Raw genomic sequence first — 68,017 nt, forward strand, 5'->3', positions numbered from 1 at the left:
AGCTGCCCTGGGCCAGCTGTGAGGGTGGATCATCAGCCCAAGCTGCACTGGGCCACTGCAAGGGGCTGTGGCCATGGACACTGCCCTGACCCCACTGCTGGGTTTGGCTGCCACGGCAACCGTGAGACATTAAACTGTGCTTGGAAACACTGGGGAGGACTGGGATATACTGGGGAACACTGGAACGCTGTGGGAGACACTGAGACACACTGGGAGTGACATTGGGGGATACTGGGACAAACTGGGAACACTGGGGACACAGTGTAGAAGACTGGAAGGCCCTGGGCCATACTGTGGATGACAGTGGGAGGAACTGGAAGGGACTAGAAATTAACTCAGATGTATTGGAAGGGACTGGAGAGGCACTGGGGTCGTACTGGTCTGTACTGGGGATGAACTGGGCTGTGCTGGGAGGGACTGGAGGAGTTGAATGGGCTGTTCCCGCCTCCACTGTCTCCCATTTGCCAATGGTCCTGCCAATCACAGCCAGCAGCCAATCAGCGGAGGGATCAGGGTCTTGGGAGCAGTGCCTGGTGTCAGCGCCATCTTTTATTTTTGCCTACAACTCCCATCATGCCCCGCGGCCCGATAGAGCCCCATTGGAGCGGGGGCTACAATGCCCGTCATGCCCCGCGCTCCACAGAACCCACCCCGGCATCCGCCCCCCATCTGTCCTTAAGTGTCCCCCAGACCCTCCAGGATCCCTCAGTGCCCCTCAGCGCCCATTCGGGACCCCGCAAAAGCGTCCCCGGATCCCCTGAGTGCTCCCAACCCTACGGATGCCCGGTACAGCCGCTTGTGGGAATTCATCTCCTCTCATCCCCTGCGGCCCCAGAGCCCGTCAGAGCACAGTCCCGCACCTAAAACTCGTGCCGTGCCCCGCGCCCTGAAGAGCCCAGTTGGAGCTCCCCAAGCTTCCCCCAGGTATTCCCGAACCATTTACGCTCCCCGAGGACCTCAATTCGCGGCTCGGGCCCTGAAGTGTTCCCCAAGTGCTTTCCTGAACCCCCAAACACCGCGGTCCAGCCACTTCCGGGACTAGAGCTCCCATCATGCCCAGCGGCGCAGGTACAGTGCTCTTCGAGCCGGGACTTCATCTCCCGTCATGCCCCGCCATCACCAAAAACCATTGCAGCTGCGCCTACAACTCCCGTGATGCTCTGAGGCCCCGTTTAACCGTATTCTACCCGCGCCTACAGCTCCCATCACCCCCCGCGCCCCAGAGAGCCCCATTCGAGCCCTCCAAGGGCCTGCCCGGACCCCGAAGGGCCCCAAATTCCCTTCCCTGACCTCCAAGGGCCGCCCTGGACCCCCAAGTGCTCCCTCGGACCCAGAAATGTCCCTCAGAATTCCTGAGTGCCCCTCCAAGTGCCCACCCAGCTCCCCCAGGTGTAGTCCATACCCTCAAGTTTTTTCTAAATTCCCTCCCGAGACACACAAGTGCCTCAAATGTGCCCCAGAAATGTCTCCCTGGACACCAAAGGGCTCTCCCATGCCCCTGTCTGAGAAAAAAATGATAAAAACGATGTCAAAATGACTGGACATATTACTAATTACCATAAAGAGGAAGAAATAAATAGCCAATAGACCTTAATTAATTAAGGAAGGGGATTGTGCTACATAGAACCAAAGAACATTAATGTTCTTGGCTACTAAAAATGTATAGATTTTTTATGCAAATATAAAAACTAGGTAAGAAAAACCATTGTTAATATTATAAATGAAAATATATACATAATTAAATAATCACACAAAATGATGTGTTACAGAATAAAATAAAAGAATAAATTACATTAACATTTTTTGATATTTTGGGATGTCAGTCCCAGGTGGGTTATTACAGACATGGTGAGGCTGGGGTGAGGAGCAGGTTGTCGAAACAGGGTCAGCCCAAAAGGGGCTTGCTCTTCTCCGTGCCCAGACCTCCTAAGGAGACATTCAGCATCAGGATCACTTGAGGAATGCTTCTATCACCTCTTCTCTGCAATGAAAAAAAAAACAAACCAAACCCACACATGTGATTAAAAAACCAAAAATCATGAGGTGCACTTTGACATCTTCCTCCTTAACAGAACTCCAAACTGACTCCAATCACTGCACAAGCCCTGGAGACTTGAAGACAATTGAAGGGAGACAAAGAGCTCCTGAGGGCTTTCTGTGTTTTAATCAGCCCCACAGTGGATTTGGGGCTGGGTCCAGGAGACTCAGGCACTGAGAGAAGGATGAAGAAGCTGCTCAAGGAGTCAGCAGCAAAACTCCAAGTGCCTTGGAGCATGGCTGGGCCCCAGGGAGGGCAGGGAGAGCCAAAGGCTCCCCAGGGACTGCTGAGAGCAGATCCTTGAGGCCAGGAGTGCAGGGAGCCCAAGGCTCTGGGCAGGGAACTGCAATGCTGAGCAAGGCATGGGCTGGCTGGGGGAAGCAGAAAGGCCAAGCCCTGAGCCCAGCCTGGGCTAGCAGGGCCTGTCCCTCACGGGTGGCTCGGGGCTCTCTGTGGGGCAGGGGGATGTGAGGGGCAGCAAGGACAAATGCCATAAACCTGCAGCCCCTGCCAGCCTGGCCAGGGAGGCCGAGGGAGAGCCAAAGTGCAGCCCCTGCCAGGAAAGTTCCTGCTGTGGGGCCTCCAGAGGCGCTGCCCGAGCCCAGGGCACAAAGGCCTGGGTGCCTGTGGCCCTGCCAGCCCTGCCCAGCCCTTGGCCATCTGTCCTGCAGGCTGTGCCCCCTGTGCGTGCTGCTCCTGTGCCCTGGCCGGCTGCACTCGCCCCTCTCGCTGTGCCCCAGCATTTCTCAGCCAGCGTTTCTGTGCCCTCCCTGTGCTCCCTGCACCCAGCGCTGCCGGCTCCTGGCACACAGAGCCGGCCATGGCCCAGCCTCACGCTGCCACACCTCGAGCACCACAATTCTACCCTGCCAGGGACTTTGCTTTCTCCTCAGCTCCAGGCTGAACCTTCCAAGCTGCACTTTGGGGAGGTTTCCTGCAATTCCCACTCCCAAGGAAAGCTCTGTCTCCTGCTGCTCACAAACAGAGAAGGGCTGGTGAGAGAAGTGCTGGTCAGAGGCTGTTTGGGGTACAGTGACCATGAAGACCATGAAATTATTAAGTTTTAAAATATTCCATGAAAGAAGGAGGGGCATCAATAAATCTTCTACACTGGACTTTTAAGGGCAGACTTTGGCCTATTAAGGATGCAGATTTGGGGAGTACCAAATCAGGAACTGATTCTTTTAAGGGAAACAGCCCTTAAAAACACAGGGTTCCAGGAAGGATGGACACACTTCAGCAAAGAAACCTTGATGGAGCAAGAGTAGGCTGTCCCTTTGTGCAGAAAGATGACCCAGAGGGGGAAATGACTGGCCTGGCTGGGCATGGAGCTTTTGCAGGAATTTAGGGGTTAAAAAGAGGGTGCAGCACCTTTGGACATAGAGGCAGGTAAATCAAGAAATGTTTAAGGATGTTGTTAGGTTGTGCAGATAGAAAAAATTAGAGAGGTGAAAGATCAATTAGGACTTAACTTGGATACTTCTGTGAAGGATAATTATTATATATTTATAAGCACATTAATGGCAAAAGGAGGTGTAAGGACAACCCGCGTTTCTTATTGTGAGGGATATGGTTACCAAAGATGAAGAATGGGCAGAGGTACTTCACCCCTTCTTTGCCTCAGTTTTCAACAATAAGACAGGCCATCCTCAGGACAAGTGTTCTCCTGAGCTGGTAGATGGGCACAGGGAGCAGCCGCTGGAATCCAGGAGGAAGCAGATGGGGACCTGCTGAGCCACTCAGGTGCTCACAGGTGTCTCTGGGAATAGATGGGATCCATCCCAGGGGGATGAGGGAGCTGGTGGATGAGCTCCCCAAGCTGCTCTCCATCATTTACTATCAGACTTGGCTCAGCAGGGAGGTGCAAGAGGAGTGGAGGTGCCAATGTGAGCCCATCCCCAAGAAGGGCTGGAAGGAGGATCTGGGGAACTCCAGGTCTGTCAGCCTGACCTTGGTGCCGGGCAAGGTTATGGAACAGATCACCCTGAGAGCCATCACAGGGCACCCACAGGATGGCCGAGGGATCAGAGCCAGCCAGGGTGGATTTCAATATCTGCACTGATGATCTGGGTGAGGGAATTGAGTCTAGCATCAGCAAATTTGCAGATGACACCATCTGGGTGTGACTGTGGATCTGCTGGAGGGGAGGAGGGCTCTGCACAGGGCCCTGGACAGGCTGGATCCAGGGCCCAAATCCAACAAGGTGAGGTTTAACAAGTCCCAGTGCCGGGTCCTGCACTTTGGCCACAACAACCCCTGCAGCACTACAGGCTGGGGACAGAATGGCTAGAGAGCAGCCAGGCAGAAAGGGACCTGCAGGGACTGATGGACAGCAGGCTGGACATGAGGCAGCAGTGTGCCCAGGTGGCCAAGAAGGCCAGTGGCTCCTGGCCTGGATCAGGAATGGTGTGGCCAGCAGGAGCAGGGCAGTGATTCTACCCATGGTGCCAAGTCAGGAACTGAAATGGGGAGTGGGGCCAGAGAGGAAAGGGCAAACAGGGTTGGGTGTTTGCAGAGGAGGGGATAGGGATGGGTAATAGGAAGAAATTTGTACTGCTAGGAGTAAAGAAGAAAAAGTGAAGCAAAGGAAATCCTGAGGGCCGTTTGGGGTGGCTGCCAGGCTGCCCTGCTCTGAGCAACAGCGCCTGCAGTGGCACAGGAAACTCCCAGCTGATGGGAACAAACTTTCTGGCTGACTGCAGAGGCCAGGACAAAGCTGAGTGGTTTCCCTGGTGTTCCCCAGCCCTTGCTGGCCCCAGGGGCTGATGGCATTTGTGCTCCCTCAGGTTCATGTCCCCACAGCAGCAGCATGGGGGTGCTCCCGCCTGCTCTGTGCAATGCAAACAGGGGCTCCTGAGCCAGTGCTGCCGTGGCTGTGCCTGCAAGGATGTGGCACCTGTGTGAGCTGGGGGAGAGGCCAGGGCTGCAGAGGGGGGACGTTGTTGGCAGCTCCATGAGGACGCTCTGGGACGCTGCCCTGGGCTGTGCAGCGCACTGGGGATGGATCAGCCCCTGCTCTGCTGCTCCTTCCCGTCTCCCCCAGGGCCCTTGCAGAGCCCCAGCCATGCTGTTTGCCCCCAGCCTGCCCACGGCCAGCCTGGGGCTGCTCACCCTGGGGCTTTTCTGTGCTGAGCATTGGCCTGGCCGTGTTCTTGAGAGAGCCTGGGCAAGGAGCCTGCAGCCCCCAGGGCCTGGCCTGAGGCGTCAGCGCTGCCCCAGCAGTGCCCATGGCCTGTCCCTGCTGCAGCCCCGGCACTGCCACCCCCAGGACTGTGCCCGGCCCCGAGAGCACTCAGGCCCTGCAGCAACACCAGGGCCACCAGGGCAGCGGGGCAGGGCCACGGCAGCAGCACTGGCAACACCAAGTGCTGCTGCTGCTGCTGCTGGGCACAGCTGCTGTGCCAGCACTGATCTGCCCCAGCTCTGCACACAGACATTGCTGCTGCAGCTCCAGAGAAGGCAACCAATGGGCATCTCTGCAGAAAACTCTGCTGGGAGATCTTTTATTTCCTTTATAGCCACCAGGAATGCAGCCTGTCATTGACACAGTCTGTGTCAATGCCACAGGGGACATGGAGAGAAACAAAATGCGAAATGACACAGACAATGACATTTATTTGTAGTCAATGTGAAAAATATAAAACAAAGGAAAAAATCCCAACAACTATACCAATGAGAAGTATCAAAGATGACTTTTATTACAAGTGATTTGCAGACACTGGCCAGCAGTTTAATGTTTGTGAAAGCATCCAGTCATCAGTCTCCACACTGCAGCCTTGAGCTCCTGGTTCCTCAGGCTGTAGATGAGGGGGTTCAGGGCTGGAGGCACCACCGAGTACAGAACTGACAGGGCCAGATCCAGGCATGGGGAGGACATGGAGGGGGACTTCAGGTGAGCAAACATGACAGTGCTGAAGAACAGAGAGACCACAGCCAGGTGAGGGAGGCAGGTGGAAAAGCCTTTGTGCCATCCCTGCTCAGAGGGGATCCTCAGCACAGCCCTGAAGATCTGCACATAGGAAAAAACAATGAACACAAAACAGCCAAGTGCTAAACAGGCACTAATAGCAATGAGCCCAAGTTCCTTGAGGTTTGAGTGTGAACAGGAGAGTTTGAGGATCTGGGGGATTTCACAGAAGAACTGGCCCAGAACATTGCCATGGCACAGGGGCAGGGAAAATGTATTGGCTGTGTGCAGCAGAGCAGTGAGAAAGGCACTGGCCCAGGCAGCTGCTGCCATGTGGGCACAAGCTCTGCTGCCCAGGAGGGTCCCGTAGTGCAGGGGTTTGCAGATGGACACGTAGCGGTCGTAGCACATGATGGTCAGGAGGAAATACTCTGCTGAGATGAAGAACAGAAATGAAAAGAGCTGTGCAGCACATCCTGTGTAGGAGATGGTGGTGGTGTCCCAGAGGGAATTGTGCATGGCTTTGGGGACAGTGGTGCAGATGGAGCCCAGGTTGCTGAGGGCCAGGTTGAGCAGGAAGAAGAACATGGGCGTGTGCAGGTGGTGGCCGCAGGCTACGGCGCTGATGATGAGGCCGTTGGCCAGGAGGGCAGCCAGGGAGATGCCCAGCAAGAGGCAGAAGTGCAGGAGCTGCAGCTGCCGCGTGTCTGCCAATGCCAGCAGGAGGAAGTGGCTGATGGAGCTGCTGTTGGACATTTGTGGTGCCTTGGCATGCGGATCTCTATAAAAATTAATCATAGAATAGTTGCATTAGGAGAGGATTTTAAATATCCCAGCACGGGCTGGGGACACTTTCCCCCCACTGCCTGCCCAGGGCTCTGCTGCCTGGAGCTGTCCCTGCCAGCAGCTGGTCCCTGTGCCCAGGGCTGGGCCCTGCCAGTGCTGCCAGAGCCCAGCCCAGACCTGGGGGCTCAGCTCTGCCCTGCAGACCCCTCCCAGCTCTGGCACTGCCCAGGGACAGCTCTGGCTCTGCAGGCTCTGATGGCAACATCAGAGCAACCCTGAGCAGGCTGGAAAAGTGACACTGATGCTGCCTTTAAAGTGAACTGTGGTGATTGCTGTCACTGCCTGGTTTGTTCAGATTTGAGAAAATTGTTTTTATTTTTCTTCACCTGAACTGAGATTAACATCTATATGGAATTTCCGATCCAGGCAACCAACAGCAGTAGATTTAAAAAGCAGGATTTTCCCTTTTATCCAGCCCCTGACTAGCTGTGTTAGCTGTATAATCTACTTGTAGATGTTCGGCAGTTAAATGTTATGCTGGGAGCAATCCTGACCAATGCAGCATCCTCACCACACAAGGAGAACACTTCAAAGCCTTACCAGCTGTCTCCTTCACCCCAGATCTTGTCCCCCAGTGCTGGGAGAAGCTGCCAGGGCCGGCTGAGAGCTGTCCCTGGCAGGCAGCAGAGTCCCTGCACCAGCACAGCGCCCTGGGCTGCAGGAGCCTGCTCTGCAGGACAGCCCTGGGCACCCCTGGCTGCTCTGCACAAGAGACAATCAGAGAATGTACTCATAGAGTCTGCAGGCATTGGGATGTTCCAGCTTTAGGAGATGGCTCCAGGAGCTGCAGCTGCATTGTCCTGCAGCCAGAGGTTCCTGTGCCAAGGGCTGGCAGTGATTCTGCCCCAGGCACTTCTCAGCTCCTTCCCAGCTCTGACTGATTGAAGCTCTCTGGGCCTCTGGGCTGTGCCCGGGCTGGCTGCAGGCAGTGCCCCAGCCCTGCTGGGCTGGCAGAAGAGCTGCTCATCAAGAGAAATGTGCTTTTGAAGCTCTTCTTGCTTACCAGGAGCTGCCTCTGTGCCAGGAGCCCAGCCCAGCTCAGCAGCACAGACACAGCACCAGGACTTTAATGACCTTAATTGCTTTGTGAGCCACTCAGGAGCAGGAGGTGGAGCTTCCTTGTTCCGGAGTGACCCATTGTAAGAGACCTCTGGGGAGCGCGGCGACCCGGAGTGCGGTGAACAGGAGCAGGCAAACAGGGTCACAGCAGTTCGCACAGGCAGGGCGAGCAGGCAGGGCTGCAGGTTCCAGCTAGTTTGGTGAAGTATTGTTTTGTTGGTTGATTGATCTTGGGCTTTCTCCTAAGCAATGGTTTTAACCCGGTCAAAATCCGTGGTTGGTACAAGTGTATATGACCAAGTAGAGCCCTCCAAAAAGGATGTGTCCGTACAGACCCATTCCTGCCCGGAGTGTTTGAGCTTATCAGTGGCTTCAGGGGATGTTATGGAGAAGGCCTGCCTGAGGTGTGAACAAGTGAATGACCTCCTTTCGCTAGTGGCTGAGCTTAGGGAAGAAGTTGAAAGGTTAAGGAGTATCAGGGATAGTGAAAAGGAAATAGACTGGTGGAGTTCAGCCCTTACATCTTTAAGGGAGGCCCACCAGGAGTCAGAGGGCTCATGTGTCTTTCACTCTCAGGCAATAGAGGGGCACCTGGTAGATGAAGGGGAGTGGAAATGGGTCCCTGCTCGGGGTGGTAATAACAAAAAACCCTTCCTGCCCCCCATCCCCTAGCCAGGTGCCACTTCAGAATAGGTATGAGGCACTGGATCTAGACAGCCAGAGAGATGATTTAGAGGAAAATCATCTACCCAGTGAGCCTCCCAATTATGACTTGCCTAAAAAGAGGATTACCACCTCTAATGTCAAGAAAAAAAGAAGGGTAATCGTGATGGGTGATTCCCTTCTGAGGGGGACAGAGGGCCCCGTATGTCGACCTGACCCATCCCACAGGGAGGTCTGCTGCCTCCCTGGGGCCCAGGTACGAAACATCACTGAGAAACTTCCTAGGCTGATTCAGTCCTCTGATTATTACCCACTGCTGATACTCCAAGCTGGCAGTGATGAGATTGAGAAGAGGAGTGTCAAGGTGATTAAAAGGGAGTTTAGGCCACTGGGTCAAGTGGTTGATAGGACAGGTGCACAGGTAGTGTTCTGCTCAGTCCCTTTGGTGGCAGAGAAAAATAATGAAAGGAATAGGAAAACTCATATCATTAACAAATGGCTCAAGGGTTGGTGTTATTGGCAAAATTTTGGATTCTTTGATCATGGAGCAACCTTTATGGCACCTGCTCTATTGGAATCAGATGGGGTACATCTCTCTGTTAAGGGTAGGAGGTTTTTAGCTCATGAACTGGCAGACCTTATTGAGAGGGCTTTAAACTAGGTTTGAAGGGGGAAGGGGATGCAGCTGGGCTGTTTGGAAGCAGGCCCAGGGGTGGTAAGACTGTGTTAGGGGAGAAATCAGCAGCCCAGCTGAGATGCATGTATACCAATGCACGCAGCATGGGTAACAAACAAGAAGAGCTGGAGGCCATGGTGCATCAGCAGGACTATGATGTAGTTGCCATCACAGAAACGTGGTGGGATGACTCACATAGTTGGAGCACTGCACTGGATGGCTACAAGCTCTTCAGAAAAGACAGAAAAGGGAGAAGAGGTGGAGGGGTGGCCCTTTATATTAGGGAGGTTTTGGATGTCACAGGTATTGAGACTAATGATGATGAAGTTGAGTCCCTATGGGTAAAAATTAAGAGGAAGGCCAACAAGGCTGACATCCTACTGGGAGTCTGCTATCGTCCACCCAACCAGGATGAAGAGGTGGACAACTTATTCTATAAACAACTGAACAAAGTCTCAGGATCATCAGCCCTTGTTCTTGTAGGTGACTTCAACCTACCAGACATCTGCTGGGAACTCAATACAGCAAAAAAACAGCAATCTAGAAGGTTTTCAGAATGTGTGGAGGATAACTTTTTGTCACAACTGGTGGGCAAACCCACCAGGGGAGGGGCTATGTTAGACCTATTGTTTACAAATAGAGATGGACTGGTAGGTGATGTGGAGGTTGTAGGCCGCTTGGGGCATAGTGATCATGAAACTATAGAATTCTCAATAATTGGTGAAATAAGGAGGAATATCAATAAGATCTCTACACTGGACTTCCGGAGGGCAGATTTTGGCCTATTTAAAAGACTTGTCCAGAGAATTCCTTGGGAAACAGCCTTTAAAAACAAAGGAGTCCAGGAGAGATGGGTGTGCTTCAAAGCAGAGATCTTGAGGGCACAAGAACAGACTGTCCCTGTGTGCCAAAAGATGAGTAGACGAGGCAAACGTCCAGTCTGGATGAGTAATGAGGTTTTGAAGGAACTTAGAAATAAGAAAAAGATGTATCATCTTTTTAAGGAGGGAGTGATTTCTGAGGAATTATTTAAGGGTGCTGCCAGGGCATGTAGAAAAAAAATTAGGGAGGCCAAAGCTCAGTTTGAACTCAACTTGGCAACTTCTGTTAAAAATAATAAAAAAAGTTTTTACAAATATATTAATGGTAAAAGGAAGGGTATAACCAACCTCGGTTCCTTATTGGATGGAGCAGGCAAACTAGTTACTAAAGATGCGGAAAAGGCGGAAGTGCTTAATGTTTTCTTCACCTCAGTCTTTAGTGGTAAGACAGCTTATCCTCATGACAACTGTCCTCAAGGGTTGGTAGGTGGTGCCAGGGATCAGAATGGTCCTCTTATTATCCAAGAGGAGGCAGTCAGAGAACTGCTGGGACACTTGGATATTTAAAAATCAATGGGACCAGATGGGATTCACCCTAGGGTGATGAGGGAGCTGGCAGATGAGGTTGCCAAGCCGCTCTCCATCATTTACCAGGAGTCGTGGCTCACTCGTGAGGTTCCAGATGATTGGAAACTGGCCAATGTGACACCTGTTTACAAAAAAGGTGGTAAGGAGGATCCTGGCAATTACAGGCCAGTTAGCCTGACCTCAGTACCAGGTAAGATGGAACAGTTCACACTGAGTGCTATCACACAACACTTACAGCATGGCCAGGGTATCAGAGCCAGTCATCAGGGGTTACGAAGGGTAGGCCATGTGTGACCAGCCTGGTCTCCTTCTGTGACCAGCTGACCCGCCTGGTGGACGCAGGAAAGGCTGTGCATGTGGTCTATTTAGACTTCAGCAAGGCCTTTGATACTGTCTCCCACAGCACACTCCTGGAGAAGCTGGCAGCCCACGGCTTGGACAGGAGCACTCTTGGCTGGGTTAGGAACTGGCTGGATGGCCGGGCCAGAGAGTGATGGTGAACGGTGCTGCATCCAGCTGGCGGCCAGTCACCAGTGCTGTCCCTCAGGGCTCTGTGCTGGGACCAGTCCTATTTCATATTTTTATAGACCACATGGATGAGGGCATCGAGTCCTTCATTAGTAAATTTGCAGCTGACACTAAGCTGGGAGCTTGTGTTGATCTCCTGGAAGGAAGGAGGGCTCTGCAGAGAGACTTGGATCAGTTGGATGGATGGGCAGAGTCCAGCAGCATGAAGTTTAATAAGTCTAAGTGCCGAGTTCTACGTTTTGGCCACAAAAATCCCCTACAATGTTACAAGCTGGCGACAGTGTGGCTGGACAGTGTTCAGGCAGAAAGGGACCTGGGGGTGCTGGTTGACAGCTGGTTGAATATGAGCCAGCAATGTGCCTTGGTGGCCAAGAAGGCCAATGGCATCCCGGCCTGCAGTAGGAATTGTGTGGCCAGCAGGAGCAGGGAGGTCATTCTTGCCCTGTACTCGGCGCTGGTGAGGCCGCACCTTGAGTACTGTGTCCAGTTCTGGGCCCCTCAGTTTAGGAAGGATGTTGAGATGCTTGAGCACGTCCAGAGGAGGGCAACAAGGCTGGTGAGGGGCTTGGAACACAAGCCCTATGAGGAATGTTTGAAGGAACTGGGGTTGTTTAGCCTGGAGAAACGGAGGCTTAGAGGTGACCTTATTGCTCTCTACAACTTCCTGAAGGGAGGTTGTAGACAGGTGGGGGTCAGTCTCTTTCACCGGGCAGTGACTGACAGAACAAGAGGACACAGTCTCAAGATACGTCAGGGAAGGTACAGGTTGGATATTAGGAAAAAAAAGTTAACCAAAAGAATAATAAAGTACTGGAATGTTCTTCCCAGGGAGGTGGTGGAATCAGTATCTTTGGATGTGTTTTAAAAATGGTGGAATATGGCATTTGGTGCTATAGTCTAATTGAGGTGTTGGGGCATAGGTTGGTCTTGATGATCCTAGACATGTCTTCCAACCTCATTATTCTGTGGTTCTCTGAAAACCTTGAAAATTATCAGCGGGCTCTGGAAAACTTTTTAAAAAAATCAGAAATGGATGTAGCTCTGTGAATTTTCAGGCACAGCTCTTTGGATCTGGAGGAAATATTTGCTTTGCATCAGCTAAGACATAGACACACAGCAAATGGAGCACTGAACATCACAGACTGGGCTAGTGTTTTTCCCAGAAGAACTGACAGAAGATCACAATGAAACACTACAGTGCCCCTGAACAATCCAATTGTCCAGGGAAACTCAGCAGCTGATGGTGTTGTGGTGCTACTGCCAATCCCTTCCATGAGCAAATCATTTCAGGACTGACTAACAGCCTCTGCCTTCTCACAGACACCAAGTGGTGCAGCAGTGCTCCAGGTGCTCCTGCCAACAGCCCCTGCAGGCCAATGCCCCAGTGCACGTGGGCTTTGGCTCCCTGTGGCACAGAAGCCCCCCGGGGCACAGGTCTCTGGGGCAGGAGAGGGGCAGCAGTGCTGCCAGGGCTCGGGGGGTGGCAGCTCTGCTTGGGCGGGCACTCTGCCACACCTGCTGATGGCAGCGCTGCCCGGGCCCCAGGGCTCAGAGCAGCATTGGTGCCCTGGCCCACACGTTCCCTGTGCCTGTCACAGCCACGGGTTTAGGATGGCCAGCAGCCGGGACGTGTCCCAAGGAGGCCGTGCCAGCTTCCGTGGAAGGCCCCGTGCCCTTGCCAGCGCGGCTGCCTCGGCAGCCCTGGGGGCTCCTTCTGCTGCCCTGAGCCCGCAGAGCAGGGCAGCGTTTGCTGATGGGCTGAACCCTTCCTAAAGATCCTGTCGGGCTGCCTTAGACACTTGGGGCCAGGGATTCCTGCCAACCCGGGCCACTTTGGGTGGGTTGGGCAGGGTCCCAGGGCAGGTGGCAGTGTGTGCAAGGGCCCTTTGTGATACGCTGCAGCACGGTCACCGTGGCATGGAATGGAGGAGTGTGTCCTTTGTGACACATGGTGACATAGGAGCTGGTGGTGACAAGAACACTCCACAGCGCTCGGAGCAGGTGACGGGACAGGACGGGACAGAGCGGTGCTGTGAGGAGCCCCCGCACAGCGCACTCATTCATACCTGACCCGGATCTTTTCTGAGGTGTTGTTCCTGCAGCTGACCTCGAGGCCAGACTGTGGGACTTGCTGACCTGAGTAATTTACCAGGAATCTCCTGTCATTGTGGCAGGAGTGCCCAAGACTAGAGTGCAGGACTTGCTGTCCTGCAGCTACCCTGAGACCTCTCTGTCTCAGAAATCTTCAAGGCACAACTGAAATTGCTGACTTGGCAATATCCTGAGGCATCTCTCTAGAAGGTGCGTTCAAGGCTGGAAGGTGGAATGGCAGGCAGATTTTTCAGCCTGTTCAAATGCTTCCGGGGGAAAAATAAGAAAGGCCCTGGAGCTGCTTCAGGAGAGCAACTTGAAGAGCCAGCGCAGATCCAGACACTGCAGGACGGTGAGTGGCAGAGCTGGGCCGTAGGACTGGAGCCTGCAGCCAGCCTGGCCCCATTCCGTCCCATCCCATCCCATCCCATCCCATCCCATCCCATCCCATCCCATCCCATCCCATCCCATCCCATCCCATCCCAAGGCATCCCATCCCCTGGGGACATGCCCATGGACAGGACAGAAGAGGGCCCAGGCAGACACCCCGCAGTGGCCGTGCTGCATCCCCCTGGGGCATCCCGGGGCTGTCCATGCCTGGGGAGCGCAGGGCTGGGCTGTGTTCTCCGGCCTCTCCCGCAGCCCCTCAGCTCTGGCTGTGCTCGCTCTTTGCCAGATGCAGCCGTGGAGCGCACACAAGAGCAGCAATCCAGCCGTGGCCGCTTCTGCAGAACAGCGCAGGTACCTGCAGCTATGCCCACCTGAGCTGGGCCTGCTCTCCCTGCTCAGCCAAGCACTACACTTGGAGCATTCCTGGCTTCCCTGTCCTTTATTCTTTGGCAGATGTTCCGAAAATTCCCACGGGTTCGGCGTAGAGAGACCAACACCACAGCAGCTGAGGGCCCAGTTGAGCCTGACTTGGGGCTGACCCAGCTCCAAGCAGAGCCTGATGTCAGCCCACATTCGGCTGGGCTCTGACAAGACTTGGACACCTCAGGGATTGAAACCTGGCCACAGGCTCTTCCCACATCAGTGACTGAGGATGCAGTCATAACAAACACTGACAATGAAGAGATTGAGGCCTTGAAAAATACTGGAGCCATGCCCACTCCCCCTGAGATTTGTGCTTCCACTGTGGATTTTTTCCTGGAGAGTGCTGTTCCTTATGAGCAGCAGGTAAGCAGCCTGGGGCTAGGACTGGAGGCCTCCCAGGAATGTGTGTCCCCTCAAGCCTCGGTCACTGGGCCCCCTCAGCCTTTGAGGCCAGTAGATTGTGACGGGAAAGGAGGCACTTCTTGGGGGGAACCTGGGGAAGTTGCTCCCATAGACAGCGCTCCAGGTCTTCCCCATGCCTCCTCCAGGTGCCAGCCATGGTGAAGAACATCCACCAGAGTTTCATGTCCCACGTCACTGTGGATGCCAGGCTGCACAGTGACATTGTGAGGCTGGCTGAGGAACACCCTGCAGACGTGGCGCTGATCCTCCTGCACTGTGCCCCAACGTGTGACAGGTACGGGGCCCACGTGCCTTGAGAGCTCAGGGCTCACCAGCCTTTAGGGCCCGTGGCCCATCACAGCCTGTCCAATGGGCTCTGCCAGACAGGCAGAGAGCTCCAGGACCCTCGGGCCCCTCTCTTTGCCCAGCCTGCTGCCAATGCTCCCTCCCTGCCCCTCAGGGCACCGGGGCTCAGTCACCTGTGCCCCCACAGCTGCACAGGGCATGGTACTGTGACTGAGATGCCTCTGACACAGAGCTCTGATCCTACAGAGCTGCTGCAATGATGTGGAGAGCCATAGGCACATTAGGACCAGCAATGGAGAAGGTGCTGGCAACACTGCTCTGTGTGATGGAGGATTGGCCTGTGCACAGCACATGCACCTCTGATGGGGACAACAAGGACGTTTTTGCCCTCGCTGTGAGTTTCTGGAACTGGCCTTTGCTTGCCACCAGGTTGCCTCTCCAGCAGCTCTCCATCCTCTCCCTGCCTCAGTCGCTGGGATGAAACCTGGGCTAGGGGCAGACTCAGGGGACACCAGGCCCACTGCTCCCCCTGCATCTGCCCTTGGGCCCTGCCCCATGGACACCAGGGCACTGAGCGCTGTCTTGGGCTGCTTCTTCTGCAGGCAACTCTGGTGATCTGGGTCATTGTGCCTAAATGCCATGAGGCCATGATCCTTCATTCCTCCCGCCTCTTTGTGGCTCTGCTCTTCCACGTTGTCATCACCACGCAGCAGATGCCACCAGAGGAAGTTGAAAACTTCTGGAGAGCGTGCCAGGAGGAACACCGCCTTCCCAGCAAGCCCAACAGGTCCCAGTCCTCCTGTCCTTCCCCTGCCCTTGTGGCCAGTGCCAGTGCTCCCAGTGTGACCTGGGCTTTGCTCTGCACACAGGTTTGCAGTGCAGGCCATAAAGGCTCTGCTCTGCCGACTGGAATGTGACCAGGAGGTGATGGCTATGGAGCGTAAGTGTGGCTGGGACACGCTGCTGTGTGCTTACACCCAGCACTATGCCGTGGGTCTGCTGGCCAGGTGAGACCCCCTTCTCCTCCACACTGCCCCCAGCATTTGTGCCCTATGCCCGTGTGCCCCACACAGTCCCTGTGGTCATGGGCCAGAGGGCCTTGTCACCAAGGGACGGCCAAGGAGACTGGAAAAGGCTGGGAGAGGAGGGTGCCCAGAAGGGGCCACCTCCCACAGCGCTCACACCCCCTCCAGGGATGCTGGGCAAAGACCAGACCTCTGTGAGTCAGTCCTGGGCAAGATTTGGTCCCCCCACCTCAGGCTCTTGGTGTCTTTTTTCCCCTTCCAGAGAGATGCGCCGTGTCTCCCTCTCCTTGTGTTCTGGGATTTCTCTCCGCCTGCTTGGGCTGCTTAGCAGGGAGGAGCCACACTGGGATCTGCCCGGCCTGGCGTTCCTTGTGGAGGTGAGCCTGAAGGCCAGCGCTGCCTGGCTGAGCTGCCTCCCAGCTCTCTGCCCTCTCGTAGCCGCAGCTGCCTGGGACAGTGCCCGTGCCCTGTGCTGCTGCCTGGGCCCAGCCCTGTGCGGTTCCGGGCTGCTGCTGGCCGGGTGCCCTGTCACTGCCCTGTGCCTTTCAGGTCCTCGAGTGCCTGCACTTGAGGGAATGTGCTGACAGCATCCTGGAGATCATGTCAAGGCACCTGAGGAACGAGTGCAGGGAGAGGCGTCGCCTGGCGCTCAGAGGCCTCGTGGTGCTCAGCAAGGATCCCTCGATGGTGAGAAGGGGCAGCGGCTGAAGCTGCACTGGGGAAAGCAGCCCCATGGGCTGGCAGGGCTTCAGCAGCTGAGGCAGCTGCTCCCAGCTCTCCTGCCTCACCTGCCCCACTGCTTTGGGGCAGGCCTTTGGCCTGTGGGCCCTGCAGCAGCAGGGTGGGGTTGCAGTGCCAGGCTGGTGCTGGCGCTGCAGCCGTCCATGGCTTCCCAGCACAGCCTTGTGTTCCACACAGGCCAGGAGAATGGGCACTCTGTCTCCAAGCCTTCTGGAGCTGCTGGGTGATGCAGACGGAGAGCTGGTCGGCATGACGCTCTCTGTGTTCACTAATTTGCTCAAGAGCAGAGACATGCTGGTATCCAGCACCACTGCCCCGAAGCTGGCTGAGGCTCTCCTGCTGCTCTTCGACCACGTAAGGCTTTGTATCCCCAGCCTCGGGCACTGGGTGCTGCCCTGAAACTTTGTGCACTGTGGATTTTTGTACTCTTCAGGTGGGCCTGGAGTAGATGGCGCTGAGTTTTTTTCTTTCATTCAGGACAACAGCCATGTGCAGCTGCTCTCCCTTGACCTCTTCTTCAAGGTGATGGATTTGGTAGTAGAGGAGGGAAAAAAGCCTCTTAAGTCAGTGGTGTGCCAGAGCCTTCCTGCACTCTTCTTCCACTGCCACAATGAGAATCAGCGTGTGGCCGAGGTGAGGACTCGTGGGCTGCTGGTGTCCCCCTGGCAGGGGGCTGGGCTGCCGGCTGCCCTGCTCACATCCCGAGCTGCAGCCTCCTCCAGGCTGTGGCACAGGGATGTGAGTCCTGTGCCCTGGGCTGTGGGGCTATCTCTGGGTCTCTGCTGCTCTCCAGGCCTCTCAGGAAACTCTGCATTGTGCGGCCGGGTTCCTGAACAGGAGGGATCTCAAAGAGCTGGTGGAGACAGAGAAGCTGTTGGCGTTTGCCGAGGTGTTGGTAAGAACAGCCTTAAGAACTGGCGGGGCTGCGGGGCGGCCCCGCGGCTCCCCGGGCAGCAGCCGGCCCTCTGCCCCCTGCGGAGCCCGGCGCCAGCGGCTGCTGGCCGCGCCTCAGGGCTGTGCGGGCAGGGGAGGCCGGGGCTGGGCGCAGGGAGCGCCCGCCACAGGGGCTGAGCCCGCGCCAAGCCTTCCCTGCTGCCGCTCTCTGCAGCTGGCAGAGGACATGAGCCGAGCGGCCGAGCAGCTGCGCCGGGCCCTGCGCTACCTGGAGAGCCCCCAGGAGCCCCTGCGAGAGGCGGCCATCAGGTTCATGGGTGAGCCCCGTGGCCAGGCTCCCTCCCCGGCCCGCCGCAGCTCGGCCCCAGCCCTGCCCGCTGCCCCGGCAGCGCCATCCGGGCCCGGCGCCGTGAAGCCCTGCCTGGCCCGGGCGCTGCTGCCGCCCTCTGGCAGCCGTGCCCTTGGGCGGCAGCGTGCGGAAGGGCCCGGGCTGAGCCCTGCCGGGCCAGCAGGGCGTGTGGCCGCAGCGCTGGCAGCGCCGCTGGCAGGGAGCTGTGCCGCTGTCGCCGTGACAGGCTCTGTGTTCACAGGGGTGGCCGGGCGGCACCTCAGGGGGCAGCCAGGAGAGCTCCTGATGATCTGCAGCAGTGAGTGAGGGCAGCGGGCTGACAGCAGGGACTGGCAGGGAGACCTACAAGCCCTGCCCCAGCTGTGGAGGGCTCTGCTCCCGTGGGCTGAACGCACAGAGGTTTCAGGGCCATGTGGGGCATTCCTGGCCAGCAGCTTTGGGCTGATGCCCTTGGTCCCTGCTCCCTCCTGGCCATGGCAAGAGCCGGCTGGGATGGCCCTGGCAGGGGGCTCTCCTCATCTCCGTGCAGATCTGGGATCTGACTGTGGCTCTGTTCCTCTCTCATGCAGCCCTTGAACTCCTGACGGAGGATATGAGCAGTGCCGTGTCAGAGCTGGCACTTCAAACACTGCATGTCCTCTGGGCAATTCAGCATGGGCACTATTCCATCTTCCAGAGGCTGCAAGATCAGCTGCGCAGGGCATGGAAGAGTCGGCCTCGTCTGTCAGGGCTTGGCTGGCTGCATTGTCAGAGCTCTGAGGAGAACTGATGGGCAAGGCACACTTGGTGGGGGCAACCCTAGCCAGTGGGAATTTTCCCTTATCTTTTAAGATTTTTCTTTTTTTTTTTTTTTTTCCTCTTTTGAATTTCTGTAAATACAGAATGTGTTATAATTCACAGACTCCCAGGAGCTTTTCTTTGCTGCCCAGGATCTGCATGGCAAGAGAGAGGAAACGGTGAAAAAGATGCTTGTGCTCAGCAGCAGAGCAAGCTGAGGGGTCCCTGAAGGGGGAAAATGGTGCTTGCACTCAGCCAGCTGCCCAGGCGTGCAGTGCTGCAGGGACAATGGCCAGAAGCCCCTTGGCCTGTGGTGGTTCTGCTGAAGCCTTTGTGCTGCCGCCAGAGCGGGTGGGCAGGGCCGGAGCTGCGGGGATCCCTGCTGGAGCAGTGCCTGGAGATGGCCACAAGGCCTGTGGCAGGCAGGAAGCACCATCCGTGTCTTCCTGGACGTGTGCTGCTGGCTGCATTGCTGAGGGCTCCCAGGTGCCTCTGGCTGGGGCTCCTCTGGAGCTCCTGTGGGGCTGCGGCGCTGCTGCCGGGCAGCTTGGCCGGGCTGGGGGAGAGCCTGAGGGGCTGGGGCACTGGGAAGCCCTGAGCAATTGGGTGTCAGAGGCCATGAGCAGCCCCCTGGCAGCCGCCTTGTTCCTGACAGACGGCTGCTCTGGCGTTTCCTCAGTGGGCAGTTGGAGGGATCCCCTGGCATCAGGTGTGGAACCCTGGTCCTGGCCTTTCAGGGCTGTGAGGCCAGGAGTTGTGGGGCTGGGCGTGTGCCCTCCCTGTACTCGAGACTGGAGCCCGCGATCCCTCAGCCTTAGGCACTGAGCTCCAGTGCCTGCTTGCTGAGTCTTGTTCCTGTTGCCGTGGGAGAGGCCGAGCTCTCTGGCTTTAGGCAGGATTGAGCCAGAAGAGCAGCAACTCTGAGCCCAGAGGGGCTGAAGAAAGGCAAATGGAACAATTTTGGTGCCGACACCCGGGAAGGCTCTCCAAGTCTGGGGGAGATGGATAGCCCTCAGGAAAGGAGCTCCCCACCACCAGACTTTTAAGTGGTCCCGAGACTAGACCAGTCTCCCTTGGAAAAGAGAGCCTTAATTACAATAACGCATAAGCAAATTAGTTATTATGATCGCGCAAAAGAGGCTCCCATCAGAGTGGAGGCTTATAGGAGAAAGGGAGTACCCATATAAAACATTGTGCACCAAGACCCTCGTGAGAAAAGGAGGCTGTGAGTATCACGAGGTTTTGGGTCTGCGGGGCTGCTGTGTGCATGTGTGAGTGTGTGTGGAGTATCTGAGATGGGGGCTGGGCAGCCTTGGACCCCCAAAGTGAGTGGGAGCTGCCGGCACCGCGTTTCCGAGATCTCCGCCAGGAGACTGGCCGAGAAAGGAAGAAAGAAAGAAGTGAACAAGGGAGGCCCCTGGGAGGGATTGACCAAGGAAGGAAGGAAGTCCCTGGTCCAATAACCTGTGGGAAGGTCCTTGAGCAGGAGAGAGTGACTCAGTAAGGAGACTAAGAAGAAGAGTGATTGCATTAGTTCAATTTGCTTTGAAGAGTTGATAGCTAGCAGTTTAGTGTGTGATTAAATAGTGATAAGAGGTAGCCAGAAAAGTGTAAAATAAATGAAGAAAGGAAGGTAGAAATAGATTGAGAAAGAAGGAGAAAATTAAAAAAGAGAAGTGGAAATAGATTGAGAAAGAGAGAAAAATAAATAGGTGTAGAACAAGTAGTTTGAGAAGGTAGTGTGACAGAGGAATAAGTGAGGCAGTGGAACCACAGGGTGAGTGTGAGAAACCAAGATTCTCCCGGTACTGGAGTGTGTTGCCGCCAGGGATAAGTCAGGGAAAAAGTAAGTGCCTAAACCCAGGGGCTGTGGATTGTGTGAAAAATTCACAGGAATTTAGAGGATCTGAGGACCGTGAAGGAAGCTCTCAAGAAGAGAGCATTCCTCAAGACAGCCGCTGGGGATGATGATACAGTTTTAGGATGTATGAGAATCCCGAAGGGGAAAAAGTAAGCAAAAAATGATTAAGTATTGTATGCTTGAATAGACAAAGGAAATGATCCAGAAAAGTAATTTCTATTGGCCTAAGTTTGGATCATTTGAGGATTGGATTTGCCGGGCTCTAAATATATATGTGAATTCCAAAGAGCCTGTTAATCAGGAAGAGAGTGAGTATGCTGCCTTACAGATCCCTGAGGGGAGGAGTGGGTTTGCTGTTCAGAAGCAAGAAGGTAAGGGTTACCCATTGTATCCTTTATTAAGCAAAGAGCAAGTGGTCAAAAGGAACAGGCAGGAGCCGTGAGACCCATTGAATCATCTCCCACCCCCCTATGGACAACCTAAGCAGCTAGCTCAGCCTCAAGTCCCTGAGGGTCCCCCTGTGAATCCAAAGGCACCTCTTATTCAAGAGGAACCAGTGGCACACAGCACCAGAGGGAGGGGGAGGCAGTGGGGAGGAGAATGATGGAGATGAGGGGGAAGAAAGGGAAAATCGATTATTACCCACTTTGAGAGGTTCCAATGCCAAATGCAGGACAGGGACCACCTATTAGTTATGTGAGTGCTCCCCTAAATACAGGGGATGTCAGGGAGTCTAAGAAGGAGATGGGCGAGCTGTAGAGGATCCCGTTGGCATGGCAGAATAGTTGGATGAGGTTTTGGCACCAAACACATGTACCTGGGGGGGAGTTGCAGTCTATCCTAGGAATTTTGTTTACCAGAGAAGAAAGAGAGATGATCAGACAGGCAAGGATGTGGATTTGGGACAGAGAACATCAGGGACCAGAGCGGGGTGATCAGAAATGGCCTGTGCAGGATCCAAACTGGAATAATCAGGATGTGGGGCATAGGCAGAATATGAGTGATCTTCGGTGGACAATTATTCGAGGAATTTGGGAGGCAGTGCCCAGGGGGCAAAATACAGGGAAAGCTTTGAGTGAGCATCAAAGAAAGGATGAGTCCCCAGCAGCATGGTTAGAGAGATGAAAGGAGGACTTGCAATTATATTCAGGTATAGATGCTGATTCTGCAGCTGGGCAGGTTCTTTTCAAACCTCGGTTTGTGGCGAATTCTTGGGGAGACATCAGGAAGAAGCTGGAGAAACGAGAAGATTGGCAGGACAGGGGGCTTCAGGAGTTCCTGAGAGAAGCACAGAAGGTGTATGTAAAGAGGGATGAGGAGAAGCAGAGGGCAGATGCAAGAATCTTGGTGGCAGCAGTTAAAGAAATGCAGGCAGCTTTGAATAGAGAAAAACCCTCAGGAAAGAACAAACAGCAGACGTCAGGTCCTATTTTTAGAAACCCAGGACCCACGTGCTTTTTCTGCCACAAGAAGGGACACTTCCAAAATTCTTGCCCTGCCTTTATGGGTACAGGACCCACCTGTTTTTATTGTCATAAAAAGGGACACCTACAAAAAAGTTGTAGGAAAAAGCAGAAAGATGAGGAAAATTTTCAGGGAGATTAGGGTGGTCAGGGGCTCTATTTAATGAAGGGGACTGAAACACAACCAGAAGAGCCCTTGATAAAGTTAAAAATAGGTCCCCATAGTGAAGAAATTATATTTTTAGCGGACACGGGAACTTCTAGGTCAACAGTAAGGAAATTACCACAGGGATGTAAGATAAGTCGGGAGAAAATTCCAGTAATTGGAGTTAAGGGAGAGGCTTTTCCAGTTCCTCTATTTAAAGGGGTGCAAATTGAGACAGAAGAGAGATTTGGAGTGAGTGACTTATTGTTGCTCCTGGAGGCTGAGAATAATTTGTTGGGCAGAGATTTAACAACAGCCTTGGGAATACAGATAAACCCCTGTGAAGGAAAACTCAAAATCTATTCTTTAAATTAAGAGGATAATCTGGAAATTAATAATACCTTTTGGCATTCAGGTGAAGTAGGGAGGTTGAACATTCCGCCCATTAAAGTTGAAATACAAAATCCAGAAATACCAATCTGAGTGAAGCAATATTCAATATCACTGGAGGGCCGGAGGGGATTAAAACAAGTAATTGAAAATTTAATACAGCAAGGAATATTAGAACCTTGCATGCCACCCCATAATACTCCCATTTTACTGGTAAAGGAATCTGACGGGAGCTACAGACTGTTTCAAGATTTAAGGGCAATAAATCAAAGAACTGTTCCTCCTTTTCCCATAGTAGCTAACCCATATCCTTTGTTGAGTCAATTGCCCCCTAATTACACCTGGTACAGTGTAGTGGATTTGAAAGATGCCTTTTGGACCTGCCCTTTGGATGAGGGCAGAAGCGATTATTTTGCCTTTGAGTGGGAAGATCTGGATACAGGTAGAAGGGAACAGCTTGGGTGGACGGTGCTACCGCAAGGTTTCACGGAGTCACCCAATCTTTTTGGGAGAGCATTAGAAAATCTCTTGAAATCTTTTGAGTTGCCCAAAGGAATCAAGTTGTTACAGTATGTGGGTGATTTGTTATTGGCAGGAGAAAACTAGGAGGAGTACTATTGATTTGCTGAATTTTTTAGGTGAGAATGGTCTAAAAATATCCAGATCCAAATTACAGTTTGTGGAGTCAGAAGTCAGGATTTAGGTCATTGGACCAGTAAGGGAAAGAAACAGCTGGACCCTGAAAGAATTTCAGGAATATTAAACATGGGATCCCCAAAATCAAAAAGAGATATAAAATAGTTTTTAGGTCCTTTGGGTTATTGTAGACAGTGGATTGAAGGACTTTTTCTTTTCTAAGTGGAAAAGTGAACTTTTTCTATGAAAAATTGTCTACAAACCATTTTAAGTGGACTAGGGAGGATGAGAAAAAATTGGAATAGGTTAAAGAACCTCTGTTGCAGGCTCCTGTATTAAGTCTTCCTGATCTGGGAAAACCCTTTCAGTCATTTGTAAATACAGCCAAGCAGACAGCCTATGGAGTGCTGACTCAAGACTGGGCAGGAAGTCAGAAACCAGAGGGGTATTATTCAAAATTCTTAGATCCACTTAGCAAAGGTTGGCCAAGGTGTTTACAGGCTTTGGTAGCGACTGCGTTGCCAGTGGAAGTGGCCCAGAAAGTAACCTTTGGAAGTATATACCCCTCATAATCTTAGGGGAATTTTAGCCCAAAAAGCTGAGAAATGGCTAACAGATAGCCGAATACTGGAATATGAGGCTATCGTGACTACCTCCCCTGAATTTGAATTGAAGTTGACACAAGTCCAGAGCCCTGCTCAATTTCTTTATGGGGATCCAGGGGAACAGCTGGTACATGATTTCATAGAGATTATAGAGTTAGAAACAAAAATAAGTCCAGATTTGGGAAAGCAGGAGTTACAAAGGTGGGGAGAAGTTATTTATAGATGGGTCGTCTCAGGGAGTGAGTGGGAAAAGAAAATCAGGTGTCCTGGCTTGTAAAGTAGGCATGTATTCTATTTTGCCATCTGTTGGGGGTTGGGCAGTTTTTCTTATCTCTTTCAAGAAAAATGACACTGCCAGGAAGATAATCTCCTGCTAATGGGCTATATGGTGTCCTGGCCTGTAAAATAGGCATGTATTCTTTTTTTGCCATCTGTTGGGGGTTGGGCAGTTTTTCTTATCTCTTTCAAGAACAATGACACTGCCAGGAAGATAATCTCCTGCTGATGGGCTATTGAATTACTCACTGTGGCTGGTAAGATTAGTTACATCATCCCATTGAGAGATGCTCCACCCAGAGGGAGGAGCCAAGCATCCCTGCTACCATAAAACAAGCATTTCTGAGACCACAGACAGCCTTCTTCGCTGGATTTCCGAGAGGAATCAGGAACCAAGGCCCAGCTGCTCCTTCGCCGCATTTTCGGAAGGGATCTACACCCTTCTGCAGATCGCCGCTCCAGGAGGAGCAGCCACCTTTTGGCTGGACTGCTATTAGCACCCTGACTTCTCAGGGTGTCAGGTTTTTTCTCACTCTGCCAGTGGTTGTTTTGCTTGTACTAAATTACATTGTTATTTAGTTTTTTTCTTCCTAGTAAAGAACTGTTATTCCCGTTCCCATATCTTTGCCTGAGAGCCCTTTTTAATTCTGGAGTTGTGATAATTCGGAGGGAGGGGGTTTACCTTCTCCATTTCACAGGAGGCTTTTGCCTTCCTTCACAGGCTCCTGTCTTTCCAAACCAAGACATCAGGTTATGCTATAATGAGTGGGGAAGAGCTTGAGGTAAAGGAGTCTGGTCTCCTTAGTCCATCCTGCTCAGCACAAGCTTGTGACCTGTATGCATTACTCTGTGCATTATTAATACTAAAAGAGAGAGAAGGGACTATTTATACGGATTCCAGATATGCTTTTAGTGTAGTACATACTTTTGGAAAAATTTGGAAAGAAAGGGGACTTAGAAACCCTCAAGGAAAAGGGTTAGTACACAAGGGATTGATAGTTCAGACACGTGAAGCATTAAAGGGTCCGAAGAGAATAGCAGTGGTTCACGTAAAGGGGCACCAGAGAAGGAGGGATATTGGAGCCTGTCTCCCTTTGGCTTTATTAAATATCAGAACTAAGCCCCATTCTGAGACCAGGATTTCACCATATGAAATGTTATATGGAATGCCCTATCCTCAGGGTATGACAGTGGACCCCTCGTTAGTTGGGGATAGATCCATCCAGGGATATATAACAACTATTGCAAACAATTTAAAGGAGTTAAGAGAAAAAGGGGTTTTAGCTCAAACAACTCCCCTGGATTTTCCAATCCATTCTATTTGACCAGGACATTATGTATTAATTAAGTGCTGGAGGGGAGAAAGCCTGGAGCCACGGTGGGAGGGACCATTTTTAGTTCTCCTGACCACGGAAACTGCAGTTCGAGCAGCAGAAAGGGCTTGGACACATGCTTCAGGAGTGAAAGACCCAATACTTGATTGGAAAATTGTCTCAACACCAGGAGATTTAAAAGTAAAATTAAGAAGCATTTGAAATTAGGCAGACCTTTTCTTACAGAAAACTGGAGTAAGAGTGTAATTTATGACATAGTAACAAGAGTAATGTGAGGATATGGTAGGATTTAAGTTGATTTTTTTATTAACCCTGATTTATGAAGAATGAACTAGGCATTCTGGAGTGGCTGCCAACCACAATTCCCTTGAACCCAGAGGCGGAAGAACACCGATGGAAAAGAATAAGACATCTTCTTAGTCAGTGGGAATGGCCTAGAAGGGGGGGGGGGGGGGCAGATTGGGTGTCCAGCTGATCCAGTTGACACCCCCTCTCTTGTGGCCATGGCCAGAGCTGGGTGGGATGGCCCTGGCAGAAAGGTCTCCTAGGATTCCCACAGATCCAGGCTCTGACCGTGGCTCTGTTCCTCTCCCTTCCAGCCCTTCAAGCCCTGAGGAGAGATGACAGCCCTTCCCAGGCAAACATAGTAATTCAACAGATAGTCAGTGGGAGAGCTGCAGAACTGGCTCAGAAGAACCAGAGTTTGCTGAAGACCTGCAAATGCCATGGAAGATGAGACTGCCTTGAGACCAGAAGAGACCAGATGGAGCTCCAGGCACAGCTCGTGATTGGCACAGCTGAGCCTGTGGGAAACTTGCATGGCTTCAGCCCTCTCCCTGCTTATAGATAGCTCCCTCCCTCCAGCCCTCAGACTCTGCCCATCCCTTCTTTTTCCCTCCATTCTCCCTCCCTTTTCATGGCTCTTTCCCTCTAGTCCTCAGATCCAGCCCTTCCCCTTTTCCCCCCCCCCAGCTCATTCCTTTGCTTCGCCTTCCATTAATAAACAGTTTGGCTTCTTCACTTTGCCTGCATCCCTGTGGAGCTGCAGCAGAACAAATCCGGGGCCCTGGGACACACAGGCCCCTGCTGCTGTTCTCTGCCACGCTGTGTTTTGTGCACAGACCCAGAGGAACGAGGGCAGCTCAGGCTGGCACGGTCCCTGTGCTGAAGGTGCAGTTCCACAACCCTGTGCAGGTACAGATCCTGCTGAGCACACGGAAGGCCAGCAGTGGCACAAGGAGCCCGTGTGTCAGGAGCCAAGTCGTGTCTAAGGCCCTGCCACATTTGATCTGCTGCTGTGCACGTCAGCAAGATAATGGAGAACAGACAGTGAAGGAAACCTTATGGTTGAACTGGTGGGAATGTGACCCTTGAGAGAAACAATGGATTGGTCAATTGATGCGAAGTTAACGTGTGAAAGAGGAACAGCACACAATGGAGCTGTGGTTGGCATGGAGGTGGTATCAGAAGCCATTGCGGCCTCATCTGATGCACTGGCCAAGCGTGAGATGACGTCCTAAGTGGAAAAACTGCAGAGGAGGAGATGTCAGGCCTGGTTCTGGTGTGGAGGGATGAAAAGGACAAAATGCACTCCCTGTTGATGCAGGGGATGTCCTGAAGGTGGGTGGCCTGCCTGCCCCTCCCACTGCAGCACCATGCTGAGATCCCCTGAGTGGAGCCCAGTGCTCCTTGCTCCTCTCTGCTGACACGTGAGCCTTTGTCTGGGTTCGGGGTGGCCCTGGCTGTGTGAGGGGGGCTACGTGGGCACGAGACAGCCGGTCCTGTCCCGCTGGGTCCCAGCAGTGCCTGGCAGCTGTCCTGCATCCACGTCAGGATGCTGGCCAAGAGCGGCCCTGGAAGCTGAGGCACAGGTCAGGGCCCATGGTGTTCCCTCAGGATACAGCAGTCCCGAGAGGTCTCCCTAATTCAAAGAAATCTGCAGACAAATGCATTGTCCACCAAAAGCCCTTTTATTGAGCTGACGGGAGGACAGGGATCTGCACCCCACCAAAATGCTTCTCTGCCATGTATAAATTTCAGTGGGTTGATGTAGGAATTGTATCAAAAATACCATCCATCTTCACCCTACTGAGGTGATTCCATAGGCAGGGGGTTAGAAATACATTCTGTCAGATTCCTGTACTTGAAGCTGATGTCCAGGCGCTGGCCAGAGCGGTCTCCATGCCCTAAAGCAGCACTTCTTCCTCATGACTTCCCTGCACAGGGCTCATTCCCTACTTGCCCTTCCTTCTTCTGCTATAATGTGTCTAAAGCTTTTTTCAAGTCCCTCTCCTGTTAAGTTAGGCCCCCCAGGTTTTTCTTATGCTAACTGGTGCTAGGTACTTACCTGTGTCTGTGCTAAGTACTTGTTTGCTTATGTGAATTGCTTGTGCTTGTGTCAAACAAAGGCCTTGTTTCATCCTCCCATTCTCTTTATCCTGATGCAAATTCTTTTGCAAGATTCCCTCCACAGTCCACAGGACATATGTACTGTTATGCTGCTCTTTTAATTTTCTACCACATCCATAGGTTCATGATGGTTAAGAGGAGGGTTAATTTTTTTTTTTTTTTTTATTAGAACTAGTTTGCTGAGGAAGGTAAAACTCGGAGGAGCTGTTGGTGATTGCAGATTTGTCCATCACAAGAAGACATCTGACTCATGATGTTCTCTTTATTTCTCTATTTTGGTGATGATTTTGGTAACTTCTTTGATACCAATTTCAGTGCCCATAAGGCTCTGTGACATGCATTTTTGACTTCTGCCACTGGCCATTCTATATTAGGCTGGTACAGTATTTGTTTTAGAACATCAATGTTCCTTCCAGTTTGGAATTTTGGGTGCTTCATGATACACATCGTACGCATTCTGCATAATCTCAAGAGAAGTTATTGTGTGGTGCAGCTCAAGTCACATCCACTTTTGGTTGTGAATTACAAATAGAGAAGTCAGTACTATTAGCAGTTTCATTTAAAGAATCTGTTGTAATAGTTGTGCAAGCAGATCTCACCCAGGCACATCCCCTTCCCACATAACATACCTGTGACTGTGCATGGGTTACTGGGCTCATTTCACAAATACAAGGGCTGCCCTCAGTGTGCAGACACCGATCCTCTCTGTCAAGCCCTGCATTTTTGCACACAAAATTCAGTGCACCCCTTGGTACACATGCTTTGATACTAAGAGTTTGCCACTTTCCAGTTTTCTTGTTGAAAATGGCCCACACATTATGCTGAATGGTTGTGACAGTTACGTGAGTTCTTATAGCTCCAAGGGCCAAAATTGGAATTACACAGTATTTTGTTGCATTCTTAATGGTTAATTGTAAAAGACTGCAGGGTTCTGTTCATTTTATGGGAAATTGACCAATTGCCTCCAAGTGTGGAAGTATTTTTCAAATTCCTTTGTGGTTTCATTTTTAGGCACGATTTAGTTAATTCTCATGGCAATTTCCCCAGCCCTCCTTTTTTTTAAGATTTCCTGAGATTACAGACCACAGCCACAGCTGAGCTTGTCTACATTGAAATGCTAAAGAAATGTTACCCTGTAGTTTTCCCATAAAGCCAACAAGTGCTGGTGTAGTGGTGCGTTGTTTTGTTTCTTTCAAAATTTGTTGTAATTTGTTGTATGAGCATTGTACTATAGCTTTGCTCGGGTTCCCTCTCTCTCTCTTCCAGTGTTGATTGCCCCATCAGTCACCCAGTTCCCTCCCCAGTTTCTATTGTATCTTTGTTAACCCCTCCCTGATCCCCTGTCAGTCACTCGGTGGCCACCCCTCTCCTTCCAGAATCTTCGGTAGAGGCCATTGGGTGATTGGATCAGGGGCCAGGGCTCCTCCCAAGTTCTCCCCCCATTGGATTACCGTTGTTGTCTGTTATGTTGCTCCTCCCCTGTTCTTGTTCCTGATTGGCCCTCGCCCCCGAGTTATAATCCCCTGCCGGGCTTGTGTTCGGGGTTCCTCGGCGGTCCTCCCCTCTGGATAAACCTCCCTGCTCAAACCACCGTCGAGGTCCCGTCTTTTCTTCTCCTGCGGGTTGCAGCCATTCGAGAAACATCTTAGTTCTGTGGATCCTCTGTCCCCAAGGCGAAAGCCTTAGGCGCCCTTCCCGAGAAGAAGCTCTTCCCGTGGGAGAGTGCCCCCCGTGCTGCCGGCGGTGCTGGCCGCAGCTAGCCGGGACTCTTACGCTTTTGGGGAAGCCAGCCGCCGCCGCTGCATGCTGGAAACAATCCTGCTGTGTATTGTTGGCCAGGGTGGTTAATAGTTTAGCTGCCAGGCTGCGGGTTTGGGCAAGTGTTAGCAGGCCTGATCTGAGAGGAGTTTGTGTCTGTCCAATGTAAGAACTCACAGTGCTTTATTTATTGGCTAAGACTTCTTGATCAATAGAATTTCATATTCCCAGTTCAGACCCAAACCATCCCCTTAAGCCTTTTTTAGACCTATGATTTGGTGTCTGGGAATGTATCCATGTCTCCCAGCCTTTTAGGCTTTGCTCTATGAATGGGTAGTATTGCTGTTTAATTTTGGATCTATTAGCCTGCATCTTTACCTCCAGCTTTTTCAGAGAGTACTGTGGATTTAGAAGCAATGATTGTTCATTTGTTTTTCTTACCCCAGAGTGAAAAACTATATTATTTCACATATGGGTCCCGTGCTATGCCATTGTTTGCTAATGTAAAGTTGTTTAATTTTAAATGCGTATTGTGTGACCCCTTCTGTTTTGCTCCTTGTCGAGTACCCAAGGCATGGTAACAGATTTCTTCAGATACATTGCCTGCCTTTAGGCAAGCGTTTCAGAAACCTTCAGAAACCTTACACTAGCCCCTGGTAGTATTACAAAGGACACTTACTTTACTAAAGTTCCCAGTACAAATGGCTGAGTATTCTGAGTACCTCAGCCCATAAGAGGCTGTAGTTGTGCTGTCAGGATTCCATGCATATCTGGGTTGCCATCACACGGTCATGACATTGGGCATGATATACCCTAATAGGATGATTGTGCTCCCGGCTTCCCCTCCAACTTGATTGGTTACTGTTTCTGATGGCCTGGAATATGCCAAGAATGAAATTCAATTCTCAAAAGCAGATCCTCTATGAGACCTGTTCCATGTACTAAGCATACCAGCAGGATGGTTTATTATTCTAGTGGCACAAGAGCTGCCTGCTGGAAACAATATTTGATTCCTGGCAGGCTCAATTCCTGTATCTCTGTGTGATGATGGTCCTCCCACCCCACCTGTGCCCCGCAGAAGAAGGGAACTATCTTGTGCTGGGTTATAGTCTCCCATTTTAATTTGCATAGCACAAAAATCCTGACAGGAATCACAGGAACATGGATTCACACACTTTTTGTTAGAAAGGTCACGGATGCACATGGTCACTGCAGTAATCTCATCTAAAAGAGGTTTGTGAGTTTCAAATTTACACGCCATAGAGGTCCTGCTTTCAGGTGGGACAAGAAAGGCCAGCATGGAGTCAGGTTTTCCTCAATCTTCAACTGCTCGGTCATTAATCCTTAAAATGGTGTAAAGTGTTTTTACATTATTAATCCCTTTTAGCCAATTAGGTCCTGAATATTTTTGAGTGCTCCATATACCAGGATCTCGCAGTCCAAGGAGATCATGATGGTAGTGACAGTCACCTACTGTGGCTTGGATTCCGATCAGAAATATCGGGAAGACAATGATGGTGTCAAGTGCATCTTGGTTTCTTCTGTTCTTTCTGAGGTCCAGTTGTGGACTCCACTTGCCTTTTGCAGAAGTCTTTTAATTCTGGAATAATTTATCCAAGAGGGTGGTGCTTTAAGCTTTAAGGGCTGTATAAGTGATTAAAAGTACCAAATAGAGTCCTTTTCATTTTGTGATAAGAGGCTTTCCCCCAGGGGATTTGACATATACCTGGTCCCCAGGCTGGATTTGTGGAGAGGAGCATCCTCTTGCTCCTCTGCTCAAAATGTGTTGATTTATTTGCTGCAGCTGTTGTGTCAGTTGCACAGCATGGTTCTGCAGATACCCCTCCCCAACTTGTACAGTATCTTCCCCTTGACAGTTATGCTTATATGGTCTTCTGTGCAGTATTTCCAAGGGATTCAGATTTTCTTTTGTTCTTGGTCTCCAGGAATCCATAATAAAGCCAAAGGTAGGGCCTGGGGCCAAGGTATGTTGGCCCCTTGTCCAGTTTTGACTATTGGTTGTTTTAGCAGATAATTTCTTTTCATCTTTTCCTCTTGGCTGCTGGCCTAGGGCCAATACAGCATGTGTAGGTGCCAGTTGATTTGGAGATTGTTGCAAAGTTGCTGTGCAATATTTGCTAGGAAACGTGGCCCTCGATCGGAGGAGATGTCTAAAGGCACTCTGAACCAGGCCATTATGCTGTTTAACAAAATCTTGACAACTTCCTTGGCTTTATTTGTTTGGGTTGGGAATGCCTTAGGTCATGCTGAGAAGGTATCAGTGAAAGGTAAAAGGTATTTAGAGCCCCCTTTTCTTGGCAATTCAGAAAACTCAACTTGCCAGTACTGTCCAGGATTTTGTCCCTTGTCTACTGTGCCAAGCTCAACTCTAGTCCTAGTTTGTGGATTGGTTCTGAGACATTATTTCACACCCTTGGCTTACCTGCTTTCCACTAGAGTACAGGTTGCATCTTACTCTTGTCCTTCTCAAATAATTATGTAAGGCATCCCCTTCCCAGTGTATACAATTATGTTCATCCTTAATTAATTTTCACAATGCTCTTTCAGGTATAACTGTCTATCCCTGAGGAGTTGCAAAAAGAATATGTTTCCGTTCTGCTCCTAAATTCCTTGCTAATTCTAGATCTTCCTGATTCTACGACATACATCATTGTCATATTCTTCCTTACCTTTGGGAATTAGTGCCCAAAACTCAGCATGGCTTTGTTCTGCTGCTCTTTTTGCAACCTGTTACCCCTTTTGGGGTCTGTTTCTCCTTTCTGATATCCTTTGCAGTGCATAACTGCAACCACTTGAGTTACTAGTACTGCCTCCAGCAATTTTAGGATTTCTTCCGAATGCTTAATTTGCTTTCCTTGAGCTGTCAATAGTCCTTTTCTTTCCAAACTGCTTCATGGCATGTATTACTCTGAAGGCATACTTGGAATCTGTTCATATATTGATCCTTTTTCATTCGGCTGGTCAGAAGGTACGGGTTCAAGTGATTATCTCTGCCTTCTGAGCTGACTTGCTCTGTGCTAATTGTATATCCTGATTTTCACTGATCTGCTCTTACAAAGCCACTCCCATCTGTGTACTGAGATTCTGCTCCTGGATTTGTGGTTTCTTTAAGATCTGGGCAGCTGGAATAAAGTGACTTCATGGTTTTGATACAGCCATGCTACAAAGGTTCCTTGTCTGTCTGGTGAGTGACCAGGAATGCTGCTGGATTAACTAGAGAAGAGATTAGTTTGGTAATACCACATTGTTCCACCAAAATTGCCTGATGTTTAAGCAATCTGGAGGGTGAAAGCCAACGCCCACCCTTTTGCTCAAGAATTGCTGCTACTGAATGTGAGATAAATACAATTATTTGTTGACCTAGAGTGAATTCTCAGGCTTCTTGGATGTTTGAAACAAGAGCAGCAACTGCTCACAGTCAGGCTGTCCCCTACTCACTTCATCCAGTTGTTTTGAGAGTAGGCTATTGCTCTCTTCTATGGGCCAATTGTTTGGGCCGCTACAAGGACTACAATCTCTACGCCCCCTACACAACAAACAAGGGATCAGAGGGTTACAAGGAGCATAGGGCATCAGTCACTTTGCTTTCCCTGCCACTCCCGTCATCAGAAAATGGAAATGCAGGTAGAGCTACTGCACTTGGTTCCTGTCAGACTGTAAGTCTCATTCGTGTCAGAGTCACTCTGGCCTTTCTCACCATCTACTTCTTCCTTGTCCCTCACCTGCCAAGCCCCTCTGGGTGACAATGCAAATGCAGTTCCACATATTCACACTCTTTCATACAACACAAAAGGGTACTTAGGGGCTTTCCCACAAACTAGAAAATTGTCTGAGCGCTTAAGGTGCTCCGAGCATCCAAAAGATATCATCCTATTGCTGGAAAAAATTCCCAGCTAGGCTGCCAGGGACCTATGTCCTCCAGAACCTCCTCAGAGTATTTTAAGTTCTCTAGACAATCAATTTCAATTTCCAATCTGCAAGACCATTGTCCTGGTTCGGGGCTTGTTTGGGACATAACCCCCAAAGGGGCTTCTCTACAAAAGCAGCTCCAATTGCCCCTCCCCCCTCCAACCGGTTCGGGAGAAAATATCTCCTTGGAGAAAAAGTGGAAAGAAACCTGTTTATTAAACAATAGAACCCAAACAATATTAAACAATAAAACTTCTCACTACTCCAAAAAAAAAAAAAAGCAAACTCAGAACAGTCCCCTCCCCGGGTTGCAGCTCGGCTCACTCAGTCTCTGATCAGTCCCTGCGGTGCTGGAAACGCCGCGGCCCAGGCCCGGCCAGGGGGCCACAGGTGGACCTGCCGGTGCTCTTCTGGGTGTTCAGTGCAGAGCAGGCTTGAACAGGTCCAAGAAAAAGGAAAAATCACAGTCCAGGGAACTTCTTTGCCTCAGCTAGCTAAAACTAACTAAAAGAAAAAAAAAAAAAGGGAAAAAAGGAGCTCTGTCCGGCTGTCTGTCCATCCGCAGACAACACAGTCCAGGAGCAGGAATGTGTAGGAGTGAGAGCAGTCTGAAAACAAACTGCGCGCTTCTTCCCTCCCTTCTTCACTGTCTGGAAGAGAGTCTTACAGGAGTAAAACTTATTATTCAGTATAAACAGAACAAGACGACTGGGGATAAAAGCATCATATAGTCAACCCAGGACAACCATACAACGCTGTTTCCCTCTGAGACTGTGTCTCCACTTCTTGCATTCTTAGAGATGAACCTTGGAACGCACACTCAATTTTCTGACTACTTCTACTCCAATTAATAGCATTCCATGCCCAAAGGAAAAAGGTAACAGTGTTGAGCACATTCCCTTCCTTATCTTCACATAAGCAAAGAATAAACGATGTTGCATTGACAGATTTAACACATGGACACACACATGATATTATACCAGACTTAATAAACTCTCTAAACCAGCTCCCAATCCAAATTCCAGCCACATTTAATCAATGCCAGTTAGCATACCACTCCTGAACTCTGGGACTCTAACCCACCAAGGGGACGCTCGCCCCTGACCCGGGACCGTGTAGGTGGGACTCCCTGTGTCACCTGTGCAAGGCACCCATCAGACTTGAACCCACATGGTGTGAGTGAGCTGTGTAGGTGGGGGCCTCTGCGTATGACAAACGAGTGAGTATTGCTTTATACCACGGGTAACAAAGGAACAGAGAGAACAAATGCGAGCGGTTAGTGATAAAGAGTTTTTCCATATGACATACTTCACATCCTTGTCTGTCCCAGCATGGATCCAGGGTCTGTGGAGGCACCAGTTTCTTGCCTGTGGAATGTTCTTCCTCCCCCAAGAGGAAAGAGGCAGCTGGAGGAAGAGCTTGCCAGGCTGCTCTTGATCCTTTAGCAGCAGCCCTGGGTGAGTGGAGAAGTCCCAGCCGAGCACAAATGTGCCAAGGGAACAGCCGTGCACAGGAAGGCTCGGTGGGAAGGATGATCCAGAAACCATGGGCCTGGAAGCCTGAGCTTGCTCCCGGGAAAGGCCTTGGAGCAGATCCTCCTGAGGGCCATCCCACGGCACGTGCAGGGAACCAGGGGGTCTGCTGGAGGCTGGGAAAGCTCTGCGGAGTGACAGGGACAGCTGGGGGTCCTGGCAGGGTGTTGAGGGCTCCTGTGTGGGTGTTTGGAGGGGTTGGTGTTGGGGGCGTGTTGGGGAAGGAGTTGTCTGGAAGGGGAGAGGTCTTGGATGGAATTGGAGTCAGTTTGAAGGCAGCATCTGTGGTTTGGTGCAACACTGGTTATGGAGGGCAGAAAGGACAGCTGTGACTATTTCTGTTCATGGTCCTGATTCTCCTGCAGGGAAGAAGAGGGGAGAGCTGTACTTTATTGGCCAGTTAGATATCTCTACCAGGGGGACAATTGGCCCTTTTGCCATCTATTCGTTTCATTGGGCTACTTTTGTAACACTGAGTGGACTTTCATTCTTTTAGAGCTTCTATTCCTTAAGTGAATGAGGATATTATCATCCATTCATTGAAAATCGTTTGAAAGCAAAGAATGGCCTTCTGTTTGCCTCTGTGTACTGTTATGTTTGTAAAGTGACTCCCAATGCATGACATTAAGGCAGATGAAATGCTGTTTTGAGATGGGAAGCCAATTTCCAACTGTCATGTTCTCAGTCGATTGCAATTGATTGGGGGAGTTTGCAACTTTTTGGAATTACTTGAGTTGAGAAATGGAAAGTAAAGCTTTCCTGAACTGAGGAGTCTTTAATGCCAGATTTTTCCGTGTTGTCATGGTAAAGATGCTTTTGTGCTGAAGAAAATTACTTCAATAAGAAAATAATTTCAGCATGTAGTAAGAGCTTCTGACAGCAAGTGGTGCAGCAGTGGTCAGGTGCTGCTGCCAACAGCCCCTGCAGGGAGGAGCACAGCCCCCAGTGCACGTGGGCTTTGGCTCCCTGTGGCACAGAAGCCCCCCAGGGCACAGGCCTCTGGGGCAGGACAGGGGCAGCAGCGCTGCCAGGGTTCGGGGGGTGGCAGGTGTGCTTGGGTGGGGACTCTGCCACACCTGCTGATGGCAGCGCTGCCCGGGCCCCAGGGCTCAGAGCAGCATTGGTGCCCTGGCCCACACGTTCCCTGTGCCTGTCACAGCCGCGGGTTTAGGATGGCCAGCAGCCGGGACGTGTCCCAAGGAGGCCGTGCCAGCTTCCGTGGAAGGCCCCGTGCCCTTGCCAGCGTGGCTGCCTCGGTAGCCCTGGGGGCTCCTTCTGCTGCCCTGAGCCCGCAGAGCAGGGCAGCGTTTGCTGATGGGCTGAGCCCTTCCTAAAAATCCTGTCGGGCTGCCTTAGACACTTGGGGCCAGGGATTCCTTCCAACCAGGGCCACTTTGGGTGGGCTGGGGGCGGCCCCAGGGCAGGTGGCAGTGTGTGCAAGGTTCCCTTGTGACACGCTGCAGCACGGTCACCGTGGCATGGAATGGAGGAGTGTGTCCTTTGTGACACATGGTGACATAGGAGCTGGGGGTGACAAGAACACTCCACAGCGCTTGGAGCAGGCGACGGGACAGGATGGGACAGAGCGGTGCTGTGAGGAGCCCCCGCACAGTGCACTCGTTCCTGTCTGACCTGGAGCTGTTCTGAGGTGTTGTTCCTGTAGCTGACCTCGAGGCCAGAGCACAGGACCTGGTGACCTGTGGCCTTCCGAGGCTTCTGTTCTGCAGTGCCCTCGAGGGCAGAGCGTGGGACTTGGTGCCCCGGAGCTTTTCCAAGGCATCTGTCCTGCAACTAGCTCCAGTCACTGACATGGAGCAGAGACCCCCAAGAGACCCTAGGATGCCCTGGGTGGAGGAGGAGGAAGAAGGCCCTGGAGCTGACCCAGGACAGGAGACAGAAGAGGTGGTGCCGTTCCATCCACCACAGGAGGGTGAGTGGCAGAGCTGGACTGTAGGACTGGAGACTGCAGCCAGCTTGGCCCCATCCCGTCCTGTCCTATCCCATCCCATCCCATCCAGTCCCATCCCATCCCATCCCCTTGGGACATGCCCATGGACAGGATGGAAGAGGGGCCAGGCAGACACCCCGCAGTGGCCGTGCTCCATCCCCCTGGGGCATCCCGGGGCTGTCCCTGCCTGGGGAGCGCAGGGCTGGGCTGTGTTCTCCGGCCTCTCCTGCAGCCCCTCAGCTCTGGCTGTGCTCGCTCTTTGCCAGATGCAGCCGTGGAGCGCACACAAGAGCAGCAATCCAGCCGTGGCCACTTCCGCAGAACAGCGCAGGTACCTGCAGCCATGCCCACCTGGGCTGGGCCTGCTGTCCCTGCTCAGCTGAGCACCGTGTGTGGAGCACTCCATGGAACATCCCTGGTTCTTGCCCTTCTCCTACAGCTCGTTTGCGAATTCATTAAGAGTGTTCGGCAGGAAGAGGCCAGGGCCATGGGCACTGGGCTCCGAGCACACTCAGAGGTCCTCAGACAGGAGACCAGTGCCACCCTGCTGCATTTGCTTGTGGAGAATGGTGTTTCCAGGCTAGATCAAGTAAGCAGCCTGTGGCCAGGCTTCCATTCCCCCATGAGTCACATGGCGACCCAAGCCACGTCAGCTGGTCCCTGTGAGCCTTTGAGGCCATGGCATTGCGGTGGGAATGGAAGCACTTCTCTGGGTGCACTGGGGACATTGCTCCCTCTGGCATCTCTCCAAGTCTTGCCGTGCCTTCTCCAGGTGCACTACCACGCTGAGATATCTCCCAGCTCTCTGCCCTCTCGTAGGTCCCACGTGGGACCTGTGCTGCTGCCTGGGCCCAGCCCTGTGCGGTTCCGGGCTCCTGCTGGCCGGGTGCCCTGTCACTGCCTTCTGCCTTTCAGGTCCTCGAGTGCCTGGACTTGAGGGAATGCAGAGACAGTGTTCTGGAGATCATGTCGAAGAACCTGCAGAGCAAATACAGGGAGAGGCGTCACTTGGCACTCCGAGGAGTCACAGTGGCAAGCAAGAATCCCTTGATGGTGAGAAGGGGGCAGTGGCTGAAGCCCTGCCGGCAGCGTGGGGCTGGAAAACGCTGTCACTTGGGCTTGGCTGAGCTTTGGGCCCTGGGGCAGCTGTTCCCAGCTCTCCTGCCTCCCGCTTCAGCTGCCCGAGTGCTTCAGGACGGGCTTTGGCCTCTAGGCCCTGGTGCAGCCGGGTGGTCTTTCACAAACTTGTGTTCCACACAGGCTGAAAAAATGTGGAGCCTGACTGAAAGTCTTGTGGAGCTCCTGGAGGAAAAAGACAGCGACGTGATCAGGATGACCATTCTTCTACTCAGATATTTATTTCTGGATAATGGTGCCCCAATACCCACCTCCATCGCCCTGCAGCTGGCTGAGGCGCTCCTGCCACTCTTTGACCGCGTAAGGCTCTGTGCCCACAGCCACGGGCACTGGCTGCTGCCCGGGCACTTGGTGCCCTGTGGAGATGCAGGCCTGTGCCCTGCTGGGCCTGAAGCAGCTGATGCTGAGCTCTTTTTTTTTGCTTTCCTACAGGATGATAGCCAGGTGCAGCTGAGCTCCATGACTATCTTTCAAGAGATGCTGGAGTTATTAATGGAAGATGGAAAAAAGGCCCTGAAGTCACACGTGCTCCAGAGCCTGCTGCCACTCTCCTTCCACTGCCATGATGAGAATCAGATTGTTGCTGAGGTGAGGACTTGTGGCCGGCTGCTGTCTCCCTGGGAGGGGGCTGGGCTGCCTCCTGTCCTGGCGCCTTGCAGGCTGCAGCCTCCCCCAGGCTGAGGCACTGGGATGCTCCGGTGCCCTGGGCTGTGGGGCCATCTCCACATCTCTGCTGCTCTCCAGGCTCCCCGGGAAACACTGCATTCTTCAGCCAGATTCCTGAAGAGGAGGGATATCGAACAAATGCTACAGGTGGATCAGACATGGAGGTTTGGCGAGGCCCTGGTAAGGACGACCGATAATCCCCAGCCTCAGCCTGGAGAAGGCAGCTGTGCCCCTGCCCGCTGCTGCACCCAGAGGCGGCGCGGGCTCTTCTCCAGGCTGCTGTGGGCCCGAGCCGGGTGCCCATGGAGCCCCGGCGCGGCGGGGCTGCGGGGCGGCCCCGCGGCTCCCCGGGCAGCAGCCGGCCCTCTGCCCCCTGCGGAGCCCGGCGCCAGCGGCTGCTGGCCGCGCCTCAGGGCTGTGTGGGCAGGGAGCGCCCGCCACAGGGGCTGAGCCCGCGCCAAGCCTTCCCTGCTGCCGCTCTCTGCAGCTGGCAGAGGACATGAGCCGAGCGGCCGAGCAGCTGCGCCGGGCCCTGCGCTACCTGGAGAGCCCCCAGGAGCCCCTGCGAGAGGCAGCCATCAGGTTCATGGGTGAGCCCCGAGGCCGGGCTTCCTCCCCTGCCCGCCGCAGCTCGGCCCCAGCCCCGCCCGCTGCCCCGGCAGCGCCATCCGGGCCCGGCGCCGTGGAGCCCCGCCTGGCCCGGGCGCTGCTGCCGCCCTCTGGCAGCCGTGCCCTTGGGCGGCAGCGTGCGGCAAGGGCCCGGGCTGAGCCCTGCCGGGCCAGCAGGGCGTGTGGCCGCAGCGCTGGCAGCGCCACTGGCAGGGAGCTGTGCCGCTGCCGCCGTGACAGGCTCTGTGTTCACAGGGATGGCCGGGCGGCACCTCAGGGGGAAGATGGAAGAGCTCCAGGTCATCTGTGATGGTGAGTGAGGGCAGTGGGCTGACAACTTGAGTTGGCCATGGGGGATCTGCAGGGTCTGCCCCATCTGCAGAGGTCTCTGGTGCCTGTGCAGATGAGGGGTGGTGTGGGAAGAGCACACTGAGATTTCAAGGGCACATGGGGTTTCATGGCCAGCAGCTTTGGCCTGATCCCTCCTGGACATGGAAATTGCCGCCCGGGATGACCTTTGCAGGGGGCTCTCTTCCGCTCCCCACAGATGCAGGATCTGACCTTGGTTCTGTTGCTCTCTCTTGCAGCCCTTGAAGAAATGGCATTTGACAGCAATCCTGCCATCAGAAACCTTGCAATAGAAACTGGGTTCGTTCTCCAGGCCATACAGAGAGCTCCCTCCTCCACATGGCGTAAAGTACCAGATCAATTCTTCCTTGCATGGAAGAAATGGCCTCGTCTCTGCCACAGAGCCTTGCTGTGCTGCTGGAGCTCTGTGGAGGGCTGATTTGGAAGGCTCTGTCTGCTGGGGCCATTTGAGAAGGATTTTCTTTTTCTTCAAGATTTTTTTTTTCTTTTTCTTTTTTTTTTTGTTTTTGTTCAATGTGGCATTCACGATCTCTGAACAGAGAGGGACATAATTTTCTCTCACAGGATTTTTTTTGGAGAAGCACAGAAAAAGAGAAAAGAATTTTTGTCTCTACTTGCTGCTTCAGTTGTTTTTGGACATATGGAATAGTTTAGGAAGATTTTTTTTACCTGAAGTGATTTTTCAGTTGGATCCTGATGAGGTTTTTTTTTCCTTGGCAGTTGGGAAAAAGCTGTGTCCTGACTGTCTGGAGACAGTCACGGGTTTTTCTTTAGTCTCTTTTAGTATCTCTTTAATATAGTCTAGTATAATGTAATGTAGTTTAGTTTTAATAAAGCAATTGTTCAGTCTTCTGAAACAATGGAGTCAAATACCAATCATTTGCCGCGCTGGGGACTCCCTGCATTCGATAAGTGGTGACTTCTGACGTTGGCTGAAGAACCAGGAGCTGGATGGATCCAATTGGGTTTGCAGGTGAGGCTGAACACGAAAAGGTTTGCTGAACACTGACGGAGAGTGTCCGGTGTTCCTTTGGTGAGTCATGAGATGGGAGATGCCACTTAGACCTTCTCTTGGACCCTGCGGGACCCTGCACAGCCCGTTGTGGCCAGTCACTTTGGCTTCCTGGAGAAGGTACTGTTAACCCTTCTCCTCCCGACAATAGCATTGCCCTCCACGAGAAATGGAGTGACGGTTGGGAAGAGGTGCCTTCAAAAATGGAAGTTCAATTTTCTCCATTAGAGGAGGACACTATTGGAGTGTGGAGGTTTCTGCCTCTGCACTACAGAATTCCTGTGTTGGAGGAAGATGTCTATGAGTTTTTCAGATGGGCAAAAGCTCATGGGTTTTCATGGATTTGCAGTTCTCGCTGGATTCCAGGGCTTGGCAACCCCTGGATCTTGACTTTTGGAGGAACACATGCGGGCTGAGGAAATTTCTCGGGAGTTCCCACTCAGTGCATCACTTTCCTCCATTGTGAGGAAGAGAACCTCGTTGGAGAAGCGCCTTACCCCAGGCTGGTGGCCATCAGGCCCCTCGCCACAGCTGGACCAAATTGTCCAGGGACAGTCTCCACTGGTTTTCCCCACCTGCATGGGGCGGGGGGAGCAGCTTTGCACATGGCTCAGAAACAGTTTTTTTCTGTCTCCCTGGAGCATGCACAGGAAGGACCAAAGCCTTCAGCAGCTGCGCTTTATGGGTCAACAATTATTTTGAGTGGAGCAGCCGTCATCCCTTCTTCATCACTTTCACCAGAGCTGGAGGGACTTTTGCCATCTCCGTCCCCTCCTTTTTCCCTCAGTGTGGCGTGTGGATCTGCCCCGCCGCTGGATTCCCCCGCCTCTGTGCCCCAGGAGAGTGCAAAGCCGCCCCCGCCCCCGACAAGAGAGCGGACGGCTCCGCAACGGCAGCCGGCAGCCCCGTGCTGGGGAGCACATCCAGTCCCCCTGCATCGCGGCCAGCAATTGATTTCACGACATGGGAGCCTGCAGTGCCGGCAGGAACACCCGCCGCAGGCCCTGCCGATTCCGCTGCCTCCGCCACTCCCGGCACCGCTCCCCGCTGTTGCCCTCGGGTTGCCAGCAACGCTCCAGCAGTGGCGAAGGCTCTGCCAGCGCCGCCCTCCCTGAACCGGGAAAATCTGCAGCGGCGATTCCTCGCGCCTGTGTCCGCCGCACTGGTGGCGGCTGCCGCTCTCTCCGAACACCACGCTGCAGGGGAAAAACCCCTGCAACCGGTGGACGCTGCAACCTGCACTCCATGATCTGCCCCTTCAGCGGCTGCTCTCTGACCCCCACCGCATTCAAGCGGAGGTGCCACTCCGCAGCTGTTTGTCCGTGCCTCCAGACTGACAACTCTGGCACTCAGTGCTTTTCTGGGAACAGCATTTTTCTCTGACCAGTACTTGCTTGGTCGGGGGGTTCCCTGATCTGTGGGGTGCCCACCGGGGCTCAGGGCACCTCACCCCTCCAGCAGGAGGGGCCATTTCTGAGAAAGCTGCCAGCTCGTACTGGAGTTCCAGCACGTGTGCCACAGCAGAGCTCAGTGGTGGATTCACTTCATTCAAGGCACGATAGTCCACAGTCAATCTCCATTCTCTGTCAGACTTTTGTACAGGCCAGATGGGACTGTTGAAGGGTGAGTTGGTTTTGCTGACCACCCCTTGGCTCTCCGGTTCACGGATCATTTTGTGCGTGGGGATCACAGCATCTCGATTGGTTCAATACTCCCGGCAGTGCACCATCGAGGTGGCAATTGGTACTTGTTGCTCTTCCACCTTCAGGAGTCCTTCTGCAGATGGGTTTTCTGATATCCAGGCAAGGTGTTCAACTGCTTAATGTTCTCAGCCTCTACAGCAGCTATTCCAAAAGCCCACCTGCGCCCCTTTGGGTCTTTGTGATAGCCCTTACGGAGGAAGTCTATGCCCAGAATACACGGGGCCTCTGGGCCGGTCACAATAGGATGTTTCTGCCACTCCTTCCCAGTCAGGCTCACCTCATCTTCCAACAGGATCACCTGCTGTGATCCCCCCCGTCACCCCAGCAGTGGAAACGGGTTCTGCCCCCACATGGCCTGATGGGATTAGAGTACACCGTGCACCAGTGCTGACAAAAGCCTCTTATTTCTATGGCTCTGGTGTGCTAGGGATCCACACAGCCCAAAAGCCTGCTGTGTTCTGAGTAATTTCTAAAGGGCAGATAGAGATAATTATGGGACCAAACCTGAGATAAATGTTAGGGGAAAGAAAGAAAGAACACTTGGGGGGGTAAAATCTCAGGTTATCTGCCTTCCCACCACCTTGTCCCTTGCCCCAGCAGGGGAGCTTTGCCCTCCCTGTCCCCAGCCAGCCCAGCCTGGGCACCTCAGGGCTGTCCCCAGCCTCCTGCTGAGGCCCGGCCTCGAGGGCTTCTGCCGCAGGCCTGGCAGATGCTGTGGGGAAGCGCCAGAGCAGCCAGGTGCCAGGAACAAGGTGGCTGCCTGGGGGCTGCTTGTGGCCTCTGACACCCAATTCCTCAGAGCTTCCCAGTGCTCCAGCCCCTCAGGAGCCTTCTGTTGTTCTGCCAATTGACAGAGGCGATTTAAAGGACACCTCATGGGAAATCATGTTCTTATTTTACTGTGAATATTAAGGAACCACAGTGAAAGATGATACATTCAATAAAAATGTGCACTTGGTTTTAGTGAGAAGCAAAAACAAGCAAGGCAGTGCACCTCAATCAGTACTGTAAGAGAGAAAGGAGAGTGATTTAGAAAGATGCATCATCAATTGCCTGAATTGTTTATCATCTTGTAGATCCTCAGTTGCTGGGGTGCCCTGTTTTGCACCAAGGACCTGGAGAACCATTCCCAGCAATTGGGAAAATCCTAGGTGGTCCATCCACCCATAAATGAGGTCTCCAAATTTGCTCTGAAAGTGGGTCAAGCTTTTATAGGCCAAAAAGAGCAAGTCCAAGTGACTTGATTATATTTTTAGCCCAGAAACACCTGGAGCTGATGGCACACTTCACAACCAGCAGGGGACACAGCTCGGCCAAAGGCCAGACCTCTGCTGTGAGGGTTTCCCCTAAACTGCCCTTCAAACAAACCTCCATTCATGTCTGTTGCAAAAATTTCTTAAAACGATGCATTTCTGCCACATAATTACACAGGGTTATGTGACAGTTTCTAAAGCAGCTGGTTTGGAGTCAAACAGCCAGAATTAAGAGTCCTTGTCATCTATTTGTAGCTACATCACACTTAGGGGGATTTGAAGGAGTTTGGAATGAGTTAGAGACTGGACCTCTGAGTTTTTTAGATGATGCCATTTCTTTTTCTTATCTTTGACACAGACAGGAAGGGTGAGTTTGGATCACATCTCCACTGTATGGCCCACAAGGTCACAAGACTTCTTGTTACAAGACCTTTTAAGCTTTACTTGATCAATAAAACACTGCCAACAAGGATATGTATGTTTTGGACCCAATCCTTCAACATTTCGTCTTACGGATTCATGCTACATTGTAAGCTTCTATAGCCAATCATGTTATGGCACACAAACCTACAGCACTGCATTCTCCACTTCTTGTTTACCTTTGTAAATACTTTTATTTTTTCTACATCTTAAAGTCTATAACTTTAAACTTTCCTCCACTGAGCTTCATGTGTCACTGCTATGAACTCTAAATCTACATTCTTGCTTCCAGCACCTAAATTTGGAAGCCTTTTCCAAGGTCTCAGATCAAATCCTCTGTTAAATTCTAAGCTTTGCTTACAAGACCAAAGGTCTGAGAATTCCCTACATTTCGGGTTCCAACAGCACTGATGCAGTGAGTTACAGAGTGCCCAGGACCTGTCTTGTAAGTCAACTCCGTCAGGAACAAGGCGGCTGCCAGGGGGCTGCTCATGGCCTCTGACACCCAATTGCTCAGGGCTTCCCAGTGCCCCAGCCCCTCAGGCTCTCCCCCAGCCCGGCCAAGCTGCCCGGCAGCAGCGCCGCAGCCCCACAGGAGATCCAGAGGAGCCCCAGCCAGAGGCACCTGGGAGCCCTCAGCAATGCAGCCAGCAGCACACGGCCAGGAAGACACGGATGGCGCTTCCTGCCTGCCACAGGCCTTGTGGCCATCTCCAGGCACCGCTCCAGCAGGGATCCCCGCAGCTCCGGCCCTGCCCACCCGCTCTGGCGGCAGCACAAAGGCTTCAGCAGAACCACCACAGGCCAAGGGGCTTCTGGCCATTGTCCCTGCAGCACTGCACGCCTGGGCAGCTGGCTGAGTGCAAGCACCACTTTCCCCCTTCAGGGACCCCTCAGCTTGCTCTGCTGCTGAGCACAAGCATCTTTTTCACCGTTTCCTCTCTCTTGCCATGCAGATCCTGGGCAGCAAAGAAAAGCTCCTGGGAGTCTGTGAATTATAACACATTCTATATTTACAGAAATTCAAAAGAGGAAAAAAAAAAAAAAAAGAAAAATCTTAAAAGATAAGGGAAAATTCCCACTGGCTAGGGTTGCCCCCACCAAGTGTGCCTTGCCCATCAGTTCTCCTCAGAGCTCTGACAATGCAGCCAGCCGAGCCCTGACAGACGAGGCCGACTCTTCCATGCCCTGCGCAGCTGATCTTGCAGCCTCTGGAAGATGGAATAGTGCCCACGCTGAATTGCCCGGAGGACATGCAGTGTTTGAAGTGCCAGCTCTGACACGGCACTGCTCATATCCTCCGTCAGGAGTTCAAGGGCTGCATGAGAGAGGAACAGAGCCACAGTCAGATCCCGGATCTGCACAGAGACGAGGAGAGCCCCCTGCCAGGGCCATCCTAGCCGGCTCTTGCCATGGCCAGGAGGGAGCAGGGACCAAGGGCATCAGCCCAAAGCTGCTGGCCAGGAATGCCCCACATGGCCCTGAAACCTCTGTGCGTTCAGCCCATGGGAGCAGAGCCCTCCACAGCCGGGGCAGGGCTTGCAGGTCTCCATGCCAGTCCCTGCTGTCAGCCCGCTGTCCTCACTCAGCGCTGCAGATCATCAGGAGCTCTCCTGGCTGCCCCCTCAGGTGCCGCCCGGCCACCCCTGTGAACACAGAGCCTGTCACGGCGGCAGCGGCACAGCTCCCTGCCAGCGGCGCTGCCAGCGCTGCGGCCACACGCCCTGCTGGCCCGGCAGGGCTCAGCCCGGGCCCTTGCCGCACGCTGCCGCCCAAGGGCACGGCTGCCAGAGGGCGGCAGCAGCGCCCGGGCCAGGCGGGGCTCCACGGCGCCGGGCCCGGATGGCGCTGCCGGGGCAGCGGGCGGGGCTGGGGCCGAGCTGCGGCGGGCCGGGGAGGGAGCCTGGCCACGGGGCTCACCCATGAACCTGATGGCCGCCTCTCGCAGGGGCTCCTGGGGGCTCTCCAGGTAGCGCAGGGCCCGGCGCAGCTGCTCGGCCGCTCGGCTCGTGTCCTCTGCCAGCTGCAGAGAGCGGCAGCAGGGAAGGCTTGGCGCGGGCTCAGCCCCTGTGGCGGGCGCTCCCTGCGCCCAGCCCCAGCCTCCCCTGCCCGCACAGCCCTGAGGCGCGGCCAGCAGCCGCTGGCGCCGGGCTCCGCAGGGGGCAGAGGGCCGGCTGCTGCCCGGGGAGCCACGGGGCCGCCCCGCAGCCCCGCCGGTTCTTAAGGCTGTTCTTACCAACACCTCAGCAAATGCCAACAGCTCCTCTGCCTCCACCAGCTCTTTGAGATCCCTCCTCTTCAGGAACCCGGCCGCACAATGCAGCGTTTCCCGAGAAGCCTGGAGAGCAGCAGAAACCCAGAGATAGCCCCACAGCCCAGGGCACAGGACTCACATCCCTGTGCCACAGCCTGGAGGAGGCTGCAGCTCGGGATGTGAGCAGGGCAGCCGGCAGCCCAGCCCCCTGCCAGGGGGACACCAGCAGCCCACGAGTCCTCACCTCGGCCACATGCTGATTCTCATTGTGGCAGTGGAAGAAGAGTGCAGGAAGGCTCTGGCACACCACTGACTTAAGAGGCTTTTTTCCCTCCTCTGCTACCAAATCCATCACCTTGAAGAAGAGGTCAAGGGAGAGCAGCTGCACATGGCTGTTGTCCTGAATGAAAGAAAGAAACTCAGCGCCATCTACTCCAGGCCCACCTGAAGAGTACAAAAATCCACAGTGCACAAAGTTTCAGGGCAGCACCCAGTGCCCGAGGCTGGGGATACAAAGCCTTACGTGGTCGAAGAGCAGCAGGAGAGCCTCAGCCAGCTTCGGGGCAGTGGTGCTGGATACCAGCATGTCTTTGCTCTTGAGCAAATTAGTGAACACAGAGAGCGTCATGCCGACCAGCTCTCCGTCTGCATCACCCAGCAGCTCCAGAAGGCTTGGAGACAGAGTGCCCATTCTCCTGGCCTGTGTGGAACACAAGGCTGTGCTGGGAAGCCATGGACGGCTGCAGCGCCAGCACCAGCCTGGCACTGCAACCCCACCCTGCTGCTGCAGGGCCCACAGGCCAAAGGCCTGCCCCAAAGCAGTGGGGCAGGTGAGGCAGGAGAGCTGGGAGCAGCTGCCTCAGCTGCTGAAGCCCTGCCAGCCCATGGGGCTGCTTTCCCCAGTGCAGCTTCAGCCGCTGCCCCTTCTCACCATCGAGGGATCCTTGCTGAGCACCACGAGGCCTCTGAGCGCCAGGCGACGCCTCTCCCTGCACTCGTTCCTCAGGTGCCTTGACATGATCTCCAGGATGCTGTCAGCACATTCCCTCAAGTGCAGGCACTCGAGGACCTGAAAGGCACAGGGCAGTGACAGGGCACCCGGCCAGCAGCAGCCCGGAACCGCACAGGGCTGGGCCCAGGCAGCAGCACAGGGCACGGGCACCGTCCCAGGCAGCTGCGGCTACGAGAGGGCAGAGAGCTGGGAGGCAGCTCAGCCAGGCAGCGCTGGCCTTCAGGCTCACCTCCACAAGGAACGCCAGGCTGGGCAGATCCCAGTGTGGCTCCTCCCTGCTGAGCAGCCCAAGCAGGCGGAGAGAAATCCCAGAACACAAGGAGAGGGAGACACGGCGCATCTCTCTGGAAGGGGAAAAAAGACACCAAGAGCCTGAGGTGGGGGGACCAAACCTTGCCCAGGACTGACTCACAGAGGTCTGGTCTTTGCCCAGCATCCCTGGAGGGGGTGTGAGCGCTGTGGGAGGTGACCCCTTCTGGGCACCCTCCTCTCCCAGCCTTTTCCAGTCTCCTTGGCCGTCCCTTGGTGACAAGGCCCTCTGGCCCATGACCACAGGGACTGTGTGGGGCACACGGGCATAGGGCACAAATGCTGGGGGCAGTGTGGAGGAGAAGGGGGTCTCACCTGGCCAGCAGACCCACGGCATAGTGCTGGGTGTAAGCACACAGCAGCGTGTCCCAGCCACATTTACGCTCCATAGCCATCACCTCCTGGTCACATTCCAGTCGGCAGAGCAGAGCCTTCATGGCCTGCACTGCAAACCTGTGTGCAGAGCAAAGCCCAGGTCACACTGGGAGCACTGGCACTGGCCACAAGGGCAGGGGAAGGACAGGAGGACTGGGACCTGTTGGGCTTGCTGGGAAGGCGGTGTTCCTCCTGGCACGCTCTCCAGAAGTTTTCAACTTCCTCTGGTGGCATCTGCTGCGTGGTGATGACAACGTGGAAGAGCAGAGCCACAAAGAGGCGGGAGGAATGAAGGATCATGGCCTCATGGCATTTAGGCACAATGACCCAGATCACCAGAGTTGCCTGCAGAAGAAGCAGCCCAAGACAGCGCTCAGTGCCCTGGTGTCCATGGGGCAGGGCCCAAGGGCAGATGCAGGGGGAGCAGTGGGCCTGGTGTCCCCTGAGTCTGCCCCTAGCCCAAGTTTCATCCCAGCGACTGAGGCAGGGAGAGGATGGAGAGCTGCTGGAGAGGCAACCAGGTGGCAAGCAAAGGCCAGTTCCAGAAACTCACAGCCAGGGCAAAAACGTCCTTGTTGTCCCCATCGGAGGTGCATGTGCTGTGCACAGGCCAATCCTCCATCACACAGAGCAGTGTTGCCAGCACCTTCTCCATTGTTGGTTGTGATGAGCCTATGGCTCTCCACATCATTGCAGCAGCTCTGTGGGATCAGAGCTCTGTGTCAGGGGAATCTCAGTCACAGTACCATGCCCTGTGCAGCTGTGGGGGCACAGGTGACTGAGCCCCGGTGCCCTGAGGGGCAGGGAGGGAGCATTGGCAGCAGGCTGGGCAAAGAGAGGGGCCCGAGGGTCCTGGAGCTCTCTACCTGTCTGGCAGAGCCCATTGGACAGGCTGTGATGGGCCACGGGCCCTAAAGGCTGGTGAGCCCTGAGCTCTCAAGGCTCGTGGGCCCCGTACCTGTCACACGTTGGGGCACAGTGCAGGAGGGTCAGCGCCACGTCTGCAGGGTGTTCCTCAGCCAGCCTCACAATGTCACTGTGCAGCCTGGCATCCACAGTGACGTGGGACATGAGATTCTGGTGGATGTTCTTCACCATGGCTGGCACCTGGAGGAGGCATGGGGAAGACCTGGAGCGCTGTCTATGGGAGCAACTTCCCCAGGTTCCCCCCAAGAAGTGCCTCCCTTCCCGTCACAATCTACTGGCCTCAAAGGCTGAGGGGGCCCAGTGACCGAGGCTTGAGGGGACACACGGCCCTGGGAGGCCTCCAGTCCTGGCCCCAGGCTGCTTACCTGCTGCTGATAAGGAACAGCACTGTCCTGGAAAAAATCCACAGTGGAAGCACAAATCTCAGGAGAAGTGGGCATGGCTCCAGTATTTTTCAAGGCCTCAATCTCTTCATTGTCAGTGTTTTTTATGACTCCATCCTCAGTCACTGATGTGGGAAGAGCCTGTGGCCAGGTTTCAGTCCCTGAGGTGTCCAAGTCTTGTGAGAGCCCAGCTGAATGTGGGCTGACATCAGGCTCTGCTTGGAGCTGGGTCAGCCCCGAGTCAGGCTCAGCTGGGCCCTCAGCTGCTGTGGTGTTGGTTTCTCTACGCCGAACCCGTGGGAATTTTCGGAACACCTGCCAAAGAATAAAGGACAGGGAAGCCAGGAATGCTCCAAGTGTAGTGCTTGGCTGAGCAGGGACAGTAGGCCCAGCCCAGGTGGGCATGGCTGCAGGTACCTGCGCTGTTCTGCGGAAGTGGCCACGGCTGGATTGCTGCTCTTGTGTGCGCTCCACGGCTGCATCTGGCAAAGAGCGAGCACAGCCAGAGCTGAGGGGCTGTGGGAGAGGCCGGAGAACACAGCCCAGCCCTGCGCTCCCCAGGCAGGGACAGCCCCGGGATGCCCCAGGGGGATGGGGCACGGCCACTGCGGGGTGTCTGCCTGGGCCCTCTTCCGTCCTGTCCATGGGCATGTCCCCAGGGGATGGGATGCCTTGGGATGGGATGGGATGGGATGGGATGGGATGGGATGGGATGGGATGGGATGGGATGGGATGGGATGGGACGGAATGGGGCCAGGCTGGCTGCAGGCTCCAGTCCTACGGCCCAGCTCTGCCACTCACCGTCCTGCAGTGTCTGGATCTGCGCTGGCTCTTCAAGTTGCTCTCCTGAAGCAGCTCCAGGGCCTTTCTTATTTTTCCCCCGGAAGCATTTGAACAGGCTGAAAAATCTGCCTGCCATTCCACCTTCCAGCCTTGAACGCACCTTCTAGAGAGATGCCTCAGGATATTGCCAAGTCAGCAATTTCAGTTGTGCCTTGAAGATTTCTGAGACAGAGAGGTCTCAGGGTAGCTGCAGGACAGCAAGTCCTGCACTCTAGTCTTGGGCGTTCCTGCCACAATGACAGGAGATTCCTGGTAAATTACTCAGGTCAGCAAGTCCCACAGTCTGGCCTCGAGGTCAGCTGCAGGAACAACACCTCAGAAAAGCTCCGGGTCAGGTATGAATGAGTGCGCTGTGCGGGGGCTCCTCACAGCACCGCTCTGTCCCGTCCTGTCCCGTCGCCTGCTCTGAGCGCTGTGGAGTGTTCTTGTCACCACCAGCTCCTATGTCACCACGTGTCACAAAGGACACACTCCTCCATTCCATGCCACGGTGACCGTGCTGCAGCGTGTCACAAAGGGCCCTTGCACACACTGCCACCTGCCCTGGGGCCGCCCCCAGCCCACCCAAAGTGGCCCTGGTTGGAAGGAATCCCTGGCCCCAAGTGTCTAAGGCAGCCCGACAGGATCTTTAGGAAGGGCTCAGCCCATCAGCAAACGCTGCCCTGCTCTGCAGGCTCAGGGCAGCAGAAGGAGCCCCCAGGGCTGCCGAGGCAGCCGCGCTGGCAAGGGCACGGGGCCTTCCACGGAAGCTGGCACGGCCTCCTTGGGACACGTCCCGGCTGCTGGCCATCCTAAACCCGCGGCTGTGACAGGCACAGGGAACGTGTGGGCCAGGGCACCAATGCTGCTCTGAGCCCTGGGGCCCGGGCAGCGTTGCCATCAGCAGGTGTGGCAGAGTGCCCGCCCAAGCAGAGCTGCCACCCCCCGAGCCCTGGCAGCACTGCTGCCCCTCTCCTGCCCCAGAGACCTGTGCCCCGGGGGGCTTCTGTGCCACAGGGAGCCAAAGCCCACGTGCACTGGGGCATTGGCCTGCAGGGGCTGTTGGCAGGAGCACCTGGAGCACTGCTGCACCACTTGGTGTCTGTGAGAAGGCAGAGGCTGTTAGTCAGTCCTGAAATGATTTGCTCATGGAAGGGATTGGCAGTAGCACCACAACACCATCAGCTGCTGAGTTTCCCTGGACAATTGGATTGTTCAGGGGCACTGTAGTGTTTCATTGTGATCTTCTGTCAGTTCTTCTGGGAAAAACACTAGCCCAGTCTGTGATGTTCAGTGCTCCATTTGCTGTGTGTCTGTCTATGTCTTAGCTGATGCAAAGCAAATATTTCCTCCAGATCCAAAGAGCTGTGCCTGAAAATTCACAGAGCTACATCCATTTCTGATTTTTTTAAAAAGTTTTCCAGAGCCCGCTGATAATTTTCAAGGTTTTCAGAGAACCACAGAATAATGAGGTTGGAAGACATGTCTAGGATCATCAAGTCCAACCTATGCCCCAACACCTCAATTAGACTAGAGCACCAAATGCCATATTCCACCATTTTTAAAACACATCCAAAGATACTGATTCCACCACCTCCCTGGGAAGAACATTCCAGTACTTTATTATTCTTTTGGTTAACTTTTTTTCCTAATATCCAACCTGTACCTTCCCTGACGTATCTTGAGACTGTGTCCTCTTGTTCTGTCAGTCACTGCCCGGTGAAAGAGACTGACCCCCACCTGTCTACAACCTCCCTTCAGGAAGTTGTAGAGAGCAATAAGGTCACCTCTAAGCCTCCGTTTCTCCAGGCTAAACAACCCCAGTTCCTTCAAACATTCCTCATAGGGCTTGTGTTCCAAGCCCCTCACCAGCCTTGTTGCCCTCCTCTGGACGTGCTCAAGCATCTCAACATCCTTCCTAAACTGAGGGGCCCAGAACTGGACACAGTACTCAAGGTGCGGCCTCACCAGCGCCGAGTACAGGGCAAGAATGACCTCCCTGCTCCTGCTGGCCACACAATTCCTACTGCAGGCCGGGATGCCATTGGCCTTCTTGGCCACCAAGGCACATTGCTGGCTCATATTCAACCAGCTGTCAACCAGCACCCCCAGGTCCCTTTCTGCCTGAACACTGTCCAGCCACACTGTCGCCAGCTTGTAACATTGTAGGGGATTTTTGTGGCCAAAACGTAGAACTCGGCACTTAGACTTATTAAACTTCATGCTGCTGGACTCTGCCCATCCATCCAACTGATCCAAGTCTCTCTGCAGAGCCCTCCTTCCTTCCAGGAGATCAACACAAGCTCCCAGCTTAGTGTCAGCTGCAAATTTACTAATGAAGGACTCGATGCCCTCATCCATGTGGTCTATAAAAATATGAAATAGGACTGGTCCCAGCACAGAGCCCTGAGGGACAGCACTGGTGACTGGCCGCCAGCTGGATGCAGCACCGTTCACCATCACTCTCTGGCCCGGCCATCCAGCCAGTTCCTAACCCAGCCAAGAGTGCTCCTGTCCAAGCCGTGGGCTGCCAGCTTCTCCAGGAGTGTGCTGTGGGAGACAGTATCAAAGGCCTTGCTGAAGTCTAAATAGACCACATGCACAGCCTTTCCTGCGTCCACCAGGCGGGTCAGCTGGTCACAGAAGGAGACCAGGCTGGTCACACATGGCCTACCCTTCGTAACCCCTGATGACTGGCTCTGATACCCTGGCCATGCTGTAAGTGTTGTGTGATAGCACTCAGTGTGAACTGTTCCATCTTACCTGGTACTGAGGTCAGGCTAACTGGCCTGTAATTGCCAGGATCCTCCTTACCACCTTTTTTGTAAACAGGTGTCACATTGGCCAGTTTCCAATCATCTGGAACCTCACGAGTGAGCCACGACTCCTGGTAAATGATGGAGAGCGGCTTGGCAACCTCATCTGCCAGCTCCCTCATCACCCTAGGGTGAATCCCATCTGGTCCCATTGATTTTTAAATATCCAAGTGTCCCAGCAGTTCTCTGACTGCCTCCTCTTGGATAATAAGAGGACCATTCTGATCCCTGGCACCACCTACCAACCCTTGAGGACAGTTGTCATGAGGATAAGCTGTCTTACCACTAAAGACTGAGGTGAAGAAAACATTAAGCACTTCCGCCTTTTCCGCATCTTTAGTAACTAGTTTGCCTGCTCCATCCAATAAGGAACCGAGGTTGGTTATACCCTTCCTTTTACCATTAATATATTTGTAAAAACTTTTTTTATTATTTTTAACAGAAGTTGCCAAGTTGAGTTCAAACTGAGCTTTGGCCTCCCTAATTTTTTTTCTACATGCCCTGGCAGCACCCTTAAATAATTCCTCAGAAATCACTCCCTCCTTAAAAAGATGATACATCTTTTTCTTATTTCTAAGTTCCTTCAAAACCTCATTACTCATCCAGACTGGACGTTTGCCTCGTCTACTCATCTTTTGGCACACAGGGACAGTCTGTTCTTGTGCCCTCAAGATCTCTGCTTTGAAGCACACCCATCTCTCCTGGACTCCTTTGTTTTTAAAGGCTGTTTCCCAAGGAATTCTCTGGACAAGTCTTTTAAATAGGCCAAAATCTGCCCTCCGGAAGTCCAGTGTAGAGATCTTATTGATATTCCTCCTTATTTCACCAATTATTGAGAATTCTATAGTTTCATGATCACTATGCCCCAAGCGGCCTACAACCTCCACATCACCTACCAGTCCATCTCTATTTGTAAACAATAGGTCTAACATAGCCCCTCCCCTGGTGGGTTTGCCCACCAGTTGTGACAAAAAGTTATCCTCCACACATTCTGAAAACCTTCTAGATTGCTGTTTTTTTGCTGTATTGAGTTCCCAGCAGATGTCTGGTAGGTTGAAGTCACCTACAAGAACAAGGGCTGATGATCCTGAGACTTTGTTCAGTTGTTTATAGAATAAGTTGTCCACCTCTTCATCCTGGTTGGGTGGACGATAGCAGACTCCCAGTAGGATGTCAGCCTTGTTGGCCTTCCTCTTAATTTTTACCCATAGGGACTCAACTTCATCATCATTAGTCTCAATACCTGTGACATCCAAAACCTCCCTAATATAAAGGGCCACCCCTCCACCTCTTCTCCCTTTTCTGTCTTTTCTGAAGAGCTTGTAGCCATCCAGTGCAGTGCTCCAACTATGTGAGTCATCCCACCACGTTTCTGTGATGGCAACTACATCATAGTCCTGCTGATGCACCATGGCCTCCAGCTCTTCTTGTTTGTTACCCATGCTGCGTGCATTGGTATACATGCATCTCAGCTGGGCTGCTGATTTCTCCCCTAACACAGTCTTACCACCCCTGGGCCTGCTTCCAAACAGCCCAGCTGCATCCCCTTCCCCCTTCAAACCTAGTTTAAAGCCCTCTCAATAAGGTCTGCCAGTTCATGAGCTAAAAACCTCCTACCCTTAACAGAGAGATGTACCCCATCTGATTCCAATAGAGCAGGTGCCATAAAGGTTGCTCCATGATCAAAGAATCCAAAATTTTGCCAATAACACCAACCCTTGAGCCATTTGTTAATGATATGAGTTTTCCTATTCCTTTCATTATTTTTCTCTGCCACCAAAGGGACTGAGCAGAACACTACCTGTGCACCTGTCCTATCAACCACTTGACCCAGTGGCCTAAACTCCCTTTTAATCACCTTGACACTCCTCTTCTCAATCTCATCACTGCCAGCTTGGAGTATCAGCAGTGGGTAATAATCAGAGGACTGAATCAGCCTAGGAAGTTTCTCAGTGATGTTTCGTACCTGGGCCCCAGGGAGGCAGCAGACCTCCCTGTGGGATGGGTCAGGTCGACATACGGGGCCCTCTGTCCCCCTCAGAAGGGAATCACCCATCACGATTACCCTTCTTTTTTTCTTGACATTAGAGGTGGTAATCCTCTTTTTAGGCAAGTCATAATTGGGAGGCTCACTGGGTAGATGATTTTCCTCTAAATCATCTCTCTGGCTGTCTAGATCCAGTGCCTCATACCTATTCTGAAGTGGCACCTGGCTAGGGGATGGGGGGCAGGAAGGGTTTTTTGTTATTACCACCCCGAGCAGGGACCCATTTCCACTCCCCTTCATCTACCAGGTGCCCCTCTATTGCCTGAGAGTGAAAGACACATGAGCCCTCTGACTCCTGGTGGGCCTCCCTTAAAGATGTAAGGGCTGAACTCCACCAGTCTATTTCCTTTTCACTATCCCTGATACTCCTTAACCTTTCAACTTCTTCCCTAAGCTCAGCCACTAGCGAAAGGAGGTCATTCACTTGTTCACACCTCAGGCAGGCCTTCTCCATAACATCCCCTGAAGCCACTGATAAGCTCAAACACTCCGGGCAGGAATGGGTCTGTACGGACACATCCTTTTTGGAGGGCTCTACTTGGTCATATACACTTGTACCAACCACGGATTTTGACCGGGTTAAAACCATTGCTTAGGAGAAAGCCCAAGATCAATCAACCAACAAAACAATACTTCACCAAACTAGCTGGAACCTGCAGCCCTGCCTGCTCGCCCTGCCTGTGCGAACTGCTGTGACCCTGTTTGCCTGCTCCTGTTCACCGCACTCCGGGTCACCGCGCTCCCCAGAGGTCTCTTACAATGGGTCACTCCGGAACAAGGAAGCTCCACCTCCTGCTCCTGAGTGGCTCACAAAGCAATTAAGGTCATTAAAGTCCTGGTGCTGTGTCTGTGCTGCTGAGCTGGGCTGGGCTCCTGGCACAGAGGCAGCTCCTGGTAAGCAAGAAGAGCTTCAAAAGCACATTTCTCTTGATGAGCAGCTCTTCTGCCAGCCCAGCAGGGCTGGGGCACTGCCTGCAGCCAGCCCGGGCACAGCCCAGAGGCCCAGAGAGCTTCAATCAGTCAGAGCTGGGAAGGAGCTGAGAAGTGCCTGGGGCAGAATCACTGCCAGCCCTTGGCACAGGAACCTCTGGCTGCAGGACAATGCAGCTGCAGCTCCTGGAGCCATCTCCTAAAGCTGGAACATCCCAATGCCTGCAGACTCTATGAGTACATTCTCTGATTGTCTCTTGTGCAGAGCAGCCAGGGGTGCCCAGGGCTGTCCTGCAGAGCAGGCTCCTGCAGCCCAGGGCGCTGTGCTGGTGCAGGGACTCTGCTGCCTGCCAGGGACAGCTCTCAGCCGGCCCTGGCAGCTTCTCCCAGCACTGGGGGACAAGATCTGGGGTGAAGGAGACAGCTGGTAAGGCTTTGAAGTGTTCTCCTTGTGTGGTGAGGATGCTGCATTGGTCAGGATTGCTCCCAGCATAACATTTAACTGCCGAACATCTACAAGTAGATTATACAGCTAACACAGCTAGTCAGGGGCTGGATAAAAGGGAAAATCCTGCTTTTTAAATCTACTGCTGTTGGTTGCCTGGATCGGAAATTCCATATAGATGTTAATCTCAGTTCAGGTGAAGAAAAATAAAAACAATTTTCTCAAATCTGAACAAACCAGGCAGTGACAGCAATCACCACAGTTCACTTTAAAGGCAGCATCAGTGTCACTTTTCCAGCCTGCTCAGGGTTGCTCTGATGTTGCCATCAGAGCCTGCAGAGCCAGAGCTGTCCCTGGGCAGTGCCAGAGCTGGGAGGGGTCTGCAGGGCAGAGCTGAGCCCCCAGGTCTGGGCTGGGCTCTGGCAGCACTGGCAGGGCCCAGCCCTGGGCACAGGGACCAGCTGCTGGCAGGGACAGCTCCAGGCAGCAGAGCCCTGGGCAGGCAGTGGGGGGAAAGTGTCCCCAGCCCGTGCTGGGATATTTAAAATCCTCTCCTAATGCAACTATTCTATGATTAATTTTTATAGAGATCCGCATGCCAAGGCACCACAAATGTCCAACAGCAGCTCCATCAGCCACTTCCTCCTGCTGGCATTGGCAGACACGCGGCAGCTGCAGCTCCTGCACTTCTGCCTCTTGCTGGGCATCTCCCTGGCTGCCCTCCTGGCCAACGGCCTCATCATCAGCGCCGTAGCCTGCGGCCACCACCTGCACACGCCCATGTTCTTCTTCCTGCTCAACCTGGCCCTCAGCAACCTGGGCTCCATCTGCACCACTGTCCCCAAAGCCATGCACAATTCCCTCTGGGACACCACCACCATCTCCTACACAGGATGTGCTGCACAGCTCTTTTCATTTCTGTTCTTCATCTCAGCAGAGTATTTCCTCCTGACCATCATGTGCTACGACCGCTACGTGTCCATCTGCAAACCCCTGCACTACGGGACCCTCCTGGGCAGCAGAGCTTGTGCCCACATGGCAGCAGCTGCCTGGGCCAGTGCCTTTCTCACTGCTCTGCTGCACACAGCCAATACATTTTCCCTGCCCCTGTGCCATGGCAATGTTCTGGGCCAGTTCTTCTGTGAAATCCCCCAGATCCTCAAACTCTCCTGTTCACACTCAAACCTCAAGGAACTTGGGCTCATTGCTATTAGTGCCTGTTTAGCACTTGGCTGTTTTGTGTTCATTGTTTTTTCCTATGTGCAGATCTTCAGGGCTGTGCTGAGGATCCCCTCTGAGCAGGGATGGCACAAAGGCTTTTCCACCTGCCTCCCTCACCTGGCTGTGGTCTCTCTGTTCTTCAGCACTGTCATGTTTGCTCACCTGAAGTCCCCCTCCATGTCCTCCCCATGCCTGGATCTGGCCCTGTCAGTTCTGTACTCGGTGGTGCCTCCAGCCCTGAACCCCCTCATCTACAGCCTGAGGAACCAGGAGCTCAAGGCTGCAGTGTGGAGACTGATGACTGGATGCTTTCACAAACATTAAACTGCTGGCCAGTGTCTGCAAATCACTTGTAATAAAAGTCATCTTTGATACTTCTCATTGGTATAGTTGTTGGGATTTTTTCCTTTGTTTTATATTTTTCACATTGACTACAAATAAATGTCATTGTCTGTGTCATTTCGCATTTTGTTTCTCTCCATGTCCCCTGTGGCATTGACACAGACTGTGTCAATGACAGGCTGCATTCCTGGTGGCTATAAAGGAAATAAAAGATCTCCCAGCAGAGTTTTCTGCAGAGATGCCCATTGGTTGCCTTCTCTGGAGCTGCAGCAGCAATGTCTGTGTGCAGAGCTGGGGCAGATCAGTGCTGGCACAGCAGCTGTGCCCAGCAGCAGCAGCAGCAGCACTTGGTGTTGCCAGTGCTGCTGCCGTGGCCCTGCCCCGCTGCCCTGGTGGCCCTGGTGTTGCTGCAGGGCCTGAGTGCTCTCGGGGCCGGGCACAGTCCTGGGGGTGGCAGTGCCGGGGCTGCAGCAGGGACAGGCCATGGGCACTGCTGGGGCAGCGCTGACGCCTCAGGCCAGGCCCTGGGGGCTGCAGGCTCCTTGCCCAGGCTCTCTCAAGAACACGGCCAGGCCAATGCTCAGCACAGAAAAGCCCCAGGGTGAGCAGCCCCAGGCTGGCCGTGGGCAGGCTGGGGGCAAACAGCATGGCTGGGGCTCTGCAAGGGCCCTGGGGGAGACGGGAAGGAGCAGCAGAGCAGGGGCTGATCCATCCCCAGTGCGCTGCACAGCCCAGGGCAGCGTCCCAGAGCGTCCTCATGGAGCTGCCAACAACGTCCCCCCTCTGCAGCCCTGGCCTCTCCCCCAGCTCACACAGGTGCCACATCCTTGCAGGCACAGCCACGGCAGCACTGGCTCAGGAGCCCCTGTTTGCATTGCACAGAGCAGGCGGGAGCACCCCCATGCTGCTGCTGTGGGGACATGAACCTGAGGGAGCACAAATGCCATCAGCCCCTGGGGCCAGCAAGGGCTGGGGAACACCAGGGAAACCACTCAGCTTTGTCCTGGCCTCTGCAGTCAGCCAGAAAGTTTGTTCCCATCAGCTGGGAGTTTCCTGTGCCACTGCAGGCGCTGTTGCTCAGAGCAGGGCAGCCTGGCAGCCACCCCAAACGGCCCTCAGGATTTCCTTTGCTTCACTTTTTCTTCTTTACTCCTAGCAGTACAAATTTCTTCCTATTACCCATCCCTATCCCCTCCTCTGCAAACAGCCCATCCCTGTTTGCCCTTTCCTCTCTGGCCCCACTCCCCATTTCAGTTCCTGACTTGGCACCATGGGTAGAATCACTGCCCTGCTCCTGCTGGCCACACCATTCCTGATCCAGGCCAGGAGCCACTGGCCTTCTTGGCCACCTGGGCACACTGCTGCCTCATGTCCAGCCTGCTGTCCATCAGTCCCTGCAGGTCCCTTTCTGCCTGGCTGCTCTCTAGCCATTCTGTCCCCAGCCTGTAGTGCTGCAGGGGTTGTTGTGGCCAAAGTGCAGGACCCGGCACTGGGACTTGTTAAACCTCACCTTGTTGGATTTGGGCCCTGGATCCAGCCTGTCCAGGGCCCTGTGCAGAGCCCTCCTCCCCTCCAGCAGATCCACAGTCACACCCAGATGGTGTCATCTGCAAATTTGCTGATGCTAGACTCAATTCCCTCACCCAGATCATCAGTGCAGATATTGAAATCCACCCTGGCTGGCTCTGATCCCTCGGCCATCCTGTGGGTGCCCTGTGATGGCTCTCAGGGTGATCTGTTCCATAACCTTGCCAGGCACCAAGGTCAGGCTGACAGACCTGGAGTTCCCCAGATCCTCCTTCCAGCCCTTCTTGGGGATGGGCTCACATTGGCACCTCCACTCCTCTTGCACCTCCCTGCTGAGCCAAGTCTGATAGTAAATGATGGAGAGCAGCTTGGGGAGCTCATCCACCAGCTCCCTCATCCCCCTGGGATGGATCCCATGTATTCCCAGAGACACCTGGGGGCATCTGAGTGGCTCAGCAGGTCCCCAGCTGCTTCCTCCTGGATTCCAGCGGCTGCTCCCTGTGCCCATCTACCAGCTCAGGAGAACACTTGTCCTGAGGATGGCCTGTCTTATTGTTGAAAACTGAGGCAAAGAAGGGGTGAAGTACCTCTGCCCATTCTTCATCTTTGGTAACCATATCCCTCACAATAAGAAATGCAGGTTATCCTTACCCCTCCTTTTGCTATTAATGTGCTTATAAATACATAATAATTATCCTTCACAGAAGTATCCAAGTTAAGTCCTAATTGATCTTTCACCTCTCTAATTTTTTCTATCTGCACAACCTAACAACATCCTTAAACATTTCTTGATTTACCTGCCTCTATGTCCAAAGGTGCTGCACCCTCTTTTTAACCCCTAAATTCCTGCAAAAGCTCCATGCCCAGCCAGGCCAGTCATTTCCCCCTCTGGGTCATCTTTCTGCACAAAGGGACAGCCTACTCTTGCTCCATCAAGGTTTCTTTGCTGAAGTGTGTCCATCCTTCCTGGAACCCTGTGTTTTTAAGGGCTGTTTCCCTTAAAAGAATCAGTTCCTGATTTGGTACTCCCCAAATCTGCATCCTTAATAGGCCAAAGTCTGCCCTTAAAAGTCCAGTGTAGAAGATTTATTGATGCCCCTCCTTCTTTCATGGAATATTTTAAAACTTAATAATTTCATGGTCTTCATGGTCACTGTACCCCAAACAGCCTCTGACCAGCACTTCTCTCACCAGCCCTTCTCTGTTTGTGAGCAGCAGGAGACAGAGCTTTCCTTGGGAGTGGGAATTGCAGGAAACATCCCCAAAGTGCAGCTTGGAAGGTTCAGCCTGGAGCTGAGGAGAAAGCAAATTCCCTGCCAGGGTAGAATTGTGGTGCTCGAGGTGTGGCAGCGTGAGGCTGGGCCATGGCCGGCTCTGTGTGCCAGGAGCCAGCAGCGCTTGGTGCAGGGAGCCCAGGGAGGGCACAGAAACGCTGGCTGAGAAATGCTGGGGCACAGCGAGAGGGGCGAGTGCAGCCGGCCAGGGCACAGGAGCAGCACGCACAGGGGGCACAGCCTGCAGGACAGATGGCCAAGGGCTGGGCAGGGCTGGCAGGGCCACAGGCACCCAGGCCTTTGTGCCCTGGGCTCGGGCAGCGCCTCTGGAGGCCCCACAGCAGGAACTTTCCTGGCAGGGGCTGCACTTTGGCTCTCCCTCGGCCTCCCTGGCCAGGCTGGCAGGGGCTGCAGGTTTATGGCATTTGTCCTTGCTGCCCCTCACATCCCCCTGCCCCACAGAGAGCCCCGAGCCACCCATGAGGGACAGGCCCTGCTGGCCCAGGCTGGGCTCAGGGCTTGGCCTTTCTGCTTCCCCCAGCCAGCCCAGGCCTTGCTCAGCATTGCAGTTCCCTGCCCAGAGCCTTGGGCTCCCTGCACTCCTGGCCTCAAGGATCTGCTCTCAGCAGTCCCTGGGGAGCCTTTGGCACTCCCTGCCCTCACTGGGGCCCAGCCATGCTCCAAGGCACTTGGAGTTTTGCTGCTGACTCCTTGAGCAGCTTCTTCATCCTTCTCTCAGTGCCTGAGGCTCCTGGACCCAGCTCCAAATCCACCGTGGGGCTGATTAAAACACAGAAAGCCCTCAGGAGCTCTTTGTCTCCCTTCAATTGTCTTCAAGTCTCCAGGGCTTGTGCAGTGATTGGAGTCCGTTTGGAGTTCTGTTAAGGAGGAAGATGTCAAAGTGCACCAAACACATGATGTTTGGATTTAATCATATGGGCAGTTTTCTATTTATCAGTTCAGAAAAGAGGTGATAGAAACATTCCTGAAGTGATCTTGATGCTGAATGTCTCCTTAGGAGGTCTGGGCACGGAGAAGAACAAGCCCCTTTTGGGCTGACCCTCTTTGTACAGCCTGCTGCTCACCCCAGCCTCACCATGTCTGACATGGCCCACCTGGGACTGACATCCTAAAACATGCAAAAATGTTGCTGTAATTTATTATTTTAATCTGTATGAAATTATTTTGTGTTATTATTTAACTACGTATATATTTATTATATTCATTTCTATTTATAATAATAACATTGTTTTTTCTTACCTAGTTTTTATGTTGTGAAATACAAAGCTATGTTTTGTGTCAGGTACATACAGGCAACCTGTGTATCTGTGATTGGGATATGTGTGGAAACTGACCGTGGGACAGTTACAAAGACAATTCTAATAAATAACTGAGGAAGTAAAGCATGGAAGAAGGCCTTTGAACCTATCCTTTGTTTGCAATTAACCTTTATAATTCTTCAGCTGATTTAGGACCATTCAAATTAAAGCTTTAAGGATGTTGCTGCTTGACAGGAACTTTCTGCTTCTAGCTAAAATGAGTTTTGCAATAATAACCTTTAGAAGTATCATTTTAGAATATTGCTTGTAGTAAGGATCTTTGGAACTGTAGCTTTAGAATATATCAAAAGGAAACATGCTTATCTCGACACCTTAACAAAACAGTGAAAAGCAGCTTGAGAAAGGAAGATGAACATCAACTCTATCAAGGACTGATAGTTTCAACAAAGGGAAGCTGGACATCACTGTTATGAGATTTACAGTCCTTGCAATTAAAAGGTGGACCCACATCTGGAATCTGGACCTCACCAGCTGGGAGACTTCTTTCAGAAGCCAGACCCCACCATACGGGGATACTCTTTTCTGAGATACATCCTGAGAAAAATTAAATCACAATAGTGTATAGAATTGTGACATAAAAATTTGGAACAGAAACTGCTGAGAAAGCTTATGAGTACCCCTATAAATATCTGTAAGCCCCAACTATCAGCGTGCAGTTGGAGGGAAAATTTCCCCCACTGTACCCAGCGCTGTATTGCTCATACTTTACCGTATTAATTAATAAATTGATTGCTCCTTGAATATTGGCCTCGTCAAGCTTCTCATTTATAACATTTCACGTCCTTTTCTCTTGGATGCAGTTGGCAAACTTTCTCATGCTGGCTGCCCAAGGGCAGTGTGCTTCTGCTATCAGGCACGTACACAGAGTGTTTGCAAGCATGCTTCTAAATCCACGGAATGTCCATTGTTTTGCCTGCAGGGTTGTGCACATAGGCCACAGTGTCTGCCCAAAATGCTCTCTAACAGGGAAGTCTTTTCCTGAACTAGTAGGGGGAGGGGCTGCTTGAATTTGCTTTCTAGATGGACCCTTTTGGAGGTTTCCTCCCAAAATTTGCCCTAAACCAGCACAATCCGTTAAAATGAAAACTTCACCAGTGGCACAATTCCACAGCCCACCAGCAAAAAGAAAGGATGTGTAAAGTTCTCCAAACATTTGTCCTGCTTTGCTGCAAAAGTCATGCTGCACACACAGTGCAGTGTGGAAAGCCAAGAGAAGCTGCAGCTGGTGGCAAATCTTGGGACACAAGCTTGACCTTGTTCTCCATGAAAGGTTCTTGAGAAGAGCAGACAGGAGAAGATTCCTGGAAAACTGAAACAGCTTTCCAGAAGTGAAATGAAAGTGAGAGAAACATTCCAAGAAGTTTTCCTCCATTTATTTCTAGTCTGCCCTTTCCCATGTTGCACTACTTCTCTATCCCATTCATTCCAAATGCACCTCACCTCTAAGATCGGTGACTTATCATGTTTTAGACACTCTAAAATACCATGAGACACACAACAGTTTTCCTTCCCCTGTTTTTACTGGAAAGCAACACTGCAGATGTAAGTGCAGTGCTTGGGTCAGGCAGGAATCCTACACCAAGGGAATGTGCCCCGACAGTGCTTGACCCGCAGCAAGGACAATGCACAGCAGCGATTGAGGGGATTCCTCTGCCAGCGTGCAGGAGTCAGGGCTCTGCACCTGGGCTCGACACTGCCAAGTTCCCATGTTTGGACAGACTAAGGGGCTGTCCCGGGGCGCGCGGGGCTCGCCCGTGGGGCTCGTGGGGCTCGAGCGGGGAACGGACACGCGGACAAACGGCCGCGGGGCTTCAGTTGCAGTGGCGGCAGCAGCAGCGGTGGCAGCAAAAGCAGCGCAAGCAGAGAATCTAAAACACACTTTTTCTTTCTCTTTTTCTCTCTCTTTCTCGCCCTTTCCCGCTGACGAGCACCCTTCCCTCCGCGTCGATTTCCCGGCGTCCCTCTCCTCTCCTCTCCTCTCCTCTCCTCTCCTCTCCTCTCCTCTCCTCTCCTCTCCTCTCCTCTCCTCTCCTCTCCTCTCCTCTCCTCTCCTCTCCTCTCCTCTCCTCTCCTCTCCTCTCCTCTCCTCTCCTCTCCTCTCCTCTCCTCTCCTCTCCTCTCCTCTCCTCTCCTCTCCTCTCCTCTCCTCTCCTCTCCTCTCCTCTCCTCTCCTCTCCTCTCCTCTCCTCTCCTCTCCTCTCCTCTCCTCTCCTCTCCTCTCCTCTCCTCTCCTCTCCTCTCCCCGCCTCCCTCTCCCCATGCCGGGCCGGGCCATGCCCCCAGCCCGCCCCCGGCCCCGGGCGGGGCTGCCCCGTGCCCGCCCCCGGCCGTCCTGCCGCCGCCTGGCCTCAGCCCGGCTCTGGCCGTGCTGGCGCTGGCGCTGCTGGGCGGGCGTCAATGCCTGGGGCTGGCGCGGCATCGCCGGCTTTTGGCTCCGCCTGGCCCGAGCCCGGTCCCAGCCCCGACGCAGGGTCCAGTTCCGGCCCCGACCCCAACCCCGACCCCGACCCCGGCCCCGGCCCCGGTCCCGGCTCCTCCCGGGGCCCGCGGAGGACACAGGCGGCGCAGCCGCTCCCGCCGCCTCCGCTGCGGCTTGCCCGGCCCGAGCTCCGCCGCTCGGCAGCGCGGCCGCCGGGGCGGGTGGGGATGCCCGGCCCGGGGCGGGTGAGGGGCGCTCGGGGGCCGTTGCTGGCCCCGGGCCGAGCGCTGACAGCCGCGTCCCGCCCGCAGGGAAGGCGCAGGAGGCCCTGCAGGAGCGGTACCACCTGGGTTCCCTGCTGGGGCGCGGCGGATTCGGCAGCGTCTGCTCGGCGACGCGGCTCTCGGACGGCGCCCTGGTGAGCGGCGGGGCCGGCGGCGGGCGGAGAGGGAAGAGGGAGACAAGGACGAGAATGTCGGAGCGCAGTGGGAAGGGCGTTGAGCTCAGCCCGCTGCTCCCCTTGCTCGCAGGTGGCCATCAAACGCGTGCCGCGGGATCGCATCCGGCACTGGAGCGAGCTGGTGAGTGAGCGGGGCCAGTGGCAGAAGCCGGGCCGTGCCGGGCGGCGAGGAGCCGGGGCCCGGCATGGTGGAAGCTGCCGGGAGCCCTGTGGGGAGAGCGGGCGTGGGCTGAGCAGGGCATGCAGAGCATCCCGGGCTGGCTGAGGAGTCCCAGAGCCCTGGCACAGCCTCAGCTCCACTGACGGCATCGCGCTCCTCCCGCAGCCCGACGGCACCAGCGCTCCCCTGGAGATCGTGCTGCTGGCCAAGGTGTCCTGTGGGTGTGCTGGTGTCATTCAGCTGCTGGAGTGGCTTGAGCTCCCCGACAGCTTCTTGCTGGTGATGGAGCGTCCAGAACGGTGCCAGGAGCTCTCGGATTTCCTGGTGGAGTGGAGGTTCCTGCCGGAGGAGGAGGCGCGGGGGCTGTTCCGCCAGGTGCTGGAGGCCGTGCGGCACTGCACCAGCTGCGGGGTCCTGCACAGGGACATCAAGCCTGAGAACATCCTGCTCGACCTGGCCAGCGGGCAGCTGAAACTGATTGACTTTGGCTGTGGCGCCTTCCTCCAAGACACAGCCTACACCCAGTTTGCAGGTGAGCCCTCGCAGGGAATGCTCCTGGGCATCTCATGGCCCAGCCTGGGTGTAGCACCGGGGCTTCCCCCTACTGCAGCTGGGATGGGATTAATGCTGGAGCCAAGTTGATTTGGTTGGGGTGTGAGGGGGGCCAGCTCCCAGCCCTGCTGACAGCCTTCAGTACCCACTGTGGCCTGGGCTGGGGCTGGAGCTGGTGCAGCCAGCCCGACAAAAACCCCCATGGGGGTAATGGAGAGGGGGGTCTGAACCCATGCCCTGGATGGTTTGGTGTGCAGGGGAGGAGGGGCTTGGACTGCTCCACTCACCTTGTTTGCCTTGGCTTATTAACATTTTTTGGGGGCCCACGCAGGCAGAGAGGAGAATGGGTTTTCTCCACCAGTGGGTGGGTTTTTCCTTTGTGTGTCATGGTTGGGCTTTCCCAGGGTTTCTGCTGCCCTCTTCCAGCACCAGTGGCTTCTTTTCCAGCCCCGAGTTTGTACACAAGTCCCAGGTGATGGTGAGAAGGCAGCGGTCACCCCGTGTGCTGCTGGAGCAGCCCCCACATGCCCGGGGATGCTGGGGCCAGGCTCTGGGAGCAGCAGCATCCCCCTGAAGAGCTCTGTCTGTGTTCCACAGGAACCCTGGCCTACAGCCCTCCAGAGTGGACCCAGCACCAAAGCTACCATGGCGAGGCAGCGACGATCTGGTCCCTGGGCCTCCTGCTGTACCAGCTGGTCGTGGGGAAGCACCCGTTCAGGAGGGGCCAGGAGATCATCTGGGGGCGCATCTTGTTCCCAGCACGGCTCTCTCAAGGCGGATCCTCATCTCTGGGCACAGGGGGAATACCAGTGTTGGGAGACAGCAGCGAGCTGATGGGCATCCTGCTCTGGCAGCTGCTGAGGAGGTGGCACATGTCCTGCTCTCCTCCAAACAGAGAATCCGTGGGGAAGTTTAGGCCCAGCTCTGGGCACACCCAGTATGGCCTGGGCACAGGAACAGGGGGGCAACTTCTCCAACTGACTGGTGATTTCTGGTTTGTCTCCCCAGAGTGCCAAGATGTCATTAAGCGGTGTTTGTCCATGCAGCCCTCGGACAGGCCATCATTAGAAGAGCTTTTCTGCCATCCTTGGGTGCAGGGTGCTCCTCGGCCCTAGAAGATGGGAGAGATCCATGTGCACAGTTGGATCCAGGGGCCTGGCAGGTACCAGCTCCACACATCTCTTGGCACTCAGTGGCAAAGCAAACCAGACTTGTTTTGTCCTGCCTGTAGCTCTGAGCAGGGGTCAGCAGAAGGGAACAAGCAGCTCTTGGGCGGGAGCTGAGCTGGAGATCTGGTGTGGCAAGCACTGGTGGCCACCATCCCCCCGGTTTGTTTGTCTGGTTCATGGATGGCTGGGGCCCTGGGCAGAGCCCTGACAGCCTGGTCTGTTCCCAGGGAAGGAGAAGGAGCTCCTGGAGAAGCTGTACGAGGTGGGGCTGCTGCTGGAGACAGCAAGGACAGCCTCAAGGATGACAGTCTCTTCCTTGGCCTGGCCAGCTGAAGAAGATGGACTTGGATTCTGGCACCTTCTCTAAAGACACACTCCACACCCAATTTGCAGGTGAGTTCCACAGCCAGGGGGATGCTCCCAGATCTGGGCATGGTACAGCCTGGCTGGGCACCAAAGGTTCCCCCTTTGCTGGGGGGGATGCAACGAATTCTTCATTCAGCTCCCCAGCTGCTTTCTGGCTCTGGGCAGCTGCTGAGGGCTAGATGTGCCGTGGCTGGCTGCAGGCTGGGCACATGTCCTGCCCTCCTGCCCTGCTCCCAAAGACAGCATTGATGGGCAGCTCTGGGCACAGCCAGCATGGCCTGAGCACCACGGGCAGCTGGGACAAGGGGACAGGAACCTTCAGCTGACGGGCAGTTTCTGGTTTCTCTCCTTGCAGCCGGGCTCTGCGGGTGCTGAGGCTGCTCTGGGCTCTGCCAGGGCTCTGCTGGGCTCAGCCCTGGGCACAGCTGGGCTGGCTCTGCCCTCACATTGCTCTGACAGCTTTGCATCAGACAAGCCCGTTCTGAGCACAGCGCCTGAGCTTTCTGCTTTGGCAGGTGAGTGAGACTCTCCTGCAGGCCCAGAGATTGCAGGTGGGGACACACATCCAATTGGCAAGAACGCAAACTCTCCACAGTCCCAGCTGAACGCCTGTATCTCCAAAGATGTTTCATCTGTCACACTCTTCATTCCTTTTTGGCTTTTTCTTCCTCTAGAGGTGCCACAAGTGGGCCAAAGCTGGCGAGTGGGCCATGTCCCTGAGGCAGTGCAGTCTGGAGCTGATGGATGGAGAATTGCCTTTCTGCACTCCCAAACCAGAGGAAAAATCTGTAAGTGGGACTTTGTGTCTTTAAGAAACCCCTGACAGTTTCAAAGGGAATGTGCAGCTCATTCACAGGGTGAGAAGGAAGGGCATCTTCTGAAGGGTT

The 68,017-nt window shown here is 53.8% G+C and overlaps 3 protein-coding genes and 3 long non-coding RNA genes across 7 annotated transcripts in view; 4 read left to right on the forward strand and 2 right to left on the reverse strand.

Moving 5' to 3' along the window:
• Positions 1–10,267: 10,267 nt before the first annotated feature.
• LOC135281572 (uncharacterized) lies at positions 10,268–12,488 on the reverse strand. The gene is made up of 2 exons (XR_010348178.1): positions 10,834–12,488; positions 10,268–10,719 (listed from the first exon to the last, which is right to left on the reverse strand). It is a non-coding gene; the product is annotated as an uncharacterized LOC135281572 (long non-coding RNA).
• A 639-nt stretch (positions 12,489–13,127) lies between these two features.
• Positions 13,128–18,331, forward strand: LOC135281646 (uncharacterized). The gene is made up of 13 exons (XM_064390693.1): positions 13,128–13,569; positions 13,894–13,958; positions 14,061–14,393; positions 14,579–14,727; positions 14,985–15,132; positions 15,341–15,525; positions 15,608–15,745; positions 16,026–16,140; positions 16,313–16,450; positions 16,682–16,858; positions 16,982–17,137; positions 17,298–17,399; positions 18,317–18,331. The coding sequence occupies exons 3-13, from the start codon at positions 14,319–14,321 to the stop codon at positions 18,329–18,331; spliced, it is 1,398 nt and encodes a 465-aa protein (XP_064246763.1). The 5' UTR covers positions 13,128–13,569; positions 13,894–13,958; positions 14,061–14,318.
• Positions 18,332–37,708: 19,377 nt separating this feature from the next.
• LOC135281647 (uncharacterized) lies at positions 37,709–41,558 on the forward strand. The gene is made up of 7 exons (XM_064390695.1): positions 37,709–37,864; positions 38,072–38,248; positions 38,381–38,536; positions 38,693–38,840; positions 39,479–39,535; positions 39,811–39,915; positions 41,392–41,558. The coding sequence occupies exons 1-7, from the start codon at positions 37,778–37,780 to the stop codon at positions 41,556–41,558; spliced, it is 897 nt and encodes a 298-aa protein (XP_064246765.1). The 5' UTR covers positions 37,709–37,777.
• Positions 41,559–41,560: 2 nt separating this feature from the next.
• LOC135281648 (maestro heat-like repeat family member 5) lies at positions 41,561–50,484 on the reverse strand. The gene is made up of 13 exons (XM_064390696.1): positions 50,042–50,484; positions 49,658–49,722; positions 49,223–49,555; positions 48,889–49,037; positions 48,484–48,631; positions 48,091–48,275; positions 47,871–48,008; positions 47,476–47,590; positions 47,166–47,303; positions 46,758–46,934; positions 46,479–46,634; positions 46,217–46,318; positions 41,561–41,800 (listed from the first exon to the last, which is right to left on the reverse strand). The coding sequence occupies exons 1-13, from the start codon at positions 50,157–50,159 to the stop codon at positions 41,561–41,563; spliced, it is 2,064 nt and encodes a 687-aa protein (XP_064246766.1). The 5' UTR covers positions 50,160–50,484.
• Positions 50,485–52,442: 1,958 nt separating this feature from the next.
• LOC135281570 (uncharacterized) lies at positions 52,443–53,346 on the forward strand. Its single transcript, XR_010348172.1, has 2 exons — positions 52,443–52,780; positions 52,895–53,346. It is a non-coding gene; the product is annotated as an uncharacterized LOC135281570 (long non-coding RNA).
• Positions 53,347–66,618: 13,272 nt separating this feature from the next.
• LOC135281506 (uncharacterized) overlaps positions 66,619–68,017 on the forward strand; it is a 1,898-nt gene continuing 499 nt past the window's right edge. Inside the window, exons 1-4 of one of the 2 annotated variants that reach the window (XR_010348118.1) lie at positions 66,619–66,757; positions 66,992–67,157; positions 67,486–67,645; positions 67,805–67,918. This is a non-coding gene — a long non-coding RNA (uncharacterized LOC135281506). The remainder of the gene's footprint in view (positions 66,758–66,991; positions 67,158–67,485; positions 67,646–67,804; positions 67,919–68,017) is intronic. The other variant, XR_010348119.1, reaches the window with a different exon arrangement.

Source organism: Passer domesticus, chromosome 15 (assembly GCF_036417665.1).
Source record: "Passer domesticus isolate bPasDom1 chromosome 15, bPasDom1.hap1, whole genome shotgun sequence".
NCBI lineage: Eukaryota > Metazoa > Chordata > Aves > Passeriformes > Passeridae > Passer > Passer domesticus.

What these genes read in the sequence shown, in the direction of transcription:
- LOC135281646 (XM_064390693.1), top strand. Translation starts at nt 14,319, where the DNA reads ATGCCCACTCCCCCTGAGATTTGTGCTTCCACTGTGGATTTTTTCCTG. An exon ending in CTGTTCCTTATGAGCAGCAG is followed by an intron (nt 14,394 to 14,578) that starts GTAAGCAGCCTG and finishes TGCCTCCTCCAG; the next exon opens with GTGCCAGCCATGGTGAAGAA. An exon ending in TGTGCCCCAACGTGTGACAG is followed by an intron (nt 14,728 to 14,984) that starts GTACGGGGCCCA and finishes CTGATCCTACAG; the next exon opens with AGCTGCTGCAATGATGTGGA.
- LOC135281647 (XM_064390695.1), top strand. Translation starts at nt 37,778, where the DNA reads ATGTCGAAGAACCTGCAGAGCAAATACAGGGAGAGGCGTCACTTGGCA. An exon ending in TCCTGCCACTCTTTGACCGC is followed by an intron (nt 38,249 to 38,380) that starts GTAAGGCTCTGT and finishes GCTTTCCTACAG; the next exon opens with GATGATAGCCAGGTGCAGCT. An exon ending in TCAGCCTGGAGAAGGCAGCT is followed by an intron (nt 38,841 to 39,478) that starts GTGCCCCTGCCC and finishes CTGTGTTCACAG; the next exon opens with GGATGGCCGGGCGGCACCTC.
- LOC135281648 (XM_064390696.1), bottom strand. Translation starts at nt 50,159, where the DNA reads ATGGCAGGCAGATTTTTCAGCCTGTTCAAATGCTTCCGGGGGAAAAAT. An exon ending in GATCCAGACACTGCAGGACG is followed by an intron (nt 49,723 to 50,041) that starts GTGAGTGGCAGA and finishes GCTCTTTGCCAG; the next exon opens with ATGCAGCCGTGGAGCGCACA. An exon ending in TCAGCAAGGATCCCTCGATG is followed by an intron (nt 46,935 to 47,165) that starts GTGAGAAGGGGC and finishes TGTTCCACACAG; the next exon opens with GCCAGGAGAATGGGCACTCT.